This window comes from Panulirus ornatus, chromosome 11, assembly GCF_036320965.1.
Source record: "Panulirus ornatus isolate Po-2019 chromosome 11, ASM3632096v1, whole genome shotgun sequence".
Lineage (NCBI taxonomy): Eukaryota > Metazoa > Arthropoda > Malacostraca > Decapoda > Palinuridae > Panulirus > Panulirus ornatus.
The window spans coordinates 54,129,722-54,201,298 of NC_092234.1; the positions used below are offsets into that span (position 1 = coordinate 54,129,722).

The 71,577-nt window shown below is 43.3% G+C and overlaps 5 protein-coding genes across 6 annotated transcripts; 3 read left to right on the forward strand and 2 right to left on the reverse strand.

The window, feature by feature from the left end:
* The first annotated feature begins 2,114 nt into the window (after nt 1-2,114).
* Nucleotides 2,115-7,571, forward strand: LOC139751114 (vitelline membrane outer layer protein 1-like). The gene is made up of 5 exons (XM_071666213.1): nt 2,115-2,258; nt 3,109-3,236; nt 3,684-3,840; nt 4,900-5,082; nt 7,022-7,571. Exons 1-5 carry the CDS (start codon nt 2,213-2,215, stop codon nt 7,153-7,155), a joined length of 648 nt encoding a protein of 215 aa, XP_071522314.1. The 5' UTR covers nt 2,115-2,212; the 3' UTR covers nt 7,156-7,571.
* Nucleotides 7,572-10,015: 2,444 nt separating this feature from the next.
* LOC139751544 (vitelline membrane outer layer protein 1-like) lies at nt 10,016-20,385 on the forward strand. The gene is made up of 5 exons (XM_071667072.1): nt 10,016-10,076; nt 11,904-12,040; nt 14,273-14,429; nt 16,213-16,398; nt 19,366-20,385. The coding sequence occupies exons 1-5, from the start codon at nt 10,034-10,036 to the stop codon at nt 19,479-19,481; spliced, it is 639 nt and encodes a 212-aa protein (XP_071523173.1). The 5' UTR covers nt 10,016-10,033; the 3' UTR covers nt 19,482-20,385.
* A 4,898-nt stretch (nt 20,386-25,283) lies between these two features.
* On the reverse strand, nt 25,284-31,059 carry LOC139751545 (C-type lectin domain family 4 member E-like). The gene is made up of 4 exons (XM_071667073.1): nt 30,903-31,059; nt 28,200-28,379; nt 27,208-27,333; nt 25,284-25,808 (listed from the first exon to the last, which is right to left on the reverse strand). Exons 1-4 carry the CDS (start codon nt 30,943-30,945, stop codon nt 25,681-25,683), a joined length of 477 nt encoding a protein of 158 aa, XP_071523174.1. The 5' UTR covers nt 30,946-31,059; the 3' UTR covers nt 25,284-25,680.
* A 207-nt stretch (nt 31,060-31,266) lies between these two features.
* On the forward strand, nt 31,267-44,070 carry LOC139751542 (perlucin-like). Of its 2 annotated transcripts, none has more exons than XM_071667070.1 (5): nt 31,267-31,284; nt 41,441-41,759; nt 42,717-42,896; nt 43,453-43,578; nt 43,710-44,070. In XM_071667070.1, exons 1-5 carry the CDS (start codon nt 31,282-31,284, stop codon nt 43,835-43,837), a joined length of 756 nt encoding a protein of 251 aa, XP_071523171.1. In that variant the 5' UTR covers nt 31,267-31,281; the 3' UTR covers nt 43,838-44,070. The 2 variants fall into 2 exon arrangements, with proteins under 2 accessions (XP_071523171.1, XP_071523172.1); XM_071667071.1 differs by lacking the exon at nt 31,267-31,284 and adding an exon at nt 32,470-32,561 and having other exon boundaries at nt 41,545-41,759.
* Nucleotides 44,071-65,854: 21,784 nt separating this feature from the next.
* On the reverse strand, nt 65,855-70,876 carry LOC139751115 (C-type lectin BML-2-like). The gene is made up of 4 exons (XM_071666214.1): nt 70,770-70,876; nt 70,043-70,222; nt 67,680-67,802; nt 65,855-66,289 (listed from the first exon to the last, which is right to left on the reverse strand). The coding sequence occupies exons 1-4, from the start codon at nt 70,807-70,809 to the stop codon at nt 66,165-66,167; spliced, it is 468 nt and encodes a 155-aa protein (XP_071522315.1). The 5' UTR covers nt 70,810-70,876; the 3' UTR covers nt 65,855-66,164.
* Nucleotides 70,877-71,577: the final 701 nt, after the last annotated feature.

Here is a 71,577-nt window from a genome sequence, read left to right on the forward strand (position 1 = left end):
AGGTGTGACTCCCTCACTCTCATGAACACAATGAATGCCTCACTGGAGAGCTTACAGACAACTGAACAACGGTGAGTGTATATGTCAAGTATTCCAACTCTGTATAAAAAGGATCTGTGAACCCACACAGCTTCAAGTGTCTCACGAGGCAAAACAGAATAGGTTCGGATGAGCACTCTCTCTCTCTCTCTCTCTCTCTCTCTCTCTCTCTCTCTCTCTCTCTCTCTCTCTCTCTCTCTCTATCTATCTATCTATCTATCTATCTATCTATCTATCTATCTATATATCTATCTATCTATCTGTGGTTATTTCAAGGTAATGCCAGGCTTAGAATAGAAAAATATAAACATGCATTACAGCAAATTCTAAGGTTTTTAGATTCATTTTCAACATTTAAGTTAGTCTTTGTAATGAGTTGACGTAGCCTTAATTGCGTTTTGAGGCAATTTGAACAGATTCTTCTCATGGAGTCCTTATCAATTCCATTTTACTTCCCGCGTATTTACAACTCAAGATTTGTCAAATGTCGTCTCCACGCAGTTACTTATGGATATGGTGATAAGGGAGGCGATGAAAATGATAAATGAGCTCATGGTGCATTCATCGAGAAAAGTGTTAAAAACACTAGAATAAACAAATGATTGAACGGTACATCAAAGCATAATTATAAGAATAAGAAGACTTAATCCACTAGGCAGTGGAACTATCCTTCAGGAGAGAGAGAGAGAGAGAGAGAGAGAGAGAGAGAGAGAGATCACAATTTTCTCTCGTATAACAACGCTTTTTTTTTTCTTTTCGTTTCGATAAACCATGATTCAGAAACGTTACGAAGGCAGATAAAGTGTTGGGGTTAATTCCCACGGGCAAGATAAGGTAGTCTCGGAAACCTCGTGGGAAAGAAAGCCAACTCGAGGAGGATGAGGAGGAGGACACCTGCTGGTGGTGTTCTGAGGCCTACTGAAGGCGTCACCAGGCTCTCGAGTCCGTCCTCCTGACGGTGCTGCCCACGTCCTTCGATCTCCAGACTCCTACAGGGTGGTGCGTCCTTCGGTTTCTGGTCGTCGGCAGGAATTCCTAAGGGGGTGAAATAATAAGTAGAAAAAAAAAAAGAAGTTTGCCTTCAGTATGTCTAACTTTCAGGTATGTACTTTTAAGTTATTCGACTCCATTGGATTTTTTTCCCCCCCTCTCTTTTTATGCAGGAAGACAGTGCTACAGAGACGACACCATAAGGACAAAGGGGTTTTGTGGTTCTGATCGTGTATGTCGACCTTCTTGGCCCCCTCGTTGTTGAGGCTTAGCCTGTTCTTGTTGCAAAAGTGACCTCCTGAGCACAGCAGTATGACTCTTTGGCCTCTCATCCATAAGGGCTATGACAAAGACCAGGTTGTCATAACCAAGGGTTGCAGTGTCGTGCTCAAGGGTCGTACTGTCGTGCTCTGGAGTCTTACCGTCGTAACTCAAGGGTAGTACCATCGTGCTCAGTGGTCGTACCTTCGTGCTTAAGGGTCGTACCTTCGTGCTCTGGGGTCGTACCGTCGTACTCAAGGGTAGTACCAGCCGTGCTCAGGGGTCGTACCTTCGTGCTTAAGGGTCGTACCTTCGTGCTCAAGGGTCGTGCAGTCGTCCTCATGCGCCGTACCGTCGTGCTCAAGGAGCATACCGTTGTTCTCCTTGGATAATTGATGAACAGTGTCTCTTGCTGTTACTTTATTCCAACCACAGAGTCCAAACACTTCAAGAAAAAGTAATACTTACACTTTAACAGACCAACAAAATCAGCTGTTCGTCTGAACGGGGCGTAAACGAAGAAAGTGGTCAATGAACAATTGTTTACCCTTAAGTACATACGAACGCATATATAAGAATTAGTCGTACTCCTCTGTTAGCAATCATTTGATAATTAAGTCAGGTAGTGTGATAACTGAGTGAGATAAATGATGCCCAAAGTCTTTGATCAAATCTACATAAACCTCCACCAAAGATGTTAAGCCACACCAAACTCAACTTACCTAACACCTCTTCTTCGCCTCGCCTTAACCCTGATAACTTCGCCACCTCTGGGAACGTCAACATTCTCCCTCTGTTATCTGCCTCAGCTCCTGAACACACCCCTCTCTCTCTCTCTAACCCCCCTCCACCAGCGCCCACGACCTGCTGCTATAAAAGTCATAAAAATGTAACTCCTTATCGCATTTGACCTTTGTGAACGATGGCGCGCACTGGGCTGCTGGTCCCTGTGTTTCTCCTTCTTCTAGGTAGGTCACCAAAGCAGCCCTGACATCTCTGGGTAGGTAAAAAAAAAAAAAAATACAGGTCTGACGTCTCTTAGTGGGTCACCCAGAAAACCCTAACATCTCTTGGTATGTCACCAGGACATTCTCTGACACCCCCTAAGGGGACACTGAGAGGGTTCCTTTAACGTCCCTTTAACGTCCCTGAGAAGATCATAGGAAGGTTCCCCCTGGCATCCCTGGACACGGCAGGTCCCTTCGACACAGCAGCACACTGGCTGGAGGGCTCCACACAATCCTCGTCTCCTCTGTTCACTTCCGAGCGTGTAGGCTAGACACACAGGTCCTCACCAGCAGCAAAGAGGGAGGAAAAGCTTTGATAGGCGAGGCAAAGCTTTAGCCGGTGGAGGAAAGTTTTATTTTTGTGTGTGTTTGTCGGCGTAACAGCAAGAGAAGAGCGAAGGGGTCGAGAATGTCAGTGTCATATTTTCAGCAAGACGAACGTCCTTTGTTGTCATGACCCAGTGTTTTTAACCCTTGTCTGGTTCACTCAGCTGGCCGCCAACTCTCCTGGCCACTCCTGGCTGCTCGCTCACCTGGCCGCCAACTCACCTAGCCACTCATTCACCCGGCTACTCACTCCTGACCACCAGCAATTCACTTGGCCACTTACTCAGCTGGCCACTCAACACTCGCTTGGCTGTTCACTTACCTGGCTACTAACTCGTCTAGCCACTTACTCACCTGACCACTCACTCACCTAGCCATTCAGCCATCTGACCATTGACTCACGACGCTGCTAACTGACCAGGCCACTTGCTTATCTGGCCATTTATCCGCCTGACCACTCACTCAACCTTCCCACTTCCCACAGGAACGGTGAGTAGCAAGAAAAATGAGAACTACATCATCCTGGCGCTGGACTGGGCCATGAACTGGGGTGAGTGGGGGCCCCAGGTGTTCTGCCCTCCCGACACCTTCACCTACGCCTTCCAGCTCAAGGTGAGTCCCTCTATGTTCACCATCACCGCAAACAGTCGTATGGTGAGTCACTCTTTCTGTTCACCATCACCGCAAACAGTCGTATGGTGAGTCACTCTTTCTGTTCACCATCACCGCAGACAGCCACATTGCACATGGCCATAATTGATGGAGAAAAAAATGGGGGTTCTTCTGTTTTCCTTAATTACCAGTGAAACGTACATGTACCTATTACCTCCGTCAGTACTTGTATTACGGTACCTTATGCAAACTTGTTTCCTTTTACGTAATAGATGATTCAAAAGACGTTTTATACAGAATCCCAAACCTTCAGTATCTTTCCGTGGGCTCAAAATCATCCCTTTCACTATTCTATGCCGTCATCTGGCTGAATCTAAGACGTGTCTTCCCTCGGGTTTACATATCTCCTGCCTCTTGTCTTACACTCATCGCACACGACTTCGTCAGGTGGAGACTGAAGACGCCTTCGACGACACGGCCATGAACGGCATCGAACTCTACTGTCGCAGCCTGAGGGACGTCGGCCAGGGCGGCGCCCCACCCAGGAAGGACGCCAGGGAGTTCGGCATCACCTCCACCGTCGACCCGTGGGGAGACTGGATGGGTAGGTGCTCGAGCCTATGTACTGTGGTTCACATCCTTTGTTCCGTTCAATGGGGGATCCAAAGCTGCTTCCCATAGGGGGAGTTTTGAAGAAATGAATGATCCTGTTTTTTCTGAAGGATGTTCCAACTCTTTGTCTTCCTATTTTGATCTCATAAGATCGATTATTTGTATCCTTGAAGACGATAACTTGTTTCTATAAGTCATAAGCTCGCCACTGATGTCACCTTTTTAGCAGAATCACAATCCTTCATATTCTCTTTCTGTCCCATATTTTCTTTTGGTTCACTGTATATATTGTTCTAAACGGCACCTTCATTATGGCGGTTTAAAACCTCTCAGGAAGTCAGCCACGTCCACTGGGCAGGACCATAGGTCAAGAAATTCGGTAGTGTGTGTGTGTGTGTGTGTGTGTGTGTGTTCGTAGGATGAGAGCAAGACTTGTGAGGTGTAACTTTTTTTAGTGTCTTTCGTGTGAATAGATTGATTTGTGATATGTTCAACTGGTGTTTGCGCGGCTGTATCCAAAACACGGGCGAGAAAGAATAACCCGTAAATGTCTGGGGAGAGTAGTTTTGAATGAGTATATATCTGTTAGAATTGTATATATATATATATATATATATATATATATATATATATATATATATATATATATATATATATATATATATATATAGAATATTCATGGGATAGGGAGAAAGAATACTATCATTGTATGTTCTATATGTCATAGAAGGGGGATGGAAACTCTCCCCTCCTGTATAAATTTCTAAAAATGGAACAGCATGAGCCAAGATAATATTCCTCCCCCTCTCTCTCTCTCTCTCTCTCTCTCTCTCTCTCTCTCTCTCTCTCTCTCTCTCTCTCTCTCTCTCTCTCTCTCTCTCTCTCTCTCTCTCTCTCTCTCTCTCTCTCTCTCTCTCTCTCTCAGGCTCAGTACGCTACCCTCACTGCAGAGTCACATTTTCAGAGGGCGTTAGGACATGTTAGGACCACATGTTGCTATACTGTATGTGTGTGTATGTAACATGTGTTCGTTCCCCCCTGACCTTGGCAGGTAAGAGGGAGTGTCCCCAGGGCCTCTTGACTGGCTTGAAGATGAAGAGCGAGGAAGACCAGGGCATCTTCGACGATACAGCCGCCAACGACCTGGAGATGCAGTGTGATTGGTCCACCTACACCATGAATGGCGGAGGTGACCACTGGGGGAAATGGAGCAGCTGGGTCTCCTGCCCCGAAGGTGGGTCATCTTGGGGGTCATGCTGGGTCAAAACTGGCTGAAGGAGGTGCTCACTGGGTCAGGCCTAGGTTGCCTTGGGTTATACTGGGAGAAAAGGAGAGAATGTGTATTACAAAGGGACTTGCTAGATTATTGTAGGTCAAAGTGTGTGAGGTTGAGTTATATTGGGTCATATATTGGGTCGTTCAGGGTCACGCTGGGTCAAAATGAATGAGTATGGTTCATAATGGGTCATACTGAACCATCAGGAGTTGTAGTAGGTCAGAAGAAGTTATTTCAGAATGGGTCACAGAAGGTCATCCTAGGTCAAAAGGTTGATTAAAAAGATAAGGTTTTAAGGAGCAAGAATGGATCACTACGCGCCAGACCACAGCACTATAAACTATACTGGATCCAAACATGTGATCGTAGTTCGCAGAGGGTCAGACGAGGTGCATGAAATCCCCCCCTTTTGGCCATTCTCTGGTCAGCCTGGGTCATTAAGTGTTGACTCTATTACATCAGAATTGACATTCCCCCCCACACCCCTCCATCCCAGGTCATTCCATGTAAAGAAAAAAAAAAATGATGGTCATATTACGGTACACAGGCTCATCTCTCGAGACTCTGACTCAGTCCTGCTCACAGTAAGTCACTTTTAAGTCAATGACTGAGTCACGGGAAGTCAGACCCAACCACAATAGTTCCGTCTAGAACAATGTGTGTCATGTGAGGTCACAGATCGGATCATCAGGGGTCAATTTGGGCTATTATGATTTATCACAAGGTGTCTTGCACTAGTCTAAATCAATCTGAGATCATTCTAAAGTAATTATAGATAACTTCGAGTCAGTCGCAATGAATTAGAAAATTTAGTCAGTCGCAATCAACTTTGGCCAAAACTTCTGGTAGAGCAAGGATTATTTAGGTCACCCTAATTCAACCAGAGGTCAACGAGAGATGAGAGGTCATCTTATTTACCAATGGGTCATCCTGGGTTATTGCGGGTCAACCAAGGTCATCTGTATAAAACCGGCGCCAGCGTGGTCGATAATCCACTGGAGCTTACGCCTGTATTTGAATAGCTTTTTATCTCGCAACATTTTTCAGATGAACCCTACGATTTCCTGCGTTTCATCTGGTTAATACAAAGGAATTCAGACACAAACAGACCATTGGGTCCTTTCGAGTCTGTCTGTGGTATAGGAAGATATCAGAGATTAGTGTGGTAAAAGTTTGAAAATATACAGATAATTCGAAGAAAATAACCAGATGAGTATTGTTTTCTTTATTGATGAGGTAGAGTGTTCTTTTCTTTCTCATTTGGTAGAGAAGTATTTTCTTTATTGATCAGGTAGAGGAGTATTTTTCTTTACTGATCAGGTAGAGGAGTATTCTTTTCTCTAGTGATCACCCCTTGTTATGTACCAGTCACCTCTCAGTATATCTATATTTACGATCGTGACTTCATATCTAGCCGTAGTGATTCTATTATTTCTTCTCCCTTACCGATATCAACATTATTTATTGCCCTCAAGTATTAACGGGAGGCACCATCCATCCCCTCCCGCTGTGAACAATAGACTCCCATCATCAACAAAAGCCTCCTCATCTTCCTCATATTTCTCCAAGCACCAGCAACAACTCCCTCCGAAAGAAAACATATCCCTCCTTTTTAAGTTCCCACAGATATCTGAGTGAGGCAAGGGGGTCGGTGAAGAAAAAGAAGAGATAATAGATAATTTCTCTCTCTCTCTCTCTCTCTCTCTCTCTCTCTCTCTCTCTCTCTCTCTCTCTCTCTCTCTCTCTCTCTCTCTCTCTCTCTCTCTCTCTCTCGTCCTCCTTGACCGCCTACATCCCTTTCGGATGACCCCCCATCCCTCCCCCTCCCCCTCCTCCTCTCCTTGACCTCCGTGCACACACACACACACACACACACACATGCCTTCTCCTCCACCAGGCATGGCCATCTGTGGCATCGAGACCCGGGTGGAGAGCCAGACCGCCACAGACGACACGGCCCTTAACGACGTCCGCATGTTCTGCTGCGACGTCGGCAGCTTCAACACCACCGTCAGGAGCTACGATGACTAACCCCCCGCTCTTCGTCCACGTCCTCCTCAGAAGGACTCCCAGCAGCTCCTTCAGGAGAAGAGAGAGAGAGAGAGAGGACGAAGGGAACCTCTCCATGGCCTTCAGTGATGAACGAACATTCCATTTTTCTACAGGCCTTCCTCCAGCACTGTCCATCCGTGGTGTTCCCCACAGTCTCATTGGAAAAGGTATTACTTCCTGACTCCTTGCATGACCATTGACAAGCTTTGCTCTCTCTCTCTCTCTCTCTCTCTCTCTCTCTCTCTCTCTCTCTCTCTCTCTCTCTCTCTCTCTCTCTCTCTCTCTCTCTCTCTCTCTCCCCGACCATCACAAGGACCGGTGGTCGCTCTTGAGAATCACATCCTTTTATTCCTGGGAATGATTCTGTCTCCTATTATAAACCGCCACGGAATTATTGATAGTGTTTTATTGCTTCCTTGTTTATGGTATTTGAAAAGTGTCAACGAAAACGGTATCTGCATATGCAGTATATATATATATATATATATATATATATATATATATATATATATATATATATATATATATATATATATATATATATGTATGTGTGTGTGTGTGTGTGTGTTTGTTACATCTATCTTTAATGAAATTCCTTGTAATTTGTTCAGAACTTCTCGTTGTTGGTTCAGTCTCTTGTGGGAGACTGAAAGTCAGCTCTCCTAAGTTCATCTCACTTTAAAGATTCACAACAGTGAACAGACAAAAAAAAAAAAAACTCCCCAGAACCATTTTTGAGGAGGTGTTCTTCGTCGGTACTTCTGAAGAACCTTCAGTAGGCCTCAGACGTCCTCCACTGCCAAATAGAAGGAATGGCAATGGCATCTCCCTTTAGACGTCCATCGGCAAACTCCTACATATGCCAGATTGAAAACTAAGTCTAAGATATCTAGTCGCCCACGTCCCATCATTTACTGTTGCTATGTGGACGATATCTCCGTCGACGTCACGAATCTAGAACACTTGCAACACCCACAGAAGGCCTTGCGGGAGAACCCAAGGATACGTGCAGACTGAACGCTGAGAAAGGGAATCCGTTTCCTTGACGTTACACATCAGTGGTGACGACGGCACATTTTTGCCCTTCAATTTACAGAACGCCCGCTGATGTAGGCAGGTGTCTGAATGCCATCGAATGCCCCGACCGCTAAAAAGTGAGTGTTGTAGGGTTCTTTATATATTAGCAGAGCCTGTAAAGAACTGCTCATCCGGGAGAACCTCCTCCGGAACATCAATGACTGTATCCGATAGTTTAGCAGCGGATACACAACCGTGACGAAGAACAACACATGATAAGGAAGGACTTCGACACAGCCCTTCATAACTCGCAGTTCCAACGCCCTATAATGGAGGACTCGATATCTCCCGGCCTACAAAGATGACGAGCAGATGCTTCGTTAGATTATGGTTTAGATCGTCGCAAACGTCGACATTGAGGATAGAATGATTATGATCCATCTAAGAACATCACAGTCAGCCCACTCAACCTGTATGATCTGTAACTATTCCCTACCCGGATGAAGATTGTAGGCTTCACAACCTGGACCACACTGGTGTCACCACCCCTTCACTCTCCAGGAGACGAACAATGGAGCTTGGAGAGCAGAGCGGTGCTCCTAAGCAGCATAGTTCAGCAACACTCGAGGAATCTGACTTGAGACCACCTGACAGACAACACCGAAATCATAAAAATCCAGTCATGACGAAAGGGAACCAATGATCATGGAAACTTATTGCATGAATTCATGTATTACTCTCAGCCTTTACAGCCAACTCGCAGCTCCTAGTCAAGGATAGATAGAGCTGGTGGGACATAACTTGCAGCCAGTAGGAAGGTACCATTTCCCGGGCTTTCTACTTTTGTGTCCGTCCAACACAGCAAAATACCCGACCTTCGTATTATTCACTGTTCAACTAAAGCGATATAGACACCTCCACACTGCATCGTAGAGGATCAGAAGCTAACATATTTTCGCCCTAAGATGGGGAAAAGGATCCCGGAATATTGCAGTACGTTCGTTGTTGTGAACCTCTGACATGAAAGGAGCTAATGAGTGTTGACTTTCAGTCTCCTACAAGAGATTAAAACAATCATGATACTTACTTAAGTGTCAGCTAGGAAGCTCCTTAATTCTACATATTTTCTGGTCTGCAAAATATATATATATATATATATATATATATATATATATATATATATATATATATATATATATATATATATATATATATATATTTATTTATTTATTTACCTTGTAATCCACTGGGAAATGAAACACGATAAGATCCCAAGCGCACTTTCGTGTAATAATCACATCATCAGGGGAGAGACAAGAAAGAAACATAACAGTCAGTTGATATACAAGAAAGAGACGTAGCAAGGGCGCTAATTGGGGAAACAAGTGACTGTCCGAATGGACCCGACCTCCAATCAGGTAGTTACTTCTTTACCAAAGGTCCTCCCTGCCACGTCTCTTGTATATCAACTGACTGTTTTATTTCTTGTAACTCTCCTGATGATGTGATCATTACACGAAAGTGCACTTGGGATCTTATCGTGTTTCATTTCCCCGTGGATTACAAGGAATTTACTTGATCACACTCTCAATTGTAATCTTTATATATATATATATATATATATATATATATATATATATATATATATATATATATATATATATATATATATATATCAAAATGTTTATGTAGTCTTGGGAACGTGTGCAGGCAGACTGGTGGTGTGATAATGTGTTGTTCCCTGCAAGCTTCAGCCCCCCCACCTACCCCCCCCCCCACAGCAGAGTATATATGGGGGTGTGGCCACTCTCCCCCCAGTACAAACCCTTACATCATCGCCATGAGAGCCACCTGGAGACCAGCTGTCGTCCTCTGCCTCCTGGGTATGTTAGCGCTCACGTTCCTACAGAGGGAGGAAACTAACTTGTGTTGGTGTGTGTGTGTGTGTGTGTGTCTTTGTGGCAGTGTCTGGGTTATGTACGTATTGGTTAATGTACATGGATGAGCGTTTGTGCGCATGTGTGTGTGTGTGTGTGTGTCTGTGTGTGAGTGGGTATGTGAGTATATTTACATACTTCTTACGTACATAGCCAAATGACCATTGCCTAAACAGACAATTAGGAGCATAACGTCATTTATCCCGGGTGACTCATGACCTATTTACGACCTTGACCAAAGATATGCCTTTCTTGCCCCCGCAAAACCGAAGGTCGGGGATAAGACGCAGTTGTACGCGCCCCCGTCCTCCCCTTCCCCCCCATACATTACCTTCCCATCCTCCCATAACTACCCATTCCCAGTGATAGTCTTCCTAGTGGGTACTGAGGTGATGGTTCTTGTACCCACGCCCCTTTACCTCCTAACCTTGCACGAAGCTTAAAGAAAATTGATTGAGGGTGAGGAACTAGACCATACAGGTTATCAGTAAATATGATACAGTAGTTCAAACAAAGAGGCCATTACGACACATAAACGTTTCCTTGTGTGTGTGTGTGTGTGTTTGTGTGTGTGTGTGTGTGTGTGTGTGTGTGTGTGTGTGTTTCTGTTTACTATTTGTTTGTTTAAAGAGAGTTTTACACTTGTGTTTTCCCGTCTCTTAATCTTGTTTTTATGTACCATGTCTTTATTTCTATATGAATGTACACACACACACACACACACACACACACACACAAGTACCCATCTATCGACCAGCCCCAGAAAAGGATGAACACCTGGATTGGGTGTGAGGCGACTAACCACGCCCAGGATTCGAATTCAAACGAGTCCGACCTCAGGCTGGTCCGTGCTGGCTCATGGTCAGTAACGCTAACCATTACAGGAGTAGGACTGTGTGTGTGTGTGTGAGAGAGAGAGAGAGAGATTAGTGTTCGTAATGTTAATTGCATTAATGAAATATTAAGACCTGAATATCATGCGCAATAACTTACAAAAAGAAAAATTCTACAGAACTCCTGAATAATCTTCGTATAGTTAAATTTGTCAGCAGTTATTTCTGCGTGGAAAAGGTAGTCTTCTATACAGATACAAAACACCGTAGTATATACATACAGTGTCTTCGGACGCTGTACTATATATATATATATATATATATATACAATGTATTTGTTATAAGGTTTTTACTGCTAGTACGTCTTCTTCAGCCATTAACATGTCGCATGACTTGTTGATGAAAGTTGAACAAGCAGCACACAACATACGTTTGAAGATTAGAACACACGAATGACTCACGTCACGCTCACGAATGACTGGAGGTGCGTCCACGAAGTTAAGTAGGTTTACGGCCACTTCTTCGTTGTTATCTATGTGACTGTTGACTGCTACTACTACGACTCTCTCTCTCTCTCTCTCTCTCTCTCTCTCTCTCTCTCTCTCTCTCTCTCTCTCTCTCTCTCTCTCTCTAACTCGTATCTTTCTGACTCCATCTCTCAACAAAATACAGCTGTTTTCTTTCATCTTTATATATATATATATATATATATATATATATATATATATATATATATATATATATATATATATATATATATATATATATATATATATATATAACAATCCGACTTATATGTTGTCGACTCTGTCCCACTTATCACCCTCTCCCCTCCCACATGCCAACCACTCCCCTCCCTTTCCACAGGCCAAAAAAAACATCCCCTCCCCTCCCACATGCCGCCACCCACCCCTTGACGCTTGTCCTCTCCTTCCCCCAGGACTGGTGGCGGGGGACGAGGCCTCCCGGGACGACAGTCACGTGACCCTGGCGCTGGACTGGGCCATGAACTGGGGCGAGTGGGGACCCCAGGTCTACTGTCCCCTGGGCACCTTCGCCTACGCCTTCCAGCTCAAGGTGAGAAGAGGATGTAGAGGGGAAGGATGTTATATATATATATATATATATATATATATATATATATATATATATATATATATATATATATATATAAAGTGCAAATGAACGCGCATCCTTATAGAACATACAAACCTCCAACAGCCGCGATCGAACCCGGGACCCCTGTGCCGCAGGCGGGAATGCTACCGCTAGGCTATCCTAGCGTTAGCATTTCCGCCTGTGGTACAGGGGTCTCGGGTTCGATCCTGGCTGCTGGAGGTTTTTATGATATATATATATATATATATATATATATATATATATATATATATATATATATATATATATATGTATATATATATATGTGTGTGTGTCTGTCTGTCTGTCTGTCTGTCTGTCTGTCTGTCCGTCTATGTCTTTCTGTGTGTGTGTGTGTGTGTGTGTGTGTAATCATTCCAAGCGTTAGATAGGAAAATAGATACTGAGTAAAGGATGATTTGAGAATGTTTGCTGGTGTATGGCTGGCTCGAGTGGAGGAAAAGAACAAACAAAATAAAAAAAAAATCTGTCTTAAATCAAGAAGAAAAAGCTGAAAATAAAAATCTGACACATTATTACTAATATGAATTTTCTTATATTTTTTCCCCATACAGAAAACGGTCAATTTTAAGTCATTCACATGACGTTTATGTACACATGCTGGAGGAAAGAAAATGGAATGTAATCATAAGACTTAATGGCCCATGTCATTATGGCATTCTTACCCATATATCATTACCGGGAGACCGACCGTAACGTTACAACTGTTGACCAAAAAACGGGAAGAGATTATAATGGTATTAAGGAAAATACATGGCGGTACGACCCTTGAGCACGACGGTGCGACCCTTGAGCACGACGGTACGACCCTTGAGCACGACGGTACGACCCTTGAGCCCAAGGTACGACCCTTGAGTACGACAGTACGACCCTTGAGCACGACGGTATGAACCTTGAGCACGACGGTATGACCCTTGAGCCCAAGGTACGACCCTTGAGTGCGACAGTACGACCCTTGAGTACGACGGTACAACCGTTGAACATGGCGGTACGACCCTTGAGCACGACGATGCGGGTCTTGGAGCACGACGATACAATATCGTGTTCTGTGGTTCGGTCCGTGAGGGCCAGACCCAGCTGTCTCCACTCCCACAGATAAGGTCTTGCGTCGCTAGGTGATAAGGAGGACTGAACCCTCTTCTCCGTACACTCTCCTCCCGCAGCCCACGTACGGTGAGACGGTAGCCATGACACTGCCTTCGTTAAACAAACTCAGTGTCTTCATATGGTACCTGTTGAATCTTGTCGAAATCCCCACCTCTCGTTGATAAAGTGACCGAATCTTTGAAGTAAGCCAATTTATCTACTTTATCTTTTGTATGAGAAGAAGTCTGGAGGAATCAGGCGTCTCTTGGAATATGTATGTAAACGGAGAAGTTTATACTTCACAGTTTACAGAAGCCTGGAAGTAGATATGGAAGTTATGAATGTAGACAGGAGTCGAAACTTGTGGTATGAACGGAATCTTAACTGCCCAGAAGCGATTGATTCGAATATCTATGCATGACGTATAACTCCAAAGAGTTATTGTGTTTATATAATAACACAAGAAGCTGCTGAAGATTAAGAGTGATATTCGAACCGCTTTCTAAAGTATGATAATATTTTTCCAAGGAGTGTTAAGGCCAGACCACCTCGCTTGGACTTTGGGGTCTGTGTGGTCTGTGTAACTGCATTAGACCAGCCAGTGAACGCCATAATGGCCTAACCCAATTCCAGTTTAATCAACATATAGTACGAGAAATTCAATTAACTGTTTGTTGATGATCACTGCACAATTCAGGAGGATTATATGAGAAACAAAAGGGTTTCAATAAGTGTGTTGAATCCTTCTTAAAGAAGCCTTTTGGGAGACGTTATATCATATATTCCAAACTCCCGCTCACCAAAATGACATTATGTATTAACCTTCAGCAGATGGATAGACAGGCTTGAGATCAGACTACATTTAGCTGCTGACCTTGGAAAGGTAAACAGGTGTGTGTGTGTGTGTGTTTCTTAGGGTTCTTACCTCCCAACTAACTTCTCTATTCTCTATATGGATATTTCTTCAACCTTTAACCCTATCAGTTCTTACGCTGACGATTCCACTGTACGATCCTCAACTCTCCTCCTCCTCCTCCTCGTTCCAATACTCGATCTCCTTCCAAGGTCGAGTTGGAGGACGCTATCGACGACACGGCCATGAACGGCATCGAACTCTTCTGTCGCGACCCAGTGTTCGTCGGGCATGACGGGATTCCACCCAGGAAGAACGCGAGGGAGTTCACCATCACCTCCACCGTGCAGAGGTGGGGCGACTGGAGAGGTGAGGAGATGTTCAACTTGACGTAGGTCCTCCTGGAGTTCTGGCACCTGCATGACGGCGTCACCTTCTTCAGGAGGAGTTGGTTTGTTGTTGAGGTTAGACGCTGCTGCTGATGGGAGGAGTTTGTAAGATATTATTTCCGTTCTCTCGAAGGTTCAGAGAGCTGAGGGGGAACTGATCTTGAAATACTTGTGGGGAAATAGATCTTTGGGAGCGAGTGTGGTGTCTGCACCAACGCTCGTGGTACTACAGTACCAGACCATCATCATTCAGTATTTGGTTGAGCGTCGGTTATGTCGAAGTCCAGTGAAGAATTCATTCTGGATCTAAGGCTCGTCATTTTTACGTTTCTTCTGTGCCAAGTCTGAGGTGCCATCTAGCCAAATGTGGAACTTTTGACTGCAAATTTGTCACTGGATTTTATGATGCGTGTTGTCTACCCTTCTTCGATGGGCAGATGTGTCTTTGACATATATTCCTGGTGGGGAAGGGTCGAGACATCCCCCACACTTTCCGCATCATCTACCCCTAACTCTTAACAACCCAAGGAGGCGTCTTGAAAGCCGAAGAGGGATAGTGAAACATGAGGGAGCGTTCTGGAACCTCAGGAGGCGGGAATCGGGTCGGTACCTTTAAGGAGGGAAAGGAGGCGGAGCCTAGAACAGAGAGGTGCCTGTGAAATCTAGATTTCAACTTCCGTAAAGGTTTGATGACATACTTAGACAGATAGATGTATAGTATAGGTAAATAGATAGTGACATTTATACCCACTACGTCCATTTGTAGTAAGATGGAGTTAATCGCAGGACATACCAGGAGATTCTGCAGCGCTGGAAGACGGGGAAGTGGGGTATAGTCTGCAGGTCTTTTGGACATAAGATGAACTTCCACATTGTCTGAACACTTCACCGAACGACCTAAGGTGGTGACGATGTGGAACGCCTTACTAGGGAAGTTTGACCCAAACGGGGCAAGGGTCAGGGATGATGTCGGCTCCCAAGTCTCTCTTACACACATAAACCTGAAACATTTCCAGCTATATGAGGACTTCTTTTACTTCGTCACAATCTAATAATCTTATATATTAGATTGGGTTGAGTTTCACACGGTCGGGGTTGGCTTGCAGTGTGTTCATTACGTCGTCGTATTTGGCACTCGGGTTATAAAAAAGGAGTTCAGACAGCAATAGACCACTGGGTTCTCTTGTGGCTGTTCGTGATAGTGGAAGATGTCAGAAACTCACAGATTTGTGAGGTAAATTATCACACCAATGGAAACTACACTACGTGTCTTCGAGACGCTGTTACATCTTGTCATATCCGTAAGAATTTAAGGCTTAATATGAGTAAAGTTGGCTGAATTTTGTGTGGGTTGGTTGTAAGCAGGAGTATCGTCATTTTGGTTCAGTTACTGTTTGGTTGAAGTCTATTTTGCATGGAGGTAACCTCATACCAGCAGGAGTATAAGCTTTGTATCTTTTTCAATAATATCTACCTAGATCTACCTTTGTATGATTTTCAAATATACCAAATACTGACTTTGAGCTATGACTGGTACATCAATATTCAACTGTTAACATAATGAACTTTAGATACGTCAGGTTCATAATAGAGACTTTGTTATTGTCTGAAAATTCTCACATATACTTCGATATGTTCACTGTACATTCATGGAAGCTCATGATCCTCCAGTATCTATGGAACTCTTGAACACTCAGCTCCTCCATTTTACCTCACAGTTTTAGTCACGAGAGACTCTCCCTCACACCCCGTCCTCCTCACAGGCAAGCGCGAGTGCGACGAAGGTTACCTCACAGGCTTGAGGATGAAGAGTGAGGAGGACCAAGGCTTCTTCATCGACGACACGGCCGCCAACGACCTGGAGATGCAGTGTGACTGGTCCACAACCACTCTGAACGGAGGTGGCGACAGCTGGGGCCGCTGGAGTAACTGGGTCTCCTGCCCTCACGGTAGGTCTTCATGACCGGAGGATGAACTCACGTCTCCTGCAGGGCGAGCCGCTCACTCGCGCCTCTCATAAAGCTCTTTACGTGGTCGAGACAAAGTCGCCTCGTCACTTGTATTTTTGGCCTTCGACAAAGCTATCCAGTTCATGCAGTCACTGATGCTCATGTGAGGAAGCCTTTGCGTGCTTAACGGGAGGAGATTCAATTCTATTGCTCTCGATCAGGGAGTTACACGAGTTTAAATGAAGTGGTATTGGTACAGTCCATACAATGGTCATCTACTTCTATCATGTATAATCAAGGGATTGCGAACGTGTACTCACATCACACAATATTTGTGGTGTTTTGTTCCGACGGAAAGATCCTTACAACTGTCAGTCCTGCGTATGTAACACATATTACGATCGCCACAAGGTACGTTGTAAGTACAACCGGTTGTATTGTGTGGTGTTTTGTTTTGATATAACTGGCACTGCTGATGGCTACGCACACATATGCGGCTTTGAATAGATGGAGGAACTAGGGTGAGGTCATCACAAAAAAGGACAAGAACTTAAAAAAGAAAAAAAAGAAATTTTTTAGTATCGTGAGGAAGCTTGGGGGTTGATTTTGACTCATCATTTCATTCCCAGATTAAATAGATTTCTCAGTGAAAGATCTACGATAGTCTCACTTTAACCCAGTGTCATATATATGTATCATCAAACGCCATCAGCTATGAATTCAGGGACGACCTAAACTCACAGCACGTCGGGACATCGATAAAAACAATAATTGTTTAACTCTCTCATGTGCGGAATAGTAATGAATAGATGAACAAACATTTGGTAGGGTTTTCCGTAAATGAAACAGTTTGTCGACTCTGTGAATCATGCAATCTGAGAGGCATGTCTAAATGCAGTCACTATCTAATCTCATACTAAATATTCTGGACGCTACTACGTCAGTAGAGTGTAGACGTGGTTCTGAAGTAGAGTGTAGACATGGTCCTGAAGTAGAGTGTAGACATGGTTCTGAAGTAGAGTGTAGACATTGTTCTGAAGTAGAGTGTAGACATGGTTCTGAAGTAGAGTGTAGACGTGGTTCTGAAGTAGAGTGTAGACATTGTTCTGAAGTAGAGTGTAGACATGGTTCTGAAGTAGAGTGTAGACGTGGTTCTGAAGTAGAGTGTAGACATTGTTCTGAAGTAGAGTGTAGACATGGTCCTGAAGTAGAGTGTAGACGTGGTTCTGAAGTAGAGTGTAGACATTGTTCTGAAGTAGAGTGTAGACATGGTTCTGAAGTAGAGTGTAGACATGGTTCTGAAGTAGAGTGTAGACATGGTTCTGAAGTAGAGTGTAGACATGGTTCACCCATCACCACACCAACTGGAGAGAATGAGTCACCCATCACCGTACCAACTGGGGAGAATGGGTCACCCATCACCATACCAACTAGGGAGAATGGGTCACCCATCAACACACCAACTGGGGAGAATGGGTCACTCATCACCACACCAACTGGGGAGAATGGGTCACCCATCACCACACCAACTGGGGAGAATGGGTCACCCATCACCATACCAACTGGGGAGAATGGGTCACCCATCACCATACCAACTGGGGAGAATGGGTCACCCATCACCATACCAACTGGGGAGAATGGGTCACCCATCACCACACCAACTGGGGAGAATGGGTCACCCATCACCATACCAACTAGGGAGAATGGGTCACCCATCAACACACCAACTGGGGAGAATGGGTCACCCATCACCATACCAGCTGGGGAGAATGGGTCACCCATCACCATACCAACTAGGGAGAATGGGTCACCCATCAACACACCAACTGGGGAGAATGGGTCACCCATCACCATACCAGCTGGGGAGAATGGGTCACCCATCACCATACCACACTTTTCAGCATAATGATATCATCTCATTAAACATACAAATACATGTGACCTGAACATTAGTGAAGGACTGGATAAGCCTGATTGCTTTGTCATAGGCATAATCTGTAAACACCTGATTTTGCTTTGACCGCGTGAACAATTTGGTGACAGACGCGTAGAACGCGCGGCCTAACACGTAACAACAGGGAGTGAGCGGAGTTTCTCTCTATAGTTGTACACTGAACTTTTGACTTGCTACTCTGGTCTCTGCCTGAAGATATGATACTGTACGCAAGCGCTTGGTATATATATATATATATATATATATATATATATATATATATATATATATATATATATATATATATTCCCTGGGGATAGGGGAGAAAGAATACTTCCCACGTATTCCCTGCGTGTCGTAGAAGGCGACTAAAAGGGAAGGGAGCGGGGGGCTGGAAATCCTCCCCTCTCGTTTTTTTTTTTTTCTTTTTTCAATTTTCCAAAAGAAGGAACAGAGAAGAGGTCCAGGTGAGGATATTTCCTCAAAGGCCCAGTCCTCTGTTCTTAACGCTACCTCGCTATCGCGGGAAATAGCGAATAGTATGAAAAAAAAAAAAAAAAAAAAAAAAATATATATATATATATATATATATATATATATATATATATATATATATATATATATATATATATACATACATATATATATACATACATATATATATATATATGTATATACACACACACATATATATATATATATATATATATATATATATATATATATTTTCTTTTCTTTCTTTTAAACTATTAGCCATTTCCCGCGTTAGCGAGGTAGCGTTAAGAACAGAGGACTGGGCCTTTTTTGGAATATCCTCACCTGGCCCCCTCTGTTCCTTCTTTTGGAAAAAAAAAAAAAAAAAAAAAGAGAGGGGAGGATTTCCAGCCCCCCGCTCCCTCCCCTTTTAGTCGCCTTCTACGACACGCAGGGAATACGTGGGAAGTATTCTTAATCCCCTATCCCCAGGGATAATATATATATATATATATATATATATATATATATATTGATCAGAGAACTTGATGTCTTTACAGGCTGGGTCATCTGTGGTATAGAGACGCGGGTGGAGGCAGACTCCGCCACAGACGACACGGCTTTGAACAACGTCAGAATGTTCTGTTGTAATATGAACGTGACCGCGCCACCCTAAGTGTGAGAAGGAGACTTCCCTAATGGTTCCCTAGTGGTGTGACACGCCTCTTAGCCGTCACCACTAGAGTGGATATGACTTGGAATCATGACTGTCCCTGAGTATGGAAAGGGTTCTTGATGTTCTATTGTACTATGGAACGACTTGTAACGCCTCCTTTTCAACAGAAGGAGAATTTCTCTATGGCGTGAGAGGTTTTCAGTCCCTTGCTCTTTGAAAGGGTGAGGGGCTTTATGTTTTTTCCCCTAGTGTGAAGGCCTGTCTGTTATCCCTTTCATGTGAGGGGCTTTCTATTGTCCCCAAGTGTGAGAGGCTTTCTGTTGTTCCCTTGTGAAAGAGCCTTTCACCCCCGTTGTAAGAGCCTTTCACCCCTGCCGCCCCTGGTGTAAGAGCCTTTCACCCTTGCCACCCCTGGTGTAAGAGCCTTTCACCCTTGCCACCCCTGGTGAAAGAGCCTTTCACCCCTGGTGTAAGAGCCTTTCACCCCTGGTGTAAGAGCCTTTCACCCTTGCCACCCCTGGTGAAAGAGCCTTTCACCCCTGGTGTAAGAGCCTTTCACCCCTGCCACCCCTGGTGTAAGAGCCTTTTACCCCTCCCGCTTCAAGTGTACGATCCTATTGCTCCTATCGCCCTTAGTAACTAGTTTGGAAAGCCATCCACCTGTCACCCCACACATCCCACATTTTGCTCTGTGACTACTATTAACCAATAGACACAAGCCCACGTGACTTAGTACCATTGAAATATTAACAAAATATATAACAACACATGAAAGGATATCTATTTAAAAGAGGTTGGTTATCTTTAGTATTGCATTATTATTGTTTCCACATTTTCTTTGGATCATTTGTAGCTTTCTGTGTAGCTTTGTGACCTATGAGCAATACACCGTTGAAACTTATAATGATGTTAGATTATTCAAAAAAAAAAGTCCAGTATATGGCTTAGGTAAGTATCCCCTTTGTGGAACGCTGGCTAACGTTTTCTGTGAGGCAGTGAAGCCTCTTGGGGTCACACACAAGGGAGTGGAAGACACGAAGAAAATGGAATAACTGCTGGGAAGTAACCGCTGTTACCACCTTCGCATTACATTAGCCATGTTAGTGTGGGTACTATGTATCGTCTGTTGTGTTATGGCAGTATAAAGGATTGATTGTTGACAGTCTTCATCGAGGAGATGAAACTGATTATGTTATATGGATTCAGAGATGAACAGCTGCTCTGGTGCCATCATCACATAGTTCCATACATTTGCCATGTACGGTAAAGAACAGGAATTAATAGGTACGATCAACTGAAAAACTACTTTTGCCTCGGGTTCAATAGACTTCTTAACGAGCGATGGCATTCCACTTGTTCCAGTATGATTCGTACACCTGATTATATATTGAACTTCTTGTAACATCTTAAAATCTCTTCTTAATGCCATAATCTTGGATTTAACTCTTTGAAGTGAGATTAAAGATTGTTTGTTACCTGCAACAGAAAAAAAACAAGTGTAATCTCGTATTTAGGTAATGATTTTAAGCTGTATTTGCACTACACTTCATGTCTGGAAAGAAATTTAGAAAGTATTATGTGGGTATGGAAGAAAAAGTTAAGAAAGTAAAAGCATTGGTTGATAATGTTATATATTCATTTTGCTAAGGGAATCATTTTAATAGGTATATGAGAGCAGACTAATGATCAGGACATGATATATATTACTCAAGAAGGAATAATGCAAGCATTGCATGATTGTTTTTCTTGTGATTTACAGGATTTTTGATCGTGAATGACCATATATTTTCAACATATGCGACCAGAATGGAAACATGTGTAACTGAATCATTCTCGTGATCGGATTTAGCTGTAGCGACCATTCTATATATCAATGAGCACCTACAGAAAATGGGAAACAGATGAAGATAAAGAGAACTCACATGAAACGCCAATGAAATGATAACACTGAAATAAGATTTTTCCATATTCTTTATTGTATATTTCATATTATTTCAATCATATATTCCTTGTTTTCTTCAACACAAGTGATACATATTCAAGTTTAGTTTACCTCGCATAGTAATAACATCTACTTGCAGATCACCTCACCACCACCAACAAATGCAACTTGACCAAACACGTCCTGAAATAACCCAACAAGCACTGTACACCCGCCCTCCCAACTCAGTCTTTCATTCCAGCCCACAAGACACACATACACCCGCCCATTGGAAATCACACTCCCCAGACACATACGAATCCTACTCCTCCGTCTACGCTCTGGACGCCACTACGAACACCGTCTCATTGTATCTCACGACCCACCTCGCCCACGACGCAACGATCATAAGGAAGACTATGAGCGCTTACTATCCAATTGCCCTACACTCTCTCTCTCTCTCTCTCTCTCTCTCTCTCTCTCTCTCTCTCTCTCTCTCTCTCTCTCTCTCTCTCTGCGCATCGACGCACACACACACACACGCATCACAACATTTCATATCCTATGGTCCCGACTGGTGGACGTGGCCAGCTTCCTGAGTGCTGCAGGAACATCCACGCTCAGAATTTCGTAGAGTTAACTCGCGGTGAAGAGGGTGGACAGCCCATTGCACCCTTTCTGGACGGTTGGTCACAACGCCGAACCACCACCTCCCCCCCCCCCCCGACACACACACACACACACACACACACACACACACACACACACACAGTGAAACTGACAATGAAGCAGTGTCGTTTTCGAAAGAGGCCTCGTTAAAAAGAGATGAGAAGGATATTGATATGAATATCGTCCAGCGTTACTGCTTATGTATGATGAATAACATGCCAGTATTCTGTTTACGTGAATGACAAAGCCATGGTGATGGGAGTATCCATGTGAATATCATAGTACAATGAGGGTATTGGTTACGAATGAACCCTTATGAGAGAAGTGCCTGAACAGGGCTCGTATATCAAGTCTTTAGTTTACCAGTACTTTTAAGTTTTTCCGTATATACTCTAGAATAGACCACATGCATAGTGAGAATGGATGTATAGTCTTTCAATTACCATCACCAACACCTGAAGCATACGTCAAAGAATATTTAGTTGGTGGCTGTAGCTTACGTTGACGGCCTTAACGACCGTGGTACTTGATAGACCTAATGGTCAAACGACCAACTAATCAACTCGAGGTAATACCTATGTCTGTGTGTGAGTCATGTCTTCGTAAAATGAATGAAATATGTCGGGGGAATAACATTGCTTCGTGTGACCGGTTATGTTCATCTTCTGTAATCTTTAGACACACACTGAAACACCCCGACGCACTTGGGTTGTTTGAATATCCCTGTGTGTGTGTGTGTGTGTGTTCGTACCGAGGTGGCGTTGTCACCCGTCGCTAGTAAGAGTCATCAGAAGTTCCATCCAACGCAGATGACTCGGAGAGTCACACACACACACGAGAGAGAGAGAGAGAGAGAGAGAGAGAGAGAGAGAGAGAGAGAGAGAGCCTGGCGCTGACAAGATCAACACCGTGATGAAGTCGATTTGAAAATAGGCGGAGAACAGTGGACTTCAGACTACCGTGAGTTATATAAGTGAATGTGAGAGGGAGTGAGACATGGGGGGGAGGGGGCATTGGTGACTGATAAATAGCGATTGAAGCACCTGCATCAAAGTTTATCAGCAACCAAATTTAGCGTCCCTGTTTGTTTGTAGTGATGTATGGGTAAACGCTAAGTTTTCATGACGACGAAATGAGTAATATATCTTGAAATATTATCATTGTCGTAACCACATTGTCTGGTTGAATATATTGGTGTAGATTATGTAGAAAGGTTATGAAATTAGGCATATAACTCTTTGAATATGATTACAAGTGCAAATTTGTAATCTAGGCAAGCTAGAGTGTTGAATTCCCTTGTGAATTTGGTCGTGTGTTGTAGTCTGTTGGTATAGAAAACGCTAGCCCCTCAGACAACCACCCTGGCTGACTGCGCGCCAGTTATTGCAGCGACAGAGGCACTGGTCCCCCACTCTCACACCAACGCGGTGGCCAAGTGAGACAACTACCTGTTAACTGTCACGGGGAAGATTTTCATGACAACAGAATTATCACCACAACATCCGCGAGGAAGGAGAGCGCCTCGGAGAACACCACACAGATCAGGGAGGTCGGTCAACCTCTGCTCAACCCTGGTCTCGTGTAAACTCTCGATGTGAAGTGAATGATTTGGTTACTTCAAACACCTATGTAGAACGTCATGGTTATGGTCGTTAGAAAAGCGTGCGGATAAGATGTATAAATCACAAATGATATAAATCTTGCAGGATCTTCACACACACACACCCCGAGCCAGGAGACGCATTCAGGTCGCGTTTCCCGGGCAACATCTGGGGTTAACGTGACGTGATAAAGCCAGGCTGGGTGACGTTTTCAACACTGAGGATCGCCTCAGTGCAGTGAGGTATATCCAACGACTCGAGGAACGTTTCTTGCCGTCTCTGCTGGCGAGGGGATATCCCTATCCCAGCTGAACCTGTCTATTTTAATTCGGGACAAGCGCCCCGTCCACACCGCTCGTGTCGTCTAGCGATGGTTCGAAGAACAGGACACTTCTCAACTCCTGGACTGGCCCAGCAAAGAAGTGGATCTAAACATCATGGAAGACATCTGGGTTGAAATGGTGACCACGTACTGTAATCCTTTTGCGCTACCGCTCGCAGGATGAGCATGAGGGGTGTACAATAAACTTGCCGGAGTTACCGGTACAAATCAAATCGCTTGCCGTCCAGAAGACGAGAGGATTAGCAATAAGCTCCTGTGCCACGTCCAGTGGGAACTCTGGTGGCGTAGGCCTGAGTCTGTTCGTAACGTTAACTCCTCTGGCACAGAGAAGTTGAGGCGGTAATTGAGTAACTGGTAGGGAGAGAGAGGAAAGCTGGACGGAGGTCTCAATATGTGGAAATTCAATTTCATTTGTCTTTGTATAGTGATAAGGTTTACCATCGCTACATAACCGTTGGTAACCAATAATACGCAGAATATAATTCATACACAATATGTCGCGGAAACTATACCATGTGTTGTATATGTGATATGATGTACTCTTGTGGGGTAGTATCTTTCATGCCCTGTTGTGAGTTACAAGTCGGACTGGAACTCACACTAACGCTTATGTTAGCCTTTTCAGCAGCAGGGAATAATGAACCGGTGACCATGATTACAGTATAATTATATCGGTTAATTAAGTTTAGTTATACCCATATTAATTTTTGTTCTGTAAAAACCAATAAATTTGTAACAGCAGAGGAATGTGGTGAAGATAAGTGCCTCATGTCGTCTCAACATATAGACAATTGAAACAGACTGATGCATATTGTACTCGAATGAACACAGATGAAACTTTAGGACAAATACGTTATAATCATATAACATATTAATATATTGATGGTTTTGTTTAATCGTATAAAAGTAAAACAGGATTGATCCACTGACGGTACATTAAGGTGAGCAGGTGATCAACTATCAAATCGCTTACAGTACTGTGATACAAATCAATTATGCTGATTGATTCGTATCCGATTTTGCCCATTGTATTCAGATAATTGTATGTGTCCTGCTATCACTATGGTTTTGTTCTCATTAGCAGGATTAGTAACACCGTTTCACCATGATTGAGCGGTAATGCTGATCATTATTCATATTAATCTCTGAACTGATGATTCTGTGTTCGAATCCTTCTGTTCTGTTGACAGCTTCCACTCCCTGTGTTGGTGGCAAGATTCGGTACATCATACAAGACAAAGATAATAAGGATATAATCAAACATGATAAACTGGTAATATGATTTTAATGTGATCATTAACACCCGTTTATGATTCCATACAACCAGTTACGCCAAAAACAAAAGCTTTGGTGCAAATGGCAACTCACACAACGGGGCGGGAATGACACTGCTCCTAACCCTCCTCCCCCAGCTCAACAACCACACACGACAACGTGAATGAATTATAAACTGATATATACATAAATATTTATTTACCTCACCCATTGTGTATGTACACATCATACTGGGTGTATTACTAATAACCAATGATCATTCAGCAATGATAAAACTGTATCACTTTTGTCAACCCAAATGGAATCCAATTTCTACGTGGTGTTTGATACCCTTCCTCCAGCTTTGGCGTATCTATTATCTGTGCCAGGTTTGGCGCTGCCCCGCCCAGACTAGAGGGGCTTCATGCAGATAGGGTGGAAGCCCTTGGTGCAGGAGGCGTCGTTGAAGTAGTACTTGCGACCGCTGTCCAACGCCAGGCAGTTCTCGTCCGTGCCGCCAGAGGGCTCGTGGTTGTACCCTTCAGGAGAGAGAAACAAGAAAGCAAGCGTTATTGACACATACACACGCACATATACACACACGTAGTATATACATATACCCATATATGAAATCGATGTAAGCCATTCATTGCTTGGGTAGGCAGGAGGCGACCAGATGTAAGGTGACGTATGACTTCACGGACCACGGAAGTTGGTCTAAGGGAGGCGATTGGTTCCGCCACGACCAATTGGACATGTTTACACTGTTGGTGTTCATATGATCCGGGGTGGGGTGGGGGAAGGGGTGATTCCTGGCCACGCAGCGGTGGTGGATGGTATATACCGATATCGTATGTACCATACGTGAATTAGGGATTTGAACTTGACCATATTTTGCCTCTGATTTCGAGTGAGTTGCGGCCAAGTGGAAGCGAGTTTTACCCATGACTCGCTAGGTGGTATGAGGTGACGTGGAGCATGGAATACGATGGTCCGGGTTGGGTAACTTTTCTCCCTCTAAAGACGAGCGGATATTACCGCTGGCTTTCGTCGGTGTTGGATGGTTTATATATATACATACTTTTACAAATCTTCACCCTCGCCTCCACAAAATACTGATCAGACATCCCACCAGCTGTCCCTTTCAGCTCATCAACATTTAAAAGTCTTTCTGTTACACGCCTATCGATTAATATGTATTTCAGTAATGCCTAATGACCATCTCTCCTATTCACAGGTGTATACTTGTATATGTCACTCTTTTTAATCCAGGTATTCTTAGTCGCCCGTCCTTTTCCCGCACACCACTCGACAAGCTGCTCACCATTTCCATTCATAATACTGAATACCCCCAGGCCTTCCTAGTTATACCCTCAACTGCCACATTACTTACCTTCGCCTTCCAATCATTCTTCACTGATATTTGGTGTCTTACATCAAAACTGCTGAAACATTCACCCGCCTTTTCCAAACTCTCATGATGTTTCTTCTTATAACCATGTCGATAAGCACTTTCACATACTGCCACAACTCCTGCTTCAGGAGTAGTGCTGTTCACCAACCCTTGACTTTATTCCTTAGACATTTCCCAAATATTCTTCCCCTTTTACCCTTGAGCTTTCTTTCACTCGGAGCCAAAACATCCAAGTTTCTTTCCTCCCTTCATAGCCCCTTCTTCTGTTCCGTTATTTAAGATATTTAAGTAGAAGAAAGGGAGGGTTTCCAGCCCTTCTTCCCCTACCCTCTACAACACTCTGGGATATATATATATATATATATATATATATATATATATATATATATATATATATATATATATATATATATATATAATATATACTCTAGCCTAAACCAGGTACACATTTTATCAGCCAATTCACAGGGTAGGTTGAAGAGCTGGGTTGACTCCATGTGTACCGAACGTGCACAGTAACTTACCGAAGAGGCCAGAGTGGAGGGCCCAGAAGGGCGTACCCTTCTCCACCCTAGTTTCGTCCATGACCCATATCCAGTCGTCCTCGACGGTCTCGTCCGTCGCTCCAACCCAGAATGACCCCGAGAGACCTGGCAAGGCGAGACACGTATAGGGTTAACTTGGTATAGGTTCTCCAGGAGGTTTCAGGGTTCGATTAGTGACTAGGCTGAATCATGATTCACTCTGAGGGTTCAAACCGAATCGTTTAGATCTCTGGAGTTCGCTGTGAGTGACCAGACTGATTCATTGAGGGCTGTGGGGTTTGATTAGTGACCAGACTGAATCATAGAGGCTTCTGTGTTTCACTCTTTGATGAGACTGAATCATGGAGGCTTCTAGGACTCATTCTGAATGTTCTGATTGAATCGCAAGGAGCTCCGGGGTTCATTCAGAATGAAAACACCGAATCCTACGTCGGCAGTGAGGGTAGAGGTCCTATATATATTAGACGGAATGAAATATGAAGCGAATTACGTACCTCGTTAATCCAAAACCTCCAAAAGGTGATTCGATTACGTATCCAGTAAGGATGAATGTATGGTTTTATGACCAAGCTGAGATATGTCATTACGTAGCTTATCTACACTGAATGAATTGTATGAAACACTGACATGAGTCATTTCATTTCATAGTGTGTGTGTATGTGTGTGTGTGTGTGTGTGTGTAGAATTTCAGGTTCTGTTGTTTATTACCAAGTCCTGCACTAGTTTACCAAGTCATGTGATTAGATTACGCGGCTTCTGTATTGGTCAACCAGGTTCTGTGGTAGTTCATCAGGTCCTCCACCATCTGGTCTAGTCCTAACTAACCTCACAAGTCCTGTGGTAGTCTACCAGGTCACGTTTTACCATACTAACTCCTATGGTAGATTCCCCAAGTCCTTTTCTAACCTACCAGATCCTCAGGTCGTCTCCCAGGCCACGTGATGAGTTTCCGAGGACCTCCTCTTACTCACCATAGGTTTTGATGTACTCGTACATGTCCCTGTGGGAGTTGGCACAGCAGACCTTGGCCAGGTCGGCCCCCATGTCCTGGCAGAAGGCGCGAGCGTCGTGCCAGGACATTGATACCGTCTGGTAGAAGGCGAAGCAGCTGCCTTGGATCTCCTCCCAGCCAACTTCACATCCCTGGGAACCTGGAGTGGAAGGAGTGGGTGAGGACTACCGACTTGTGGAGTGGCTGAGAGACGCGTGTTGAGTATGTGTATGTAGATGAATAATAGATAGATGAAATATACATTTGAGGTATTACAGTGTTGGAGGAGGGTTCATAGTAGTGGTAATTGATAAATTAATCGCAAAAGAGTATAAGGTCAAGGTAGAGCTGGATGCTTCTACGCTTTGTGTAAGCACATGAGGAGTGAGGTATGTCTACATGGTACAGGAAGTTTTACAGAGCAAAATTTCATGGTTTATACATTTTAGTGGTGAAGTAAAGTTACATATTGGCTGAACTGCAGCAGTGTTGTATGAACATGCATTAAGTGATCAATGGTGAACAATACGTTATGAATATTTTCACGTTCGTTGCGTTACAGTAATACAGCAGTTGTCATACACGTCACTTTGGAACTAAGCTGTTTGCTGATTTAGCTGTTCACTTGTTCGTGGATGGATTCTGACACTTACAATAGAAGTTATAGCACAGTTGTGGCGTCTGTCTATACGAGCACTGGTTAATACAAAGTGACGCTGGTGACGGGGTGACATGGTGACGGACGCTGGTGGTCATGGTGACGGAGTCTCATGGTGACGGAGGTTCGTGGTGACGGACGCTGGTGGTCATGGTGACGGAGTCTCATGGTGACGGAGGTTCGTGGTGACGGACGCTGGTGGTCATGGTGACGGAGTCTCATGGTGACGGAGGTTCGTGGTGACGGACGCTGGTGGTCATGGTGACGGAGTCTCATGGTGACGGGGGGGGGGGGGGGGGGGTGTCGTAGTACTGGTGCTGGGGTCTGTTAGTGTCGTGGTGATCGCCCCTCTGACCCTCGAGGAGGGTCTTATTGAGTCGCTGGTTCACCGGAGGGAGGGAGGTAGGCAGGCAGGGTGGGAGGGAGGGAGGGAGGCAGGATGGGAGGGAGGGAAGGAGGCAGGGAGGGAGGCAGGGAAGGAGGGAGGGAGGCAGGGAGGGAGGCAGGGAGGCAGTATGTATCTGTTGGTGTCGAGGGGTTGACACTGGGGCGACCACATAGGCCTCGCGAGAGAGAGAGAGAGAGAGACTCGCACTGAGGCACGTAGTTTAATTCACTGAAGCTAGAGAGTCCTGTGTGAAGTTGGTTGGTCCAATCAGGTGTAATCTAAGTATTCCTCTGGAGAGGGAGAAGGTAGGTCAGGTCGACAGTTGACTTTGTGGAGGCCCTAAAGCGCCACTTGACACACGTATGACCCGATCGAGGGTTGGACGATGTGTGTGTGTGAGAAAGAGAGAGACAAAGAGAGAGAGGAGTCTTACATGGCGTGGTTATGAGTGATAGCAAGTCTGTCAGGAGAGGAGAGATGGATAATGAGACTGTGGTCAGGTCAGAGGCATAGACGGATCATACACAAGCGTCGTACCGTCGTGCTCCAAGGGTCGTACCATCGTGGCCAAGAGTCGTGTTATCGTGCTCATGGGTCGTACCGTCGTGTTCTAAGATGACATCTGACGTCACGTCTCGCTATGATCCTATAAACGTGTTTAACATACATGTGGAAGTTGCAGATGGCGTAAGGAAAGCATCATTATTATGTAATAATCTTGCTCCTTTAGTGTCAGTACTTCCCAGTTGCCTAACTGATGGTGATAAACATTGATTCTGCTTCAGATAAATGAAGAATCTTCGTACGATTCGCTGATTCGGTTCACCACAGCGTCACTTCGGACGGTACACAATTCTCTTCTTATTTCTAAACTTCGTAGAGTCGCACATCAGCTGAAGATCAGACATTTTCGAGGTTTTATTTATACGTAATATTTTCCTTAATTTCAAATGTAATCATCAATACAAGTGCATCTTCAAATCTAAAAATCGTTGTGGCAAAATCTTTGTAAATATCATCTGACTGACTGCTAGTGGACCTTGGATAAGGTCAACCTTCAGCACGATAGTAAAAGTAACACTTGGAGTGTTACTGGAGCTGGGAATGTCACGGTTATGAAGAGAATGTTACTACGATTATCAAGCGGATGTTACTGGCTACGCTCGTCTGTCTCGCAGTACAATCGTTAATACTCGTTGACATTATCACAGACATAATGATTCATGACCTTTAATCACCTTATTATTAGGATGAAGCAAAGAAATACGAAAATATTAAAGTTCATGAACATGTAGTTGACCTGGTATGGTACACAGCTACCAAGCTTCAGCTGAGTCAAACGAGATGAAAATAAGAATGTTGCACATCATGAAGATTGTTGGAAAGAAAGAAAGAAGGAGAAAGAAGAGGACACATGGGACGAACAAACATGTTTCCATCTACACAAGAAGAGAAATACATTTACCACTTTCAGAACTCAGGACATCTGTCCTTATATATAGCTGGTTAGATGTTTGTGTGTGTATATGTGCTATATTTTATTTCTTTTATGAACCTTGATATATATATGAAGCTGCCGTCCTCTGCAGAAGATTTAAGAATGATAATCTATTAGAAACAAGCTGTGCCAAGCTTACCTGCCACCAGAACGGCGACTATAAGACAAGCTAAACCTTTCATGCTGGTGTTCAAACTCTCGTCACGTTGCTCCTCTGGTTCCAAGTGTCTCCCGGAGCCTCGTGTCTCTTTTATGTGACACTGGGAGCTGCGCCAGGTGTCTACTGTTATATATGTACCCCTACAGCCGTGACCTTATCTCTAGTCGCTGTACCCACTACAGAAGAAAAGCCCTTGAGGTATATAGTAAGTTGATTGTGTGGGAGGAACAGATTACAGGAGACTTGGTGGATCCTCGACGAGGGTTATATGAATACCTCAACACTGGTAGAAGCTAGATAGTAAAGCAGGAGACATCTCCTCTCCCTCCGACTCAACTGGCGGTGGACAGGAAAATAGATGGTAAACATCTCGACGCGGTGTGAACGACAGGAGTATACTGCTGTGGGAATTTTATAGGGAACTGTGATCGGTAAAAAAGTATTGAGAAAATAGATACGTTCTCTACCAGATGAAACAACCACCTGCACTAAGTTCGGATTCTGAAAAACGGATTAAGGTTCATTTCATTATATAAAAAATTCTTATCTATGACAGATTTCGGTCATTTCTCCAGCCCTGATTTCAAAGTGATGATAGTCATTGTATTTACCACACCTTGAATTAATTCATCCCAGCGTTCTGTCACTCTTCAATTGAGGAAACAGTTACTCGAATCTTATCTCCATGGCAGCATTTCTAGTCACAGAATCTCTGTCTAAAGTGAAGTAACTCTCTCGTGAGTTGTTATGGATCTAATTTAGTATTTTGAAAACTTCTTTGAGTTCACGTCGAAGTCTTGTGTTTTCTTCAAAGAAAAATTTTGGTCGTTGGTCTGTCATGAGGTTTATTTCCAAGTGGAGGTTTAGAGTATCATAACCTTAGTCTTATAGTTTAAAGGTTGAGTATTATAAGCTTAGTCTTATTGTTTATATATTTGTCTATGAATCCTAGCACCCATTTCGTAGACATTGTAGGCATTATTATCCTCAGTTAAGGTCGGGACATCTTTTAACATACCCAGTAGTGGGGTAATCCACCTTTTTAGGCCATTCTCTCCTACCCCATTAATCTAGGGCAAAAAGGCATCCCCCCCCCCCCCTTAGAAATTAGGCTCTTTGAAATTCCTTTTTTATATGATAATGTGAATTGTGATGTTCCTTATGAACTTTCATTCATCATGATGTCTATTATTTATCTCCACGCGCATAACGCGCCCTTCTTAGAATTTGCCCCAGTAGCGGAAATTACTTAAAAGATGTCCTCTTTAAGGCGGTCATTGCTGAAAATAACTCCAAGGTCTTTATGTTCAACTTCCAATTATGGTTTATCGACCAATATGAATCCATGATTAGTATTTTTGCCTCAAATTTGCCTTGCTTTTGATTTTGTTTCATTGAAAACCATTTGCCATGTCTATCACCACTCGTTTAGTTTGTCTGAATCCCTTTGAATCTCCAGATAATCTTCCCATAACTGAGAACTATTTCCTAATTCCTTATCGTCGGGTAATTTCGAAATCCTCCTGACGAGTCGTTTATCTCCAGGTGGTTGGTGAAGGTGATGAATAGTCTGGGTCCCAGGAAGGAGCCTTGTGGTCCACCACTCGTCAAGTTTAACCCAGATATTATCTGGACCAGGTGACTTGCTTGCAATTGGATTATATAGACGTTAAGGCACTTTTTGGTAGTGAATATCTGTCCATTTTTTTTTTTTTTTTTTTTTTTTTTTTTCGCTGGCTAGAAATACGTTCTGTGTTGATGTACGTCAGAAGAATCTTCTGTGGTAAACGGGAAGCCATTTCTTACTCAAAAATGGGGTTGTGACATCCATGATTTTTTTTTTTTTTTCTCTGCTTCTAATGTATTCCAAGAATTCTTGAGGATTTTTCCCCGCATTGTGAGAAAGTCTTTTCACGGAGTCTATCTTGCTGGTTTTTAATGACCTTCCAACACTTTCTTATGTGTGTTCGTGTATGTCATTTCTTAGTCATGTTTGCTTTCACTTATACTCCCATAAACCTTTGTTTTGATTTTGATTAACACGGTTTTTTTTTGTTTTGTTTTGTTTTGTTTTTTCGTTTTTTTTAATGTCCGACCATCCAACCTAGCTGCTCCCATATGCGGCCTCTTTTCCCAATATTCTAAGGATGACTGACCGTCTCTAGGGGAAGTATACTTGAAGTTGTTCTACATATGTTCGGTTTTGACCACTCTTGACAGTCTGATAACACTTGACCTGACCCGGGGCGCGTCGCAATCTCTTGAAGTCTGCTCCTCTAAAAACTGAGGTAGCATCATGCAGTTTTCTTTTTGAACTGAAAACGGTAGTTTATAATGAAACGAATAATATTGCAGTCGCTCTTTCCTAATTGCTTTCCGGCTTCACAGGTCTCTGCTTGTGAGCATCAATAGATTTAAATTATCATAGACACTCGCTGGGTCTCTGATCATTTGCTTTATAGAGCAAACTAAAATGAATTCATCTGTTTTCCTAATTCATGTGAGGGTTTTGACCTTTAATCTCTTACGATTAATGATTCTATTTCATCTTCTACGGATATCATTTTATAGATTGATTACAAAACTTTATCATTTTTGCCACATTGCATGGGGGAACGGAATCAAAATGCTTACCATCCATTCCACATATTCGTCACATACATATACGGTGCATTATACATGACAGCTAGAGACTGAGTGTAAACGAATGTGGCCTTTGTTGTCTTTTCCTAGCGCTCGTCTCGCACACATGCGGGGGGAGGAGGTTTTCATTTCGTTTGTGGTGGGGTGGCGACGGGAATGAATAAGGGCAGACAGTATGAATTGTGTACATGTGTATATATGTATCTGTCTGTGTGTATATATATATGTATACATTGAGATGTATAGGTATGTATATTTGCGTGTGTGGACGTATGTATATACATGTGTATGTGGGTGGGTTGGGCCATTCTTTCGTCTGTTTCCTTGCGCTACCTTGCTAACGCGGGAGACGGCGACAAAAAGCCAGCTTCGGATAGTCTGCGATGTTGAGAAGGATTTCCATGAATGCTATTAAGTGATGAATGAAGATCGTGTAATTTGTTGTGTTGGAGAATGGCTTCTTCCTTCTAACTGCCGAGGTATATCCCACGTGATTAGGTGAGAGTTGCTGGCTGGCTATAAAGAGCAGTACAAGAGTTCATCTGCTTATGAAATGCAGGTAAAAAAAGAATAGATAAATTGATGAAATCTCGTATCAATCGGGCTTCCATGGTCATAAGTTTCCTTTTTATTATGGATGGATTTTAGATCTTGATATTGTTTGTCAAGCTGTATGTCGTCAGACTCCTTGAGGGCTGTTGCAATATATGATGCTTAGGAATACAACTGTCGTAGGTGCATTGTTAGCTTCCACGATTGTGAAGTGGTTACGACACCGATATAACATATATTGAGTGCAGTGTGTACAGCCTTCATCATAACATATATTGAGTGCAGTGTGTACAGCCTTCATCATAACATATATTGAGTGCAGTGTGTACAGCCTTCATCATAACATATATTGAGTGCAGTGTGTACAGCCTTCATCATAACATATATTGAGTGCAGTGTACAGCCTTCATCATAACATATATTGAGTGCAGTGTACAGCCTTCAACAGGCGATCAGTATTTGTAGAACACATAGTCATCATTTCATCATCATTGGTGATGCTTATGACGTTCTTACAGATAATCTGACGAAGTACTCATCTCTCTGGGTGGGACACATTTGGCTGCTGAATTAGAGTGTTGGAACTGAAAGGTATTAAGGACTGTTGACCACAAGTCCTTCTGTATCTCGACTTCTATGTCGTTGTTGGTGTATCCGTTGTTACCTGTGTCTTTCGCTGTCACTGACATTCCTGGTGGAGAGTTTTCCCAAGTTGAGTAGTTCTTAAATGTTCTCGTGAATGGAGGCCCTTGTGACAATGCACTTTGTAGTGGTTAGGGCATTCACTGGCCGCAGTGAGGCACCTGGATCAGTCCTCAAAGATGATAAGACCAGCCTTATTCTTGTCTCTGATTCAGAAGCCAGAGGTTGTGGGGCGCTGTGGCAAGCGATGCTTTCTGTCAATTGAACCTCCTTCGACGGAGGGGCTACTGCACCACACCCTCATTGATTGTGTCATCCCAATCTGTAAAGGAACTCTAGTCACAGTGATGACCGAGCCATAAATGTACACATTATCTTAGCAGATGAATTCATTGGCAAAGAAAATATACTGATGAATAAATGTCGAATGAAATTTACTGCCCTGAGGAAGAGGATGTTTTGCACCTAATATTTCGAGAAGATTTGTAAAAGGCATCGTTTATATAACATGTATTGTACCACGTCCCTTCAAGGTGTCGTATCCATGTTTCCAGGGATTGCATTTGATCCTCCCTGACCACTGGATCCTTCAGTGCTGAATGTAATAGAATTTGGGAAGGTTTTTTTTGGGGAGTGGAGAGAAACTTTTCGTTGGTCAATTCACATTAAACTAACTGGCGAGGAAAACCATAGATTATGTGATTCAAAAGAAATTCGTCTGAAGAGCACCGATTTGCCTTCAGGAGAACATTCTCGACCGCGTCTTATACTAACGCATCGGGCCGTAGTTTCTGATAACTTAGCGATGGAAGGAAATGATCTGTGTGGATCTGTTGGACGTTGACATACGCAACCCCTGAGAATGTCATATGAAGATTGTGTGTGTAAGGAATCGACAAGACTCTGCTTGGCACGGGCTTCTTGGCATTGACGTCCTGTTCGTGGGTGTGCCAGTCCTGGAGGTGGTCGGGTGTGTGTGTGTGTGTTTGAGGTGCCATTACGAGCACAGGTCGGGTATGTGTGCCCGGGGTGCCATTAAGCCCGTGTGAACCTGTAGTGTGGTGGGGTCTTAGGTTCTTGTGTGTGTTTGTGTGTGGGTGGGTGTGTAAAACGTGATGTGTGTGTCTGCATTTGAAGATTTGATACCTATTTTTACATTCAGTGTTTATGGAGAAGATTGCCAAAATGATTTATATCATGTTTGTCAATATTGTAGTCTGTGATTGCATTATATCGGATAGAATTCCGGACTATTTTCTTTTTGTTATAAGCTTCATCTAGTCACTGGTATATCCTTAACGAGGCCTTGAACTGAATGAGAAAAAGGAGGAAAAAAAAGAGAGGTGACATATGTGAAAAAATGGAAAATAATATCATGACTGTATCATGGCCTCATTACCATCCGTGTTCCCTCCACAGTTTCTGGAACTAGCTTTGTTTTTTACAATTTTCTTGTTTGTCGCGCCTTCTGACCTGATTAGGTCGGGGGGAACCTTGCTGTCGAACAGTGGAATTCTTAAAAGAACATGGTGTTACCTGTTTTGTTCTAATATCTTTTTTTTTTTTTTTTTTTTGAGATATACGATTGCGAGTGCTTTCATCTGTTGCTTTTAATGTTACTTGAGATTAAAAGTCTATCATATAACAATTGACATATTCTCATCAGCTGTATCTGATGTCTATCAGACATGAATTTATTGTTGGTTATCAGCTATATCCACAATCTATTAGGTAAATCTATCAGCCACCATTGCAGCCCATTTACCTACAGTCTGCTAGGCACTGTCTATTAGCAGTAAATGTTATAATTATAATATAGTTATCATGATAGTCTGCCATTGTCCATAACTACACTCAAGGCTTCAGTCTACCTGGCAGAAAAACACTTTTCAAGTGTTGATACTGTATGTGTATGAGCCATTTGCCTTAATCTGCGAGCCATTTGCTGCAGTCTCTGAGCCATTTAACGCATTCTCTGAGCCATTTACCGCAGCCTGTGACCAACTTACTCACTCAGAGAGTCGTCAAACACAGTCTACGAACCATTTGCCACAGTCCATCAGGTATGGCTATAGTGTGTCATGGAGAACCGCAGTCTTTCAAACGATGAACATTTTGTCCATCGCTGCTGATGCAGTACATGTCTTTATTATATCCATTTCCATCGGATTCCCAACCGGTTGTTAGGAGTTAAAGTAGGTCGTCTGAGGTTATATGTGGTTATAATATTGTCCCAGTATACTCTGTGATATAAGCAGGATCTTCAGTCATGATAAAAGACATGCCAATAATGGAGGATGTAACAGGATGTCCATAATATTGGTAGTGGGTGACGTATTTGCAACACTGTTTGTTCTAGGCAATACAACAATAACAACATCATCCAGTCCATTATCTGGCTACTGTCCCGACTCGTACCACTAATATTCCAGTGTTCCAGAGATGACTGTCTGTCACTTGGTGAGGCAAAAAAAAAAGGGAAGAATAAGATTTCCAAGACGTATTCATTTCTCCTTCCAGCCCTTCACCCTCCAGCAGTGGGTCATAAACATCACGTCAGGAGCCACACAAGATCACCCTCGGTGGGAAGGGAGACAGGTGGGTGTGTGGGGGAAGGGGTCACGTGCTTATCAGCTGGACAGGTCTTGAGGCTACAAAGGGTTGTAGAGGGTTTGGCACCATCTGGGTGGAGGATAAGGGGGGGGTTGATGGTGATGGCCCACCCTCGAAACAAACCCAGTTTCGTTCACCTCATGTCAAAGTTTTAAGTTTACTTTCTCATCGTTTCGTTTATGAACAGGTGCTAACTTGTTTAACGGGGATCGTGACAACGATCGTCGGGGAAATTATATTAATCGTTTTTTTTTTTTTGAAGGTATCTTGCTCTAGGGATGATGAACTGTAAACAGAGAGTAAGGATTTTAAGGCCTAACGAACATCCTTTGAAGCCTCCGTCATGCTAAACACGGCAGATAAACTGGTAATGGTAATTCGTATCGAAATTTATCCACAATTAAAGCAATACTTTTATACTTTTCTTTTAACAAAGTGAAGAAACGCTTGAACACATTTAAACGAACGAGTTACTTTTCATTTCTATACGTTATCTGCCACCATGTGTCTGTTCCCATGGTCTGTCTATTTTCCCCCAAGGACTTCAGGTGTGGACTTCTGCTTATCTGTACTCAAGCTAAAGGTACGAGTAATACCTGAATCCACGTAACTTAAAGAAAAAAAAAGAAAGTCTTAAAGGAACGACATCGTAGAAATATGTAACGGTAAACGCCTTTAAGGTCATCATCATCAGATGTGAATAGATTTATTCAGTTCGAGGACTTGACAAAACACATCTTGAGGGAGGGGAAAGAATAAAGTAATACATTCAAGGAGAATGTTCTAGTCGACCTAATGTCGTTTTTGATCCACATAGTAAAAGAAGAGAGGGAAGACTGGCGGGTTTAATCAAAGCAAAATCGTCTTCCCTGAATAAAAGAAAACGAACTTGGATGTGAAAACAGGGAAAGGAAAGAGAAAAAAAAACGGAAGACTGATGAAAACTGAGATCCTGTGTAATGAATCGGGTCGTCGATAGATAAAAGATAGATTGCCGAGTCGTGTGGAGAGAATAGATACGAAATGAACGAGGGGAAGGATGGGTCTGGAGCGAGGCGAGGAGGTCTTCATTTAGGGCGGGACGTAGGGAGAGAGAGATGTGAGAGTGAGGCTTTAGTATGGGAGACTGAGGAAGAGAAAGAGAGAGACTGGGGGAGAGTCTAGAGATAATAGATGGGGTCTCTCTCTGTCTCTCTCTCCCTCGGGAAGGTTTGCGATGGGAAAGGAGATTACAGATGAGACAGGAACCTTGGGAGATAAGATGCCGGTCCTGAGGAAGGTTAAGGTGGCTGGAGAAACTAGTTTATCAGTCTTGTGTTGTTGGCAAATTTCTGTATCATCATCTCCACCAAACCTTTACCTGGATTTACATATTTCTGACGAGTTTTGCCCAAGTGGAAATAAACTGAGGCTTATTATTCCTTAGGTCTTTTTGGAAAATAAACAACCCATGGGAACGGACACATGATGGCAGATATAAATGATAAACGAGAAAAGTAATTACGTCTCAAAGTATTTCTCTACTTTGCCCAAAGGAAGTCGTTTTAACCGCGTAAATTCAGATACGATCAAACTTTTCGCACAAACTGACTGGATCAGATCATCTGATGAGTATAACAAAGGAGAGAATCCCTTAATAACCTATCGAATAAATATTATTCAGTCAATCGTCATGTTTACTACAGAATACTACTCGTATCATAACCGTAACAAAACGAAAGTAGATTTAGCACTTTGAAACGAGGTGAACGAAACTGGGTTTGTTTCGAGGGGTGGGCCATCACCATCAACCCCTCTTTATCCTCCACCCAGGTGGTGCCAAACCCTCTACAACCCTTTGTAGCCTCAAGACCTGTCCAGCTGATAAGCACGTGACCCCTTCCCCCCCCCCACACACACACCCACCTGTCTCCCTTCCCACCGAGGGAGATCTTGTGTGGCTCCTGACGTGATGTTTATGACCCACTGCTGGAGGGTGAAGGGCTGGAAGGAGAAATGAATACGTCTTGGAAATCTTATTCTTCCCTTTTTTTTTGCCTCACCAAGTGACAGACAGTCATCTCTGGAACACTGGAATATTAGTGGTACGAGTCAGGACAGTAGCCAGATGATCGCCTGGATGATGTTGTTATTGTTGTATTGCCTAGAACAAACAGTGTTGCAAATACGTCACCCACTACCAATATTATGGACATCCTGTTACATCCTCCATTATTGGCATGTCTTTTATCATGACTGAAGATCCTGCTTATATCACAGAGTATACTGGGACACTATTATAACCACATATAACCTCAGACGACCTACTTTAACTCCTAACAATCGGTTGGGAATCCGATGGAAATGGATATAATAAAGACATGTACTGCATCAGCAGCGATGGACAAAATGTTCATCGTTTGAAAGACTGCGGTTCTCCATGACACACTACAGCCATACCTGATGGACTGTGGCAAATGGTTCGTAGACTGCGGTTAATGGCTCATAAACTGTGATAATTTGCTCGAAGACTGCGGTAAGTTGTTCAAAGACTGAGGTAATGACTGATTCCAGATAGACTGGAATCTTGAGTGTCGTCATGGATGATGAGGAAACATTGTGATAACTACAGTGTAGTTATGACATTATCAATTGTGGCCGATAGACATAGCCTGATAGACTGAAGCTTTGGGTAACACACTGGCATTTATGGGCTGATAGATTTTCCTGTTAGACTCTAGCTATGGCTGACTACCAGTATGACCCATAGATTCATGTATGGTATGGTATACTTTGGACACAGCAGATGGCTCCGTATAATACTCGACATATCAACACACAAACCTTACACAAGTTTTGTCTCGCATGACATTAAAGGCAAGAAATTCAAGGAAGCATTCGCTATCGTGCATCCTAAAACTGAAGTAGTGTATGATCAAATCGTCATCAATTTTTATGTACTTTTAAGAATTCTAATGTTCGATATCAAGGGTTTCCTAACGCTCGGTGCAAATAAGAGCATGTGTTATAAACGCAGGGAAGAAAATGATGCAGACAATAGTGGATGGAAAACGGCTGGTGAAGTGTCCCCTGTGATACCATTTTCTCTTTACATTTATCTCTCTCTCTCTCTCTCTCTCTCTCTCTCTCTCTCTCTCTCTCTCTCTCTCTCTGCCTGGCCTTGATGAGATTCTCTCGCCCAATGTGTGCAGCCTCTGACTTAAAAAGAAAAGAAGAAGAACGGATAATACCGACGTAATTCAATCAAAGTCTTGTTTACAGAATTGACAGACATTAAGTAAAGAAAATCTCTTGGCAATCTTCCACATCGACTTAATAAATCCGAAGAAGGGAATTAGACTTCATTACATGACATATTTGGAATGGCTGTCCAACTGATCTACACTGAGGATTTTCTTTAACTATTATCTATCGGAAAACACGGCCAAGTGCGTTACTACCGGGTGAAAACAAGAATCTTCTGTAAGTAAATCAATTTTGTTGAAATGAACTTCTCTTGGATCATATACGATCCCGCTCGCCAGGTAGTTTAATGAAACTCTGAGAAAGACAAGTCTCCCTCTCCATTTCCCCAGAATCTTGCCAGATACAATGATCTTCAGCTCTGAAACATCTTGCTTTCACGAAGCTCCAAATGAGATTCCATGGAAACACGGATACAATGGCTTGAAGGAGGACATTTTACAGTACGGAATTATACAGGAAAATGTGAAATATGTGGTATACGACATCGTCTTGTTCATGGAGGTGAATTTTCTTCGAAGTTCATTGGTCAGTATGAATTCATAGCAAATCTATCCACCTAAAATGAAGGAAAATACCCACATTTGGTTTTGCCATCATCGTGACCAGTCCTTCTTTTTCCTTTACACGTACGAATGAGCATGAGGACTTGGTGAAGAGTCGTCCCTCTATCGAAGGAGGTTCAGTGGACGGAGTGCCCATCACTTGCCAACAGCGCCCCACGACCCCTGGGTCTCGTGCCGAGACGAGAATCACATGCTCTTATTACCTTTGTCTCTCTCATAAGATACTGACTTGAGTGTCCGAAATGTATCCACCGGTAGACACGGGTACAAACATATCAAAAAGGCCGATTAGAAACACAACAGAGGCATCGTCTCTCGTTTGGTACCAAGGATTTTGCTACAACGAAACGCCTCGGTCTTAGGCTCAGCGTCTTGTTCCCTCTGACGTGGCCTGGGCGACTGGAGATAAGGTCACAGCTGGAGGGGGTATATAGCAGGAGACTCGTGGCGCATCGCCCAGTCTCGCGCCAGGAGAGACGGGAGACTCTGAGAGACAGAAATACGAACAACGTTGACGAGAGATCAGACACCAGCATGAAAGTTTTAACTTGTCTCACCGTCGCCATTTTGGTGGCAGGTAAGCTAAGCACAGCTTATTTCTAGTACAATAATCTTTATAATCCCCAGAGAAGGATGAAATATTCTTATACATTAGAGATTGTAGATGATAAGATATCAGTAAAGCTTTCTGTTTGAATGAACCCATCTAGCCTGCTGTACATACAGTACATACGTCCTTGAGTTCGGCAAGTAGTAATGATATACTTTCCTTCATATGAAGACGAAGACATATTCTTTGTTCTAACCCACGTGTCTTCTTCTTTCTTTCTTTCTTTCTTTCTTTCCAACAATTTTTATGATGTGCAACATTACCTTATTTTCATCTCGTTTGCGACTCTACGAAGTTTAGAAATAAGAAGAGAATTGTGTACCGCCCGAAGTGACGCTGTGGTGAACCGAATCAGCGAATAGTACGAAGATTCTTCATTCATCTGAAGCAGAATCAATGTTTATCACCATCAGTAAGGCAACTGGGAAGTACTGACACTAAAGGAGCAAGATTATTACATAATAATGATGCTTTCCTTACGCCATCTGCAGCTTCCGTATGTTAAACACGTTTATAGGATCATAGTGAGCCGTGACGTTAGATCTCCATCTTAGAACACGACGGTACGACCCTTGAGCACGATAACACGACTCTTGGCCACGACGGTACGACCCTTGGAGCACGACGGTACGACCTTTGGGTATGATCGTCTATGCCTCTGACCTGACCAAGGCCAGGCCAACGTGCTTTAGGATCGTTCCGTCGTGGCTCGAGGAGTTTGACGACAGTCTCGCTGCCCATCTCTCCTCTCCTTAAAGACTCGCCATCACTTATAACCACGCTGTGATATTTCTCTCTCTCTCTCTCTCTCTCTCTCTCTCTCTCTCTCTCTCTCTCTCTCTCTCTCTCTCTCTCTCTCTCTCTCTCACGCGTCTCTCAGCCACTCCACAAGTCGGTAGTCCTCACCCACTCCTTCCACTCCAGGTTCCCAGGGATGTGAAGTTGGCTGGGAGGAGATCCAAGGCAGCTGCTTCGCCTTCTACCAGACGGTGTCTATGTCCTGGCACGACGCTCGCATCTTCTGCCAGGACTTGGGGGCCGACCTGGCCAAGGTCGGAGAGGCCAACACCCTTAGGGACATGTACAAGTACATCACCACCTATGGTAAGTAAGGGGGACCTGGGAGACTACCGGGGACCTGGGAGACTACCGGGGACCTGGGAGACTATCATAGGTCCTGGAAGACGACTACAGAATCTGGGAAGACTATAACAAGACCCGGAAGACTACAACTTGACCTGGTAGGCTACTAAAGGACCTGGGAGTCGGGGACCTGATAAACGACACTGGACCTGGTAGACTACCCAAGATCTGTAGCACTACCGCACGACCTGGAGTTGTGGTAGTGATAAGCTGCCACAAGACCTGGAAGATTATGTCTGTTATGTCTAGCTATACCCCATAGCCCTCTATGATTCGCCCTGCTCACTGACTGAACCCCAGACCCCTTTGTGAATCAGGTCTGGTCACCCTAATGAAACGCTGGGAATATCTGTGTGCTGCAGGAAGATAACTAACTAACCCCTTGAGCCTTCTGCCATTGTCTAATCATTAACTAGGCCCCAGAGTTCTCTATGATTCGGTCTGGTCACGAGCTAGACAATTTTTCTATCCACGAAACCTTCACCGGGCTTATCCTGCCTGTGTCTCGCCTCGCCAGGTCTCTCTGGGTCATTCTGGGTCGGAGCGACGGACGAAACCGTTGAGGACGACTGGGTGTGGGCCATCGACGAAACCAGGGTAGACGCTGGCACACCCTTCTGGGCCCTCCACTCTGGCCTCTTCGGTGAGTTACTTCGACCCCTTCAGTACCCGATGGTTCTTGGGTGTGTTGTGCCATCCTTGCCTCTGCCTTACCGATATGGCCTACGTCACGACCCCACTACCTCCTAACCTTCCCCGTTTTCTTCCCTGAAGGGTACGACCACGAGCCCTCTGGCGGCACGGACGAGAACTGCCTGGCAATGGACAGCGGTCGCAAGTACTACTTCAACGACGCCTCCTGCACCAAGGGCTACCACCCTATCTGCGTGAAGCCCCTCTAGTCTGGGCGGGGCAGCGCCAAGCCTGGCACAGATAACAACACCTTCCTCTCCTCCCTGAAGTGCCAAAGAACTCCAACGATGGATGCAACGCAAATGTATTGATGTAACATCGATCTCATAACATCAGAAACATGTGTTACTGCCTTGCATAAGGGGGGAGGGGAGAACAGACTGTGTCAGATGATGCAAATGCAACTGAATGCAACATTCGTCATTAAAGATATAGTCAGTCATTGTCTTGTTTACTGTCTAAGGAATCGGAGTGGACTTTTATGGGGTCACGCAAGTCAACTTCGATGGTATTTTGATAAAGACTATCGGAATGGACTTTTATGGAGTCAATCAGATCAACTTCGATGGTATTTTGATATAGACGGTTTGGTACTGCAACTAGCAGAGTGTTCCTGTTCTCCATCGTTCTACCCTGCCTGCCATCAGGTAGTGTGTACGTACACTGAATCTCATACGACCAGAGAAGTTAAGGGAAAGTCGGGTCTGGTTAGAGGTTTAGTTAATGACCAGACTTGAAGCATAGAGGGCCCTAGGGTTTAGTTAGTGAGCTGACCGGGTCATGGAGAGTTATGGGGTTTAGTTAGTAACCAGGCTGAATCATAGTAGGTTCTGGGGTTTAGTTGATGATCAGACTGAAGCATATACGGCGCTAAACTTGAGTGAGGAGGCTGAATCATAGGGGTGAACACCAAGCAACACCAGATGCTGTTGGCGTACGTGGTGAGGGCTAGGCTTTAGCCGCGCGTAATGGGAGACTTCCGTTACAAGTACTCATAGGCTCTCTCTCTCTCTCTCTCTCTCTCTCTCTCTCTCTCTCTCTCTCTCTCTCTCTCTCTCTCTCTCTGTCTATCTATCTATCTATCTCTATGAGGCGTCACGAATTCAAAGAATGTTCGACTTCTCCATGTCTGTGAATCGGTGGCATATGTCCTTCGTTGGGACAAGGGTCGTGGGTTTAGGCCAATCATCATTGAGTAAAGCTAATCAGCCATCAGCCATCCCCACAGAGATCTAGGATAAATCCGTCTTGAAATTGCAAAAACAGATCGGAGGATTTCGAACGGGAAAGTCAAAATAAGAAAACAAAAAACAACAATTTTACCTAAAGAATATACACCGATTTATTCTTGATGTTTGCATAAAGAGATAAGTAAACATAATATCAATATCAATGATATCAAAATCTCTAATTCCACCAAGAGAAGTATATGAAAACGAGCAAAACGCATCTGCTTCGCGCGGTGTTGAACTTGGCTTCGAAACAGTAAATCCGAACGAATACTGTGAGACATACTGTGGTGTGGTTTTTGAATCCTATAACATCTTACTTATCCAGCTTACGTCTTGGGAGTTCAATAGATCTGAAGTTAATATATTACCGTCAGGGGAAGATTAATGCTTTCATAAACCATCAAACGATCCTGTGATATATGTTCAAATGTTGTTACGTTCCAGATGAACACCAATGTTCTAGTCTTTATCAAATTGCTTCGGAAATCGTCGACTGCGAACGGGTAAAATGTCGTAATCATTCATCTGTTAAATAGCGTGGCGATAAAAATTACCGAGGGAGAGAAAATATAAAGAAGAAAAAAGGTTTTTGAATTACTAACATGATTGGATCCAATCTCTGAAACCCTTCGAGATACAGGAAAAATGATGAAATTGTGTTTATTGGTGTATGATGATCTAATCCTCTCGCTGTATATTCGCAACCTGATTTTTGCAAAATAGATAAAAATGTTCTTCTACGCGTGTGCCAAAGTTCATATGGATGAATCCTTGAAACCATATGGATCAAAACAGTCATCTTGTTTTTCAACTTGTTCGCTGTTCCCCTGCTTTATTGATGTAGCGCGAGGAACGGACGAATAAAATGCCTCATTCGTTCACATTCGTTCTCTAGTTGTCATGCGTGACCCATCGAAACCACATCTCCCTCTCCACAACCAGGCCCAAGAGACCTTTCCATGGTTTATCCCCGCTACTTCTATATGCCCTTGTTCACTCACTGATAGGAGGTCGACCCCTGTATGCCACACCACTTCACTCTGTCCCGAGTATGCCTTTCACCCTCCTGCATGTTTCATCCCCGAGCACTTGCATCTTTTTACTCCAAAAATATTGCAACTAATTTCGAAATTTTGTACAATACGTAATGTAAAAGTAATGTATCAGTGCAGCTGTCGATATTGAGATAAATATAACCATAAAGAAAGTAAAAGTGTCCGTCTGATACGTAACGATTTGATGGGTGATTATTCCAGTGTCACCAGCGGGGTCAACTGGCTGTTGAAACCGTTGAAGACGACGGTATGACTACCCTTGGTCATGAAGGGCCTGGCCATTGACCTGACTCTTAAGGGTTGGCGGAAAGATCACATCATCATACCTAAGGGTCGTCCCGTCGTACTCAAAGGTCGTACCATCGTGAACAGGGAGGTTAAAGGTTTTGTAAGTGTGTGTGTGTGTGTGGGTGTGTGTGTATGTGTGTAACTGAGGACCTATAACCCATAGGGTCGTTATCCTACGGATCACCTGTGGTCGTGGACCAGTCACTCCGCTTCTGCAGGTCGTTGGTGCCCGTGTCTCCGTTGAGGAAGCCCTGGTCGTCCTCCTCCTCAGACGTGTGAGTAAGCCCTGCTCACAACTCACGTGTTCCTGTGAGGGTTTATCTCAGATGAACAATGAGGAGGAGGAGGAGGTGAGTGTTTACATGTTTCTTGAATACTGGCAGTGCCTAGAACTTCCATGAGTAAATCGTAGATAAATTTTCTGTCTGTAAATCCTGTGGTCTACGGAGGTTCCAGACGAGATTAAGGTCTTGTGTAGACTTGGTATATCTATATCATACCATTCGTCAGATGTGTAAATATCTCGATTTTTTGTTACGAAAACGACGTCGTAAATCTATTTCATACGTACACCAGAGACATTACACCAAACCTGTCCAGAACCAGACGCATGATTCTTCTTACATCCCACACGAAAGCTAACCAGCACCTCGCATGATCAAGTCTTGAGTCCATGAAAAATAAGGAGCAGCAGTGTCTTAAGAGACACTTACAACCCTTCCTTTGTTGGGATAACCCCAGTCCTAAATACTTGGGTCTTGGTAAACACACTGAAAGGCAGTCAATCACGTGTGCCGTGACCTCTAGGTCAAACTCAGTGGGTCAAGCTTCCAAAGATCGCGAATTTACTGAAGACTTTCACACCAGCCACCCTGGCTCCCCAAGACTCAACGTACGGATAGAAATGATGAACAGAGGAACCTATGAATCCAGCACTGCTCATGGATTCCTCAGGGAGAAACAAGTCCTTTGGTTCAGCCTCCCTATCGACTAGCCAAGATCTTCTGATCCCAGTTCTAAGATCCAGTTTCTGTCGACTTTCTGACTCGCTAAATCCCCGAGTGCGAGCTCTGCATGTCCCTGTCAATAGTGTCTAAAGCTGTTGGTACCAACTCCTCCTGAAGAAGTTGACACCGTCATGCAGGAGCCAGAACTTCAGGAGGACCTACGTCAAGTTGAACCTCTCCTTACCTCTCTAGTCGCCCCACCTCTCTCTCTCTCTCTCTCTCTCTCTCTCTCTCTCTCTCTCTCTCTCTCTCTCTCTCTCTTAAATTTCCTACTCGAAGAACACAGACGCTACTTAACATTACCACATCAACCCCACAGGTACCATAACTTTCACACATGGGATGTTATCACGATAAATTGTTTATAACTGCATAAGTTAGGTACTCTTCATAACTTCGAGATGCTTACTTTGTCTCAAACGTTACTCATAAAAAAAAAAAAAACTAAGATCTCGTAAGGATAAAATCCTTGGATCATTTCTTCAAACTTTGTTGACCTGGCTTTACGTACTCATCAGAAGTTTGGGCCTTGAGGCGTGATGGATGCAATACAGTTTCCCAGTGTGTGTGTGTGTGTGGGTGTGTGTGTGTGTGTGTGTGGGAAGCTACTGAAACAAGACAAGAGATGAAACTTTTTGTTTAGTTGATGGTAAGAGCGACCCGGGGCAGCGTCTTCATGTGGTACGATGCCTGCAGAAACAGTAAGAGATCTGGTTATCTTTATGTCGTCCATAAATCTATTGCGTTTATATATTGTTAATAGGAACGAGCTAGGAATATAAGATATCGCATCCCCTTAAGGTTAGTTAAAAAAAGATATATTACATGTATCGAAACTTTTCTGTCTCTGGTTTAATTCTCGTGACGTGGGCCACAATGAAAACGACATAGTTTGAGAGATCAGAATTGAAACGTGTGGCATTCAGTGTCTGGTCTTAACACCAACATACGTTCAAAAATATTCATAACATTCCCAATGCCAACCTTTTTCGCCTCTTCTTTTGATATAGTCCACAGTAATCCTCTAGATCTGTGAGTCGGGTGTGGACATTCCAATCATCCTGTCTTAAATAATCTGGAGTTCTACTTATCTCGACTGTTTGAACTCCTTTAAGTTGATCATTTTACTTTCGTCTCTTAAGTGTCTGTAGCATGGGAATTATCATCTGCGATATGAGTATCTTTTTGTTTTTTTTTAGATATCATCTCTAATGGGCCATCTGATATCAAATGAAAAAAAAAACAGATGAAAGACATGCGTAGTCATCACAGATTCAGGTACTTGTTAGAGAGGCAGATGTTTCGACAAGGTTAGGAAGCCACCAGCTGAATGTGCTTCACGAAGCAACAGGAGGGTTCAGTCCTCCTTATCAGCACACAGACACCAAGCGACGCGAGACATTATCTGTTCCATTCCTCCACCTGGGAGTTGAGACATCTGTGTCTGGCCCTCACGGACTGAACCACAGCCCACATTATCACAGCTTGGGGAAGGACGCGGTGCGACAGGGACGTAGATATACCGAGGCTCCGACACGTGTTTATTCCGTTGTAACTCTTCGATTAACTTATTGGAGCACGTCGGTACGACCTTTGAGTATGCGGTGCGAACTTTGAGCACGCCGGTACGACCTTTCACTATGCGGTACGATCTTTGAGCACGGAGGTACGACATTTAAGTCCGGCGGTACGGACATTGAGTACGGCGGTACGACCCTTGAGTATGTCGGTACGACCCTTGGGTATGATGGCGTGACCTTTGTCCTGAGACTTAATGGATAGGTCAAAAGTTGGACCATGATACCCCAAGGGTCGTACTGCCGTGCCCAAGGGTCGTAACGTCGTGCTCAGGGGGTCGTAACATTGTGTTCAAGGTCGTAACGTTATCTTCTAGGATCCTACCATTATTCTAATGGGTCGTAACGCCCTTGTCAACAGTCGCACCATTCTGGTCAATTAAAGATATTGCTTTGTCCTGCTTACGACCTGACCTTTAGCTGTTCCATGAACTCGTTTATCTATATTTTCTAATACTGATATCTATCCTTTCCAATAGGTTGGAACCTGGATTATTCTACTGTGTGTGTGTGTGTGTGATTACTACTTGTGTGTTACACTCGTGGAACCTCATCTCTTAACCTTGTATATTTGTCCACTGCCTTTAATTTTGTGTATTCATTCACACACACACACACACACACACACACACACACACACACACACACACACACAGACCAGCCTGAGCCAGGCATCCATTTATCGACCAGCCCCGAGGAGAGGGTGAATACCTGGGTTGGGTGCAGGACGATTGCCTCGCCTGGGATTCGAACCCGTGCGGGCTTGTGCTGACTTATATTCGGTAACCACTACACCACGATAATTCTGTTTGGTGTGTGTGTGTTTGTGTAAAACTCTCTCCCCTTCTCATCCAAACCTTTCCATAACCAACTACCTCACCCCCTGCCTCACAATGCGACAACGCCCAACAAAACATATACACACCGAAATTACTCTTCAAACTTTAAACAGCCACGCGTTCAACCCAATCTCAAGTACCACCTCACCCATCTGAAATCACATTACCCGAGACACATGTACGAGTTACCCATGTCTAGTAGGTTCTGGGCACCATCTGACCCTCCAGCATCATAAACACCGTTTCACCCTAAGTGTTAAGAACCCTCCTTGCTCAAGATCCACCGTCGACACTCATAACACGGGACACCTCCTCCTTCTCAGTTGTCCTATGCTCACTCCTCACCCCAAGCCTCCCCCAGGGCCCTCTTCCCATCCTTATCTTCCTCATCTTTCCTTCCCTTCCTTATCTTTCCTCATCCCTCGCCTCCTAACGTGCGTTTCCTTCTCATTGCTAGCGTCACCAAAGGTTCCTTTATCATTCTTAAGCCCCCCCACCAGGAACTCCTTCTCATCTCCAGCCTCCTCAAGGAACTGCTTCTCATCCCTAGCCTTTTCCCCAAGGTCCCCTTCTCACTCCTAGCCTCCTCTGGGGCCCCTTTTTTTCATCCCAAATCTTTCCCAGAGGCTCCTTCTTGTCCCTAGCCCCCAAAGGGATCCTACGTCATCCCTAGCCCCCAAGGGCCACTCCTCATTATTCACAGTCTTTTCCCCAGAGCCCCCCCTCTTTACCCATGACCTCCCCAGAGATCCCTCATATTCCCAATCCTTCCCCCACCCCCCTACGATCCACCTCTTATCCCAAACTTCTCCCTACTCCCTCTTCCTCATCACTATCTTCATCTTCCTGTCCACCCCATAAGACACCACCTCGCTCCCCGTCTCCTTCATCATCTCTAACCCCCCTAAAATTCCCACCTTTCACCCCCATAGCCTCCCTCACCACAGCCCCGAACACAGTCCCCCCATCCTCCCCTCCCATCGTCGTCCCCATGTCCCCACCAACAAGGGTACAGTGCTACCACCGCTCAGGGAGTGGGCCATGTGTCCCCTCTCCCACGTCCTGGCCTGCTGTAGACGCAGTGTTACCATCCCAACGCGATCCTTACGTAATACTAGCAAATGGACGTGTTTACACCCTCGATTGTGATAGCCTTTTGGTAGCACCTGTATCGCTTCGCCTAGGGCTGTCGCCTGCTTAGGGGAGTCACCTGCGAGGCTTCACCTGCACCTTTGAGGACGGGGTCTTGTACGGGGATATATATATATATATATATATATATATATATATATATATATATATATATATATATATATATATATATATATATATATATATATGCTGCCCACGTATCTCCTGCGTGTCGTAGAAGGCGACTAAAAGACAAGCTGGGGCAGGGTAGCTGGATATCCTCCCCTCCTGTGTTAAGATCTAGAAGTAGAGAACAGAGGCAGGAGCCAAGAGAGGGATATTATATTTTTCTGCCTTTCTATGGCTCATTCATCTGTTCCTGACGCTACCTCGCTCACTGTACTATGCTCCCTGTGCTGACATTTATATACATGCAAATGAGTTTTGAGTGGCGCGTGAACAAGTTGCATATACCCGATCAAATTACGCTGATGGCGTTGATTATATAGGTTAGGTTAGGTCAATCTTTATTGTTGTTGTTTTTCAGATAATGTGATAGGAACCAGCTGTTGAGTTCCCGTATGTTGCTTTTCGTCCATTCTCGTAGGCGATAAAGGTGAAAAATCTGTTTTGAGTCGACAGTCACCCAAGACATCAGTGCAAGGTAACCACTATTTTGCTTCCAGTTGCTACACTAGAATAAAGCAAACTCTTTATCCTGCCTTAAAGAGGAGGCGTCAGGAACGAACGAATATTGGCTTACACTGTACACATCTATTTACTAATGTAATGTCAGTACAGCCTTCCAGCTATTGCCAGGCCCCAACATGCTATTACATAGTTCATTTTCACAACTTCATGTGCCTTGGTTCGACCCACCGAAAGCACGTCGACCGTCATGTACCACATCAATTCTGTTCATTTTATCCTCAGCACGCCTCTCGCCCTTCTGGATGTTAAGATCCCGATACCCCAAAGCCACCTTCACTCTCATTTTTCGATATCCTTCAAAGTCACACACACACACACACACACACACACACACACACACACACACACACACACACACACACGAATGCTTCAGGATTCATACAAGTGACGACTCTGAACATAGAGTAAATTTCTAAGTGACTTTGACGTAGCCGAAGACCAGCAGAGCGCAGGAGCCGATGACACGAAGGATGACACAGGATGCGAGGCTGGTGAGGAATTTGGACCCTACTGCGACAGATGGGGGACACCTGCGTCACGTAGAGAGAGAGAGAGAGAGAGAGAGAGAGAGAGAGAGAGAGAGAGAGAGAGAGAGAGAGAGAGAGGTTTTAGTTGCGGGAGGACCGGACATGAATGAAGGTCAACAGATGGGGGAGGTGTGAGAATGACCCGAAAGATAAGGAGAGGGAATGAGGCGGACCCTGAACGTAAAAGGTGGTGGTGGGTGAGGCTGACCTTGAAGGTAAAGGGATAGCGGAGGGGAGTGAGACTGACCTTGAAGGTAAAGGGGTGGAGGAGGAGAGTGAGACATGATCAGGGAAGGGTTATGTGAGACCCACCCGTGGGGTAAGGGCCAATGACCAAGCCGTCCTCAACACACAACCTGGAACTGGTGAAGACGTCAACATAGACGATTCAGAGTCCAGGATTTTGAGTCCCTTCCGTGAACACAGGAGTTGTGAACCATCCAGCGTGGTTCGCTCAAAGTTAAACCTTAAGGAAATGCACCAATGATGACTTTCGTGCTTGTTATCTACTTGCTACACAACGTAACTGCCATTTTTAGCTCATTAACCATCCCACACCCATCTTCATGATTAATGAGCAAGTAATATTTGGTCCTACTCTGTCTGAGTATTCGTGGATATTCTCCCAGTCTTCAGTATCAATGGATGGAACCATATCCTTCTTGTAAGTGTGGATATGTATGTATGGGTGTGTGGCTCGTAACACTGGTATAAACGTGATGTCAGGCCCCTCTTCAATGTTTACCCCGGCCGGAGGGATTTGATATCGCCACCTCTTTTGAAAGGTTATCGTCTGGGAAGAGCATCCATTACGTAACTGTACTCATTGGCCGGGGATGTCGGAAAATCCACCACTCCCTTGTAACGATGTTCTGGTGACAAGAACTCTCTCTCTCTCTCTCTCTCTCTCTCTCTCTCTCTCTCTCTCTCTCTCTCTCTCTCTCTCTCTCTCTCTCTCTCTCTCTCTCTCTCTCTCTCTCTCCATAACCCACTACCCTTCCCCCACAGGTTGACCAGACCTCGGTGTGGCCTGGTCAAGCAAGGAAGAAATGAGCTTGTCGGCAGAAGGGACGCAGGCATCCCAGCGAAGGCGGTGCAGGAGGAGGGAGCCAGCCTGGTGGCCCCGGACGTGGCACATGGGCTGGGCTGTGGGCCAGAATGCAGGGAACACGTCTACCCCCCACTGCATAGCCATGTCCTCCAGGAACCTCGGGTAATGGTAACTTAAAATTAGTACTACTAGCAGGTCTGCGATCTCCTCCATGAGAAGGTACTGATAATGGCTCCAGCTCTTTTATCTACTCCTCATATATGGAGGTTTGACGAAGCATATTTACTTAAGAATATGGGCAATGTAGAATTTACTTTTCCAGAGCATGCCTTGGGATTGAGAATTAAACGAGGCATCGATTTTACACTATTATTTGAACGGTCGTTTAACATGTCTTAAATATAATAACGACAATTCGAACCCGAACTTCGAACCATTCTGCCGAGGAAGGGAAACGTCTAGAACACGGTGGCATGAAGTAGGTGGATATGTGAGCCTTGTGAGAGTTGACACACTTAAGTACATGAGGCGCGACAGGGAGAGAGAACCAGTCTTTAGTTCCTGGTAGTGGGAGGCGCGGGTCACTGGAGATGATCTTCGAATAATACGTAGCCTTGAAGTAGCTAACTCTCCTCTCCTGTAGCTGGGGAGGTCATCTGACCGTGCATTATTGTGAGTCCTCATTGGTACTGACGTCACCAACCAACCACTCACCAACCATCACTCCACCTCTGCAGGAGCCGGGAGAGCTGGGGTATGTAGACCTTGAACGCCAACTGTCAACGCCCCTGGGAAGGACGATTGCTCAGCGTCATCACTGTAGCCGAAGGAGCAGAGCGACCGCCATACGGAAGGCTATCTGGCGGTGCAAGCGTAAGTACAGGACTGGGGAGGTGTACCGACCGTTGTTTTTTCCACGAGATCTTCGACAATGGCTTGGGGTAAGGTATAGACGTAAGGAATTCCACGTAGAGAAACATATATGTATTATGTTTCTTACCTGAAAATAGATATGGACTCTATAGTGTTTATCTATCTCGTTTTTCAGATGGCATTAAGTGGGAGAGAATGTTTTTCATGCCTTGAGAATGTTTTTATATCCCACCAGTTGAGCCTCGCGTCCTCTGGTTATATATATATATATATATATTTCTCTCGTACGCCTTTATTCTTGGGGTGGCTGAAAAATTGTGTGATAATATTTCTGAAATGTATTTTCACGAATACTGTAAACTGTACCGCCAGGGTTAAGTTGTAGCTGGGGCACATTAGCTGGCCTTAGGGGGTCTCTTTCCCGTCCAGGAAGACGAAGAACCTCCTGCCGAAGGCGACGCAGGCGCGGTGGTGGTCGCCGCCAGGGTAGAAGCGCACCGTGCAGGTGGTACCTCCCTCCCTCTCGCCTAGCACAGTACGTCTCTCTCCTCCTCCTCCTCCTCCTCCTCGCTCACTCTGCCAGCTTTGGGGTGCGGGTGAGGGAGGGAGAGGAGTTGGAGAGACAGGTCAGTGAAGCCTTATGAATCTTTTAAAAAAGGCCGAATATCAAAGAAAATTTTGTCCCGTGCGAAAGAATCGATGAAAGAAGAAAAAAGTCTAAAAAAAAAAAAATAAAAAGGGTTAAGATATTGTTAGAATACTTCCCACTTGAACTGTGACTTTCTAACTTCATATATTATCGAACTTTGTGGTGTAACGGTTGGCATTGCTGACCATGACGCATTCCCGGGCCGTGTGCGTATAGGTTCGAATCCTAGATGCGGCAGTATAGAGTTAATGATATGGCTTATGACTGGGGCATTCAGTGGCACATACACTCTCAACAACAACAAAAAATAATCTTGCTCTAAACTTCCTTCTTGTTCACATTAATTTGTTGCAGACAATGACATGATAATGAGAAGCATTTGTTACATTTCCAACAAGAAAACCCAGGAAACCATAACCAGACACACTAAAACTGAATTGCAAACTAAACTATAAACGCGTGAATACCGCTGGCGAGTCGTTTAAATTTTTAGACACTATTCATAACGACACTATTTTCTTTAAAAAAATATATATATATATCGCCATTTGTATTCTAGTCCGATGTTTCACAACATTGACATTAAAACAAGTCAATTTATTTTTTCCTAGTATTTCATTTATGATTTTTTTTCCTCTGCATTTCTTTCTTTCATCCTCTTTGTCAATATTTCTTCTTCTAATGGATTCCATTCATTCTTTCGTCTTTCCTGTTTCGCTCATCACCATTTTCTCCGTCTCCCAAACCAACGTTTCATGAATTTGCCTGGGCACCATTTACCCCATGATTTCCTTAGCTCTCGCAACGTTATAAACAAAGTCCACTATGAACACACCCACTGTAGCCATGTATCGGGAGCAAAGCCGCTCCTTTTCTCTCAAACACGAGAGTGAATTCAATTAAGAAATTGCGTTCTTTTTTCTTTTTTTCTACCCCAGTTTGGTGTCAAAATTCGCGCTCCAATTCCCAAACCTTTTTTTTTTGATCCAGTAGAGTGTGTTGTTCCATCTACCTTAAGACCATTGGTATGCTCATTTGTAAGAAAGAAAGAAGGTTGGTACGAATGGACGAAATATTTTGGCATAAACTGATATTTCATTTTGATCTAGATATAAAAATGAAGGACCCTGGCATTTTCTCTCGCCTGACCACCGTTTTCTGTTTTTATTGCATCTCATTTTCCTTGCAATTGCCCGCGGTAGAATTTCTGTTTTGCACATTTATTATTGTTATCTATGCCTCCATTAATGTCAAACGCAAGGCCAGGACTCACCCACACCCCTCTATAAACTACCTAATATATTCCTTTCTTGTGGTCCACAGAGCTGAAAAAATATAAAAAAAAATTCGTTCGTTACACATTAGAGTTCCATAAACCATCATACGCAATACCTGGGATAAACTATTTTACGGACTGTGTTTATGACGTGTAAATGTATAACATGGATTTGATAACAACATAATACAACCTCTTTATCTATAACTGATGACGAAATTCAAAGATGCCGAGTTTTATTTATTTACTTTTTTCTTTTTTTTTTTTTTTGATACGCGAGCGCCGACCTTGACTGCTCTCATAAGAATGTGCCATTATGGAAACCATTGTCGTAGAAACTATAATTTTCACCTCATGTGAGCTAGACTTTATGAGGTACTCTCCATATAGAACTTCCGGCAAAAATCTTTATGCGGTAGTACATAAATACGTCTTGGGCAAAACAAGTGTGTGTGAGTGATTATTACACGAAAGTGCACTTGGGAACTTATAGTGTTTCATTTCCCCGTGGACTTGTATATATATATATATATATATATATATATATATATATATATATATATATATATATATATGTGTGTGAAAAAAGGAGAGATAGGTAGTATGTTTGAGGAAAGGAACCTGGATGTTTTGGCTCTGAGTGAAACGAAGCTCAAGGGTAAAGGGGAAGAGTGGTTTGGAAATGTCTGGGGAGTGAAGTCAGGGGTTAGTGAGAGGACAAGAGCAAGGGAAGGAGTAGCAATACTCCTGAAACAGGAGTTGTGGGAGTATGTGATAGAATGTAAGAAAGTAAATTCTCGATTAATATGGGTAAAATTGAAAGTTGATGGGGAGAGGTGGGTGATTATTGGTGCATATGCACCTGGGCATGAGAAGAAAGATCATGAGAGGCAAGTGTTTTGGGAGCAGCTAAATGAGTGTGTTAGCGGTTTTGATGCACGAGACCGGGTTATAGTGATGGGTGATTTGAATGCAAAGGTGAGTAATGTGGCAGTTGAGGGAATAATTGGTATGCATGGGGTGTTCAGTGTTGTAAATGGAAATGGTGAAGAGCTTGTAGATTTATGTGCTGAAAAAGGACTGATGATTGGGAATACCTGGTTTAAAAAGCGAGATATACATAAGTATACTTATGTAAGTAGGAGAGATGGCCAGAGAGCGTTATTGGATTACGTGTTAATTGACAGGCGTGCGAAAGAGAGACTTTTGGATGTTAATGTGCTGAGAGGTGCAACTGGAGGGATGTCTGATCATTATCTTGTGGAGGCTAAGGTGAAGATTAGTATGGGTTTTCAGAAAAGAGGAGTGAATGTTGGGGTGAAGAAGGTGGTGAGAGTAAGTGAGCTTGGGAAGGAGACCTGTGTGGGGAAGTACCAGGAGAGACTGTGTACAGAATGGAAAAAGGTGAGAACAATGGAAGTAAGGGGAGTGGGGGAGGAATGGGATGTATTTAGGGAATCAGTGATGGATTGCGCAAAAGATGCTTGTGGCATGAGAAGAGTGGGAGGTGGGCTGTTTAGAAAGGGTAGTGAGTGGTGGGATGAAGAAGTAAGAGTATTAGTGAAAGAGAAGAGAGAGGCATTTGGACGATTTTTGCAGGGAAAAAATGCAATTGAGTGGGAGAAGTATAAAAGAAAGAGACAGGAGGTCAAGAGAAAGGTGCAAGAGGTGAAAAAAAGGGCAAATGAGAGTTGGGGTGAGAGACTATCAGTAAATTTTAGGGAGAATAAAAAGATGTTCTGGAAGGAGGTAAATAGGGTGCGTAAGACAAGGGAGCAAATGGGAACTTCAGTGAAGGGCGTAAATGGGGAGGTGATAACAAGTAGCGGTGATGTGAGAAGGAGATGGAATGAGTATTTTGAAGGTTTGTTGAATGTGTCTGATGACAGAGTGGCAGATATAGGGTGTTTTGGTCGAGGTGGTGTGCAAAGTGAGAGGGTTAGGGAAAATGATTTGGTAAACAGAGAAGAGGTAGTAAAAGCTTTGCGGAAGATGAAAGCCGGCAAGGCAGCAGGTTTGGATGGTATTGCAGTGGAATTTATTAAAAAAGGGGGTGACTGTATTGTTGACTGGTTGGTAAGGTTATTTAACGTATGTATGACTCATGGTGAGGTGCCTGAGGATTGGCGGAATGCGTGCATAGTGCCATTGTACAAAGGCAAAGGGGATAAGAGTGAGTGCTCAAATTACAGAGGTATAAGTTTGTTGAGTATTCCTGGTAAATTATATGGGAGGGTATTGATTGAGAGGGTGAAGGCATGTTCAGAGCATCAGATTGGGGAAGAACAGTGCGGTTTCAGAAGTGGTAGAGGATGTGTGGATCAGGTGTTTGCTTTGAAGAATGTATGTGAGAAATACTTAGAAAAGCAAATGGATTTGTATGTAGCATTTATGGATCTGGAGAAGGCATATGATAGAGTTGATAGAGATGCTCTGTGGAAGGTATTAAGAATATATGGTGTGGGAGGCAAGTTGTTGGAAGCAGTGAAAAGTTTTTATCGAGGATGTAAGGCATGTGTACGTGTAGGAAGAGAGGAAAGTGATTGGTTCTCAGTGAATGTAGGTTTGCGGCAGGGGTGTGTGATGTCTCCATGGTTGTTTAATTTGTTTATGGATGGGGTTGTAAGGGAGGTAAATGCAAGAGTCCTGGAAAGAGGGGCAAGTATGAAGTCTGTTGGGGATGAGAGAGCTTGGGAAGTGAGTCAGTTGTTGTTCGCTGATGATACAGCGCTGGTGGCTGATTCATGTGAGAAACTGCAGAAGCTGGTGACTGAGTTTGGTAAAGTGTGTGGAAGAAGAAAGTTGAGAGTAAATGTGAATAAGAGCAAGGTTATTAGGTACAGTAGGGGTGAGGGTCAAGTCAATTGGGAGGTGAGTTTGAATGGAGAAAAACTGGAGGAAGTGAAGTGTTTTAGATATCTGGGAGTGGATCTGTCAGCGGATGGAACCATGGAAGCGGAAGTGGATCATAGGGTGGGGGAGGGGGCGAAAATTTTGGGAGCCTTGAAAAATGTGTGGAAGTCGAGAACATTATCTCGGAAAGCAAAAATGGGTATGTTTGAGGGAATAGTGGTTCCAACAATGTTGTATGGTTGCGAGGCGTGGGCTATGGATAGAGATGTGCGCAGGAGGATGGATGTGCTGGAAATGAGATGTTTGAGGACAATGTGTGGTGTGAGGTGGTTTGATCGAGTAAGTAACGTAAGGGTAAGAGAGATGTGTGGAAATAAAAAGAGCGTGGTTGAGAGAGCAGAAGAGGGTGTTTTGAAATGGTTTGGGCACATGGAGAGAATGAGTGAGGAGAGATTGACCAAGAGGATATATGTGTCGGAGGTGGAGGGAACGAGGAGAAGAGGGAGACCAAATTGGAGGTGGAAAGACGGAGTGAAAAAGATTTTGTGTGATCGGGGCCTGAACATGCAGGAGGGTGAAAGGAGGGCAAGAAATAGAGTGAATTGGAGTCATGTGGTATACAGGGGTTGACGTGCTGTCAGTGGATTGAAGCAAGGCATGTGAAGCGTCTGGGGTAAACCATGGAAAGCTGTGTAGGTATGTATATTTGCGTGTGTGGACGTGTGTATGTACATGTGTATGGGGGGGGGGGGGGGGCCATTTCTTTCGTCTGTTTCCTTGCGCTACCTCGCAAACGCGGGAGACAGCGACAAAGTATAAAAAAAAAAAAAAAAAAAAAAAAAATATATATATTGCAGGAAGTCATAGTGGTGCGACTGATCTAGCACATGCATTAAACGAGAAATAACAGAAATAACAAGAAATATATAAAAAAAAAAAAAAGACTTCAAGTCCATTAAGACATACCGCAATTTTCCTAATCCCATAATGTAATTTGATCCTGACTAATTCATATTCTAATAGCATTATTTGATACAGAAAAAATATCCAACACTGTACTAGAATGTGTTTATAATCCCGTTTTCCTTATGACTGGAGCATTTAACACCACGTATGTGGTTAATGAACAGTTGTGGCGTATCACACGGTGTTACGTGCACCTCCGGTCGTGCTAGGTTTCAGAAGTAATTGGGAGTTTAGTTTCAGAGGTAAAGAGCCAAGTTTCAAAGGTCATCAAAGCCAACGTTTCAGATATGATTAGCATCTTAAGTCTGAGTGTTGATTAAGGACCAAGTTTCAAAGACGAATAAGATCTATGTTTCCAAACAAGCAATACATAAGTTTCAGAGTTGGGAGCTATGTTGAGAAGCGATCCTCTGTCTCAAATGTGATTACGAGCTAAGTTTTAGAGATAATGGAAAGTAAATTTTAGAAGTAGTTACTAATTAAAGTGCATTTCAAAAGTAATTACTAGCTAATCAAAAGCACATTTCAGAAGTAATTTCTAGCTAATCAAAAGTACATTTCAAAAGTAATTTCTAGCTAATCAAAACTACATTTCCGAAGTAATTACTAGCTAATCAAAACTACATTTCAGAAGTAATTACTAGCTAATCAAAACTACTTTTCACAAGTAATTACTAGCTAATCAAAACTACTTTTCAAAAGTAATTACTAGCTAATTATAAGTGCATTTCAGAAATAACTATTAACTTTCATATTTCAGATGAAGTAAGTACATACGGGCTCTGTTTCTTCAAGGAGGAACTTCGGGAATATGTACCTCTCTGAATCACATATTTGGCCAATAAGCCAATGAGTCCTGGACGAAGTACATAAGGCTAAATGAACTGTCGTGGAAGGAGGTCAGGTGCCTGTGTTACCAAGAATGTCTCTCGTCGTTTGCCATTGTTAGGTGGTCAATAGTTCACCTCTTTAGCTGAGGTCGTAGACTCTCTGGGGTGGGTGGGGGGGGTGAGGGTGTGTGCGTGGGGGTTGTAGACTCTCTGGGGTGGCGAGGGTGTGTGCGTGGGGGTTGTAAGTCGTTCTTTGTCCCTCTGTTTATCCCGTCATTACTATAATTCACTGATGGATGACCTCAGTCATTCTACTCCGAGTTGCTGCCATTGGGTTTTGACTGACCTGATGGTGAAAAAAGTGTCCAGAGTTTCTGTTCGAATTCAAAGGTCAGTGTTGATGTTTATATATATTTCTCTCTCTCTCTCTCTCTCTCTCTCTCTCTCTCTCTCTCTCTCTCTCTCTCTCTCTCTCTCTCTCTCTCTGAAGCCTCCGAGACTTGTTGACCGTAACAAGTGGAGGTGCCACGGAGATATTGGTCCGCTACATATACAAACTAGTGATGGGCTGCGGTTCTAAGACGGATCATAACCTGCTGGAGTGACAAGCATAAGAGTACAGAGCTGTGACTGTCCAAGAATGCGAAATAATGTAAAGAGATCTCGACACACCTCCAGAGCGCTAAGAAACAGTTTGAGAAACGTAAGAACTAGGCATTTTGTTGACCCGGATGATGAGGATGATTACAAGAAGCTCAGAATGATTACAAGAAGCTCAGGATGATTACAAGAAGCTCAGGATGATTACAAGAAGCTCAGGACTCCGGTGTGCAATGGAAATGAAAGAGATGATATGGAACATGTTATCAACAACTGTCTGCACCACGCTGATTGGGGATTAGCTCTGAATAAAAGACTGAAATCCTCAGGTACGTAGTTAGAACGTCGACCATAAATATCCAGAAACAGTGTTTGACTCGTTGGCCACATTTTGAGAATGCTTCTCTATACCGGTTTCCAGACGACACAGAGATGAAGAAAACGTGAACAAGTACAAAGATAAGCCACGTCAACAACTCCAGCTCTAAGTAATCCGTTGTACGAAGAAGAGCTTAAAAAGATCATCCCTTACACACGAAGTGTTGCCTCCGTGGGGACCCGAAAGATGTTTCCAGAATCTTTCAAAAAGAATCGAACAATATACTTTATCAAGACTTTATTTTTTGGAATATAAGAACAATGCATGCAGTAACGAGAATAAATTGAATGAGACAAAGTAAAAAGGCAAGAAAACTACTTGGAGAGGAGATTTTTTTCTTTTTTCAAATATTGCTGCTGAATATTGGAACAAGTTCCCATCAAACTTGAATCACGCAAGAACTGTTAATGCTTCCAAAAACCGTTTGGAATAATGATCCATCTCTTCAGGTGCTTTCCAAATGAAAACAGTTGATTTTATATATATATATATATATATATATATATATATATATATATATATATATATAAATATATATATATATATATATATATATATATATATATATATATATATATATATATATATATATATATATTCAAGCAAGTTTTCTTTCATTTCTAAGTTACAAGGACAGCGTACTCATGTCGACTCATAGCCAGAGAATAATTGAATATATAATAGAGTATGACTATCGGGCAATAAATACTCGCTTCATTTGCTCTTGTAAAATTCCACGCATGTGATATACTTCAAAACCTAACCTAACCTAACCTAACCTAACCTCTGGCTATAACCGACCGAGGGATAATGACAATAGGTGGCTCGTGGGTTCTGGTGAATAAGCGACCATAAACATTCGCTTTATTTGTTCCTGTCAAAATTCCTTGCATGTTTTTCTACAACATTGCATGGCGTTTCCGTCACTATTTTCTCCTTTTTTTTTCTTCATTCCTGCCTGCTATTGTGTCGTAGTGAGTGAACGGTGTGGATAGAGCTTTCATTAGTTCTATCCTAACCCCGTTTACCGAGAACAGAAACGCAGTTTGAATATGAATCGGTGGATAACCACGTCATTCATCGATCGTCCCCAAAAGGTGAATGAACACCTGGGTTGGGTGTGGGCTGACTGCCGCGCATGTGTGTGTGTGTGTGTGTGTGTGTGTGTGTGTGTGTGTGTGTGTATACATGACAACAGAAGCACTTGCTGCTTACGTCCAGTACTCCTCCATTCAACGTCGTAACATTTATGTTAACATTCTTAACATTTTTACAGATCCCCTTCTTTGCGTCTTTGTGCCTATCAACATCCATCATTTATTGCAAAATATTTCTCTCTCTCTCTCTCTCTCTCTCTCTCTCTCTCTCTCTCTCTCTCTCTCTCTCTCTCTCTCTCTCTCTCTCTCATCCCGTCAAAGCTCCCTCTTTATAAACTCTATAAACGAGATTTCCCAGTAGGGCGGAACGTAACATAGTTAAGCTTAGCGTATCTAAGACTCTAATACCGTGCGATCGTTTGTTCGGTCCTAAATCCCCCAAAACAAAAACCTTTTTTCCTTTGATGTCTCTATACTTCCATCAGCCATCACAATAGACATGTTGGTCTAAGCGCAATATTATCCCGAACAGTTGCTTCGAATACACAAAGGATTAGGTTGTCCTTGTTGCTTCGATTCCTCAAAGGATTTACCTTTTACCATATACCCGAGTTTTCAACTGCCGAGAAAGAGATAGAAAAGAGCAAGCATGAAACGAGAGAGAGTATAGATGTCACGACATCTTCATCACTTTATCTATAGTTACTCAAACTCTATACACAAGATTTAAAGTTATTGCACACCGTAGATTGCATTTATATAATTCTTGGGATCAGACACCCTTTGGTGGGTTATGATATATTCCGTTTTCTACGTACTGTTTCGAGAGGGGATGACCTTTGATATGGGTGACTCGTCAAAATCTAACGAAGCCTTTTGGGAGAAGATATTAGACTTAGACTAATCGTATGGGATCATGGGTTATGACGATCAGTTATCTAACTTGACCTTTACGGGTCAGGTGAAAGGCCCAGGACCCAGGTCATCATACCCAAGTTTCGCATGGTCTTGGTATTCGGTCGTACCGTCGTGCTCGAGGGTCGTACCGTCGTGTACGCAAGGTTTCATACATCTTCATACGCATACCAGTTAGCTTCGAGCAGCAGTTGAATCCAGTGATTTCCAGCCTATGGTACACGTACCGCTGATGGTACACTAGGGTGGTACGAGGTGGTACGCGCACCGGAAGTGGTACAGTAGAGCCGTCCAGACGGTACATGTCTTCCAAGTTGCAGTAGTTAGGAGGAAGGTACAGGAACACATTCTTAAGGGACGTTAGACAAATACATTTATGATAGAAGAAATGTTGGACAAATACATTTATAACAAGGAATGTTGGACAAAATACAATTAGGACATATTTCTTTAGGTTAAGTAGTGTCATAAACTTACAAAGTACATAAAACCTCAAAGAATTTTACGATTTTAAACTAAAGCTGTAGATGTAAGGAGTTAGTACATAAGATGATTAAAAAAAAAAAAAGATATATGAGTATAAACATCTTTAATTGAATATTAAAATCCGGGATATTCAAATTCAATCCGACTTTTTCGTGTTGAGTCCTTTGAATTCTTGGGGTACACATGAGAAGGATCTTTAACCTTGTCGTACATACGGGAACTTGATTCTCTCTACAACGCTCTGACGAACATAAACAAAGTTTTGCATTGTTCTGAACTGACGGAAATACGTAATCCTTCGGATGGCTTCCCAACTCTAAGGATGCGTCCACTCCTTAAGCTCTCCTGAGCAGACTGAGTAAAGAAGGTGCTTCGAATTCCACTGGAATGCATTTAGAAACCTAAGACAGAGTCGACAACTTGTTTCAGACGGTTGAGATGGAGATTTATATACCCCGAGAACCAATGATATTTCAACGTCTATGTTTGAGAAGGATGTGATTGGCTGTAATCACGTATGAGTGTGGATGACCCTTATGTTATCGTAAAGGACAGAAGTCGTGGTGGGATGTGGATGAGCCTCAGTGGAATTTCATCCAGTTTCATTTACTTGTATCACTTTTCCAGTTGGCATCAACCGTTACATCGAACTCTAGAACGGAAGAATAATCTTAAGGACACTGTCAAGCTGTAAGACGCTTGTCCACCTGGCAGTTGTCAAGCAGATAACAGCCTGCATCAGCGAGATGACAGACAAATATCAAGTAGATGCCATGCAGCATCAAAGAAACATCATGCACATTTTACGTGTCACTATATATATATATATATATATATATATATATATATATATATATATATATATATATATATATATATTATACCACCTCAATAACCACTACCCCCATAATTATCATCCCTGAAATTCCACAACCAGCAACACCTGATCCAACAAGCAAATCATACTTCCAGTTTACAAAACATACGCCAGTTTTCTCTCTTTCGCCTTTAGAATTGTTGCAACCAACTTCTCTTTCTTTTATCTTAATGTTTACAGAAACTTTCATTCATAGAAAAGTCGATACATCGATAAATAGCCTCATAGAGTGGCGCAAGAAGAAAATAAATATCATAATACTGGTATGTTGAACCCACCAGTGTCAATTATATCGGCAAAATAACTACTGCCTGAGCTTCAACATTCTTGAGATTTTAAACACAAAACTCATTTTTTAAATATAAAAACCAACCATCTCATCTGCCACAGCTTCTCTGCAGTATATATTGTCCTGTTAACGCGAACGTCATGCCTTGTGTGAACCATGTACTTGAAGAGAGAGAGAGAGAGAGAGAGAGAGAGAGAGAGAGAAGAGAGAGAGAGAGAGGAGAGGAGAGGAGAGAGAGAGAGACCATGGTCTTTTTATGTATTCATTCTTATGTCTTTTCATTCATTATTTACAATTTCCAAAACATAGGCCATCTTCTCTCTTCTGACTTTGGAAATATTGTAACCAAACTCGTTTCTGTGTTCGTCTTACACTGCTGTGTCACTGTCTTCAAATGTTATTTTCATGTAGTTGTTCAATGTAAATGTCTGGATTTAATATTTTTCCTGTATCATTGTCATGTCTACTTTACATATGGTAGGGACTCTTTATCACTGTTTTCGGGAGGGAGAGGAATGGCTCAAAAGACAATGTTATGTACTTTTCATTTCTATACCGTCTTCCGTAATAGCCTTTTACAGGAACTTGTCAAAGGACGTGAGGTTCACAAAGCTAAGCTGACGAACTCTGATAGACAGCTTGGAGGGGTGAGGGTGTCAAGCAAAGCCTAGTTAGAGCTGTAAGCTGGCTGGTGTTGATCTCCATATGACACGCAGCGTTCTCGTAAAGCCTTTATTTCGGTGTTAGAAGAGGTCCAACACCCGCTACATCTATATATCTACAGTGATTATTTATTTCGTAGCCTCGTCCCATTGCTTGGATGAAGATAGGCGGGTTAAAAGCGCAGGTCTACAGTGGCCTCAGCCTTGGACGACAGCTCTCTAGTACTTCCCAGCAACAAATAGTGACACCTTCGTGTAGATTCTCCTGCAGGAGGTCCTCCGTCGTCCCTCACAAGGTCTTCTCATCCAACATCCAAGTCTTCATCCTGCAGAAGGAGAGGAGGATCTCTCCTCTTCCTTCATAGCTTAGGACCCCTGGCAGAGTGGGTGATGCAAGGCTTCGCAGGACACGTCGTTGAAATAGTAGAGGCGACTCTCATCAAGGGCAAGGCAGTTCTCCTCCTTCCCGCCGTTAGGTTCGTGAGACCAGCCTGCAGAAGGCGTCGAAGGAAGTGTGTGAAAGAGAGACATACAGAGATCCACATGTGACATAAGGGTTCAGTGGTTCGGAAAGGGTGTTTTGGTGATTCATACCACTGCTTCGAATGGGTTTTCGACGACCTTCCTTGACTCGAATACTGTCCGAATTTATTGTTACGTTTTAACTACAACTAAACATTCAAATAGATCTAGTGATATCATTATATAAATTGATTTATTAGAGATACATCTGGTTGGCCAAGGTTCTCTTACTAATGTATGTGTCCAGTTTAGATACAATTTAGATTCTCATCTTCTTGTACAGAGATAGATGAAAAAAGATCATGGGGTAATTGTATATTCAAAACTTGGTGTGGTAGACAATGGGTATGATATATATATATGTATATATATATATATATATATATATATATATATATATATATATATATATATATATATATATATCAATGAATGATAGGGTATAAATTGGTGAGTGATGGGGTAATAATTTGGCTTAGAATGTAGAATTCTAAATTTACGTTGTGTTCATAAATATTACAGCAATCAGTTACAAAATAGGTAATTTACAGACTGATGGGTAAACGTAATCACTTGAAATAGACATAATGGCCATTAGATCTTAAAAGTGACAAATAAAACCCTGACAAAAATTTTAATCCTAGATCACACGCCAGAATACAAAACGTCTGCAAATCGTAGAAGCACCAATTTGTGATAAGCTAATCATAGATTATTACATTATAGATGTAGCAGATCATTTAATTTTAGAATCTAATCTTAACTGAAACACCCTATAGACAGTAATGACTCGTATATCTTAGAACTTAATTAAACCCTGATTCGATGTAGTTGGAATAACTGGAAATATGATTGATGAGCATTTAAATGAGATTTGATGGAAGGGATGAATGAAGGGGTACCAAACATATTGGAAAGATGGAAGGAGTGAGTAAATTTTTCAGAGGTGATTAACTGAGTGAAGGACATTTAAACGTCCGCCAATGAATGACAGAATTAAAGAAATGGATCTTACGTTCTCATTTGTGGGAGTAATTTTGAAACATTGTGTTAAAATGTCAGAGTTTGAAGAATGCTGTTAGAACTGATAACATAGCTAGGGCACAGTGCTCGATGAAGATAGAGAATCATCTTGAAATGTTATTAGACTGAAGTGTACGAAGATGGGGAACTAGTGATTAATTCTAAGAGTTACTTAACGAAGATAGAATTATTAGACTATATTAGACGAAGATGGAGAGAGTTCTAGTAAACTGAACTGGACGAAGGTAGAAAGCCAGTGAGTTGTACTATATAGGTAGGATAGATAGCGACCAAGACTCTGGTGAACTGTGTACCACAGAGAAGATAGATAGCTACCAAAGAGTCCATGACGGATGGCCCAGAATGGGGTGCCTCTCTCAACCCTGCTGTCGTCAGACCAGACCCAGTCACCCTCGTACATGATGTCTGAGGCGTCCAGCCAGTACGATCCATCCAGACCTGAGGGAGAGGAAGCGAGGCTGTAAAAGGTACGAGGCAAGTGTGTCTGCGAAGTACGAGGGTAGGTAACGTGTCTATTGAATAGACATTTTCTTATATACACTTATGTTCTGGAAGGAGGTAAATAGGGTGCGTAAGACAAGGGAGCAAATGGGAACTTCAGTGAAGGGCGTAAATGGGGAGGTGATAACAAGTAGCGGTGATGTGAGAAGGAGATGGAATGAGTATTTTGAAGGTTTGTTGAATGTGTCTGATGACAGAGTGGCAGATATAGGGTGTTTTGGTCGAGGTGGTGTGCAAAGTGAGAGGGTTAGGGAAAATGATTTGGTAAACAGAGAAGAGGTAGTAAAAGCTTTGCGGAAGATGAAAGCCGGCAAGGCAGCAGGTTTGGATGGTATTGCAGTGGAATTTATTAAAAAAGGGGGTGACTGTATTGTTGACTGGTTGGTAAGGTTATTTAATGTATGTATGACTCATGGTGAGGTGCCTGAGGATTGGCGGAATGCGTGCATAGTGCCATTGTACAAAGGCAAAGGGGATAAGAGTGAGTGCTCAAATTACAGAGGTATAAGTTTGTTGAGTATTCCTGGTAAATTATATGGGAGGGTATTGATTGAGAGGGTGAAGGCATATACAGAGCATCAGATTGGGGAAGAGCAGTGCGGTTTCAGAAGTGGTAGAGGATGTGTGGATCAGGTGTTTGCTTTGAAGAATGTATGTGAGAAATACTTAGAAAAGCAAATGGATTTGTATGTAGCATTTATGGATCTGGAGAAGGCATATGATAGAGTTGATAGAGATGCTCTGTGGAAGGTATTAAGAATATATGGTGTTGGAGGCAAGTTGTTAGAAGCAGTGAAAAGTTTTTATCGAGGATGTAAGGCATGTGTACGTGTAGGAAGAGAGGAAAGTGATTGGTTCTCAGTGAATGTAGGTTTGCGGCAGGGGTGTGTGATGTCTCCATGGTTGTTTAATTTGTTTATGGATGGGGTTGTAAGGGAGGTAAATGCAAGAGTCCTGGAAAGAGGGGCAAGTATGAAGTCTGTTGGGGATGAGAGAGCTTGGGAAGTGAGTCAGTTGTTGTTCGCTGATGATACAGCGCTGGTGGCTGATTCATGTGAGAAACTGCAGAAGCTGGTGACTGAGTTTGGTAAAGTGTGTGGAAGAAGAAAGTTGAGAGTAAATGTGAATAAAAGCAAGGTTATTAGGTACAGTAGGGGTGAGGGTCAAGTCAATTGGGAGGTGAGTTTGAATGGAGAAAAACTGGAGGAAGTGAAGTGTTTTAGATATCTGGGAGTGGATCTGTCAGCGGATGGAACCATGGAAGCGGAAGTGGATCATAGGGTGGGGGAGGGGGCGAAAATTTTGGGAGCCTTGAAAAATGTGTGGAAGTCGAGAACATTATCTCGGAAAGCAAAAATGGGTATGTTTGAGGGAATAGTGGTTCCAACAATGTTGTATGGTTGCGAGGCGTGGGCTATGGATAGAGATGTGCGCAGGAGGATGGATGTGCTGGAAATGAGATGTTTGAGGACAATGTGTGGTGTGAGGTGGTTTGATCGAGTAAGTAACGTAAGGGTAAGAGAGATGTGTGGAAATAAAAAGAGCGTGGTTGAAAGAGCAGAAGAGGGTGTTTTGAAATGGTTTGGGCACATGGAGAGAATGAGTGAGGAGAGATTGACCAAGAGGATATATGTGTCGGAGGTGGAGGGAACGAGGAGAAGAGGGAGACCAAATTGGAGGTGGAAAGATGGAATGAAAAAGATTTTGTGTGATCGGGGCCTGAACATGCAGGAGGGTGAAAGGAGGGCAAGGAATAGAGTGAATTGGAGTCATGTGGTATACAGGGGTTGACGTGCTGTCAGTGGATTGAATCAGGGCAGGTGAGGCGTCTGGGGTGAACCATGGAGAGCTGTGTGGGTATGTATATTTGCGTGTGTGGACGTGTGTATGTACATGTGTATGGGGGGGGGGGGGTTGGGCCATTTCTTTCGTCTGTTTCCTTGCGCTACCTCGCAAACGCGGGAGACAGCGACAAAGTATAAAAAAAAAAAAAAAAAAAAAAAAAAAAAAAAACATATCAAGAAACAACTCTACACTTGTTTCCATACATAGATATACATTTGTGGTATATCTAGCCTCATCTTTACACACACACACACACACACACACACACACACACACACACACACACACACACACACACACTCACTCACTCACTCACTCAGGTATAGACTCACCATAAGTCATGATGTATTCATAAATGCCCCTGAGTGTTGTGGGGGACCTGACCACAGCCAGGGTGGTGCTCATGTTGCCACAGAACTCCTGAGCCTCTGCCCAGGGCAAGACCACCTGGGACTGGAAGGAGAAGCAGTGGCCGTTGATGAAGGTGAAGCTCGGAGGGCACGCCTCTGCTCCTGCAGGAGGTGGCCGAGGGAAGACAACAAAGGTGGGTTAGCCTCCATCATCCTGATGTACGTGTTGTGATATAGCGTCTGTATGTGTCATCTGTGTTGTGATGTAGCGTCTGTATGTGTCATCTGTGTTGTGATATAGCGTCTGTATGTGTCATCTGTGTTGTGATGTAGCGTCTGTATGTGTCATCTGTGTTGTGATATAGCGTCTGTATGTGTCGTCTGTGTTGTGATATAGCGTCTGTATGTGTCATCTGTGTTGTGATATAGCGTCTGTATGTGTCATCTGTGTTGTGATATAGCGTCTGTATGTGTCATCTGTGTTGTGATGTAGCGTCTGTATGTGTCATCTGTATTGTGATGTAGCGTCTGTATGTGTCATCTGTGTTGTGATATAGCATCTGTATGTGTCATCTGTGTTGTGCTATACCGTCTGTGTGTGTCATATATGTCCTTCATATTTCCTCTGAGCTGTGTGTGTGTGTGTGTGTGTGTGTGTGTGTGTGTGTGTGTGTGTGTGTGTGTGTGTGTGTGTTCTCCAGCACCATACCTGCCAGGAGAGCCACCACCAACGTTGCGAAGAGAATCATCGTGTCTGCCTCTCGTCTGTCTCACTAGGGGGACGAAGGGAAGTGCCCACCCCATATATATAGCGACACACACACACACACACACACACACACACACACACACACATGCCCATTGTTGGACTGTTATATCATCAGGTTTCCCATCTCTGTCCTTATATAAATGCACTAGCAAGGCTGATAACAGAATTGGATTTTGAGACAGCTCAGAATTCTAAGTAGTTCAGTATATTTAAGGATATATATATATATATATATATATATATATATATATATATATATATATATATATATATATATATATATATATATATATATATAAACATACTCTTCTTCCCGCGTTAGCGAGGTAGCTCCAGGAGCTGACGAAGAGATGGCCTCATTCGTCAGCATCCACCAAAACCATAGCTCTCTATCCAGAACCTGACCCACAGACCCTTCTGTGGTTTTCCCCATACGTTCCATATGACCCCGTTCAGCCTGTGGACAGCACGTCGTCTCCTATATACCACATCACCCCAATTCGCGCTATCCCTTGCACGCCCCGCACCTTCCTGCATATTCAAGCCTCGAGTCTTCTAAGTACCTGTTACTCCATCTTTCCCCCTCCTTTTTAGTTTCCCCTTCTTCCTTGTTCCCTCTACTCTGTTAAGTAACTCTCTCAGTCAACCTCTCCTCGCTCTCTCTCATTTGTCCAAACCTTTCCGCGCCCCTGCTCCAGTTCTCTCATAATACCCCTTTGCACTGTATCTCTCATACTCTTACATATCT

Coding starts and splice junctions, on each gene's coding strand:
- LOC139751114 (XM_071666213.1), top strand. CDS start 2,213: ATGGCGCGCACTGGGCTGCTGGTCCCTGTGTTTCTCCTTCTTCTAG. Junction 3,841..4,899: donor CCCGTGGGGAGACTGGATGG/GTAGGTGCTCGA, acceptor TGACCTTGGCAG/GTAAGAGGGAGTGTCCCCAG. Junction 5,083..7,021: donor CTGGGTCTCCTGCCCCGAAG/GTGGGTCATCTT, acceptor CTCCTCCACCAG/GCATGGCCATCTGTGGCATC.
- LOC139751544 (XM_071667072.1), top strand. CDS start 10,034: ATGAGAGCCACCTGGAGACCAGCTGTCGTCCTCTGCCTCCTGG. Junction 10,077..11,903: donor TGTCGTCCTCTGCCTCCTGG/GTATGTTAGCGC, acceptor TCCTTCCCCCAG/GACTGGTGGCGGGGGACGAG. Junction 16,399..19,365: donor CTGGGTCTCCTGCCCTCACG/GTAGGTCTTCAT, acceptor ATGTCTTTACAG/GCTGGGTCATCTGTGGTATA.
- LOC139751545 (XM_071667073.1), bottom strand. CDS start 30,945: ATGAAAGGTTTAGCTTGTCTTATAGTCGCCGTTCTGGTGGCAG. Junction 28,380..30,902: donor AGTCGCCGTTCTGGTGGCAG/GTAAGCTTGGCA, acceptor CTTCCACTCCAG/GTTCCCAGGGATGTGAAGTT. Junction 27,334..28,199: donor CGAGTACATCAAAACCTATG/GTGAGTAAGAGG, acceptor TCGCCTTGCCAG/GTCTCTCGGGGTCATTCTGG.
- LOC139751542 (XM_071667070.1), top strand. Junction 41,760..42,716: donor CGTCGCCATTTTGGTGGCAG/GTAAGCTAAGCA, acceptor CTTCCACTCCAG/GTTCCCAGGGATGTGAAGTT. Junction 43,579..43,709: donor CCTCCACTCTGGCCTCTTCG/GTGAGTTACTTC, acceptor TCTTCCCTGAAG/GGTACGACCACGAGCCCTCT.
- LOC139751115 (XM_071666214.1), bottom strand. CDS start 70,809: ATGATTCTCTTCGCAACGTTGGTGGTGGCTCTCCTGGCAG. Junction 67,803..70,042: donor TGAATACATCATGACTTATG/GTGAGTCTATAC, acceptor CCTCTCCCTCAG/GTCTGGATGGATCGTACTGG. Junction 66,290..67,679: donor CATCCGTCATGGACTCTTTG/GTAGCTATCTAT, acceptor CGCCTTCTGCAG/GCTGGTCTCACGAACCTAAC.